Source organism: Drosophila sechellia, chromosome 3R, assembly GCF_004382195.2.
Source record: "Drosophila sechellia strain sech25 chromosome 3R, ASM438219v1, whole genome shotgun sequence".
In the NCBI taxonomy this organism is placed as follows: Eukaryota; Metazoa; Arthropoda; class Insecta; order Diptera; family Drosophilidae; genus Drosophila; species Drosophila sechellia.
In genome coordinates this window covers 1,312,098-1,373,045 of record NC_045952.1, presented here as the reverse complement: position 1 = coordinate 1,373,045, position 60,948 = coordinate 1,312,098, and the positions used below count along the sequence as shown (strand labels likewise).

At 39.9% G+C, this 60,948-nt stretch overlaps 1 protein-coding gene across 5 annotated transcripts; it reads right to left on the bottom strand.

Annotated features, from left to right (window-relative positions):
- Positions 1 to 3,218: 3,218 nt before the first annotated feature.
- On the bottom strand, positions 3,219 to 39,415 carry LOC116801412 (sialin-like). Of its 5 annotated transcripts, none has more exons than XM_032720690.1 (5): positions 39,150 to 39,415; positions 20,194 to 20,288; positions 13,231 to 13,388; positions 12,103 to 13,173; positions 3,270 to 3,510 (listed from the first exon to the last, which is right to left on the bottom strand). In XM_032720690.1, exons 2-5 carry the CDS (start codon positions 20,282 to 20,284, stop codon positions 3,313 to 3,315), a joined length of 1,518 nt encoding a protein of 505 aa, XP_032576581.1. In that variant the 5' UTR covers positions 20,285 to 20,288; positions 39,150 to 39,415; the 3' UTR covers positions 3,270 to 3,312. The 5 variants fall into 5 exon arrangements, with proteins under 5 accessions (XP_032576584.1, XP_032576580.1, XP_032576581.1 ...); XM_032720691.1 differs by having other exon boundaries at positions 20,194 to 20,270; positions 39,150 to 39,400; XM_032720693.1 differs by lacking the exons at positions 12,103 to 13,173; positions 13,231 to 13,388 and adding an exon at positions 39,019 to 39,090 and having other exon boundaries at positions 3,219 to 3,510; positions 20,194 to 20,270; positions 39,150 to 39,400.
- Between the last annotated feature and the right edge of the window lie 21,533 nt (positions 39,416 to 60,948).

Here is a 60,948-nt window from a genome sequence, read left to right as displayed (position 1 = left end):
TTTAACGCTAAAAAATGTGTTTATTGTCTACTAAGCCAGATGGGAAAAAAATATAAAATAAAATTCAAAAAAGTATACGTGTCCTAGTATACAGTCCTAGAAGATATTCTTTGTTTGTGTATTTAAAACATTATTTTTGTGTAGATAAAATTGCTTTCTATATTTCTCCATTATTGTCTTGGTAAGGGGTGAGAATGTGAGACATTAGAATATGTCGTTAGTAACGGTGATATACCAGCCTGTAGATTTTATGTTAGTCGTGTTAGTTGTTAACCCATTTCAATGTCTTCGATATATTCATTAATATGTTCAATATTAAATATTAAAAGGGAGATTTTTCGTTCTTTTCCTAAATATTTTGAGTGGGAATTTATCAATTTAATGCCGTTATTAAGGCTTTCAATAACGTTATATTGACTGCTCATTTGTACCGTGTGTTGTGATAGGGATGAAATCTGTTGTTTAATATTTTGTTTGCCGTCTTCATCTAGTGTTCCAAAAAGTTATTTGTAAGTGGAACGTAATTAACAGCATACGTTCCACTTACAAATACCTTTTTGGAACACTATTATTATTTAATTTTTTGTATGTAATTTGTAATTTATGGTTGATTATCTTGATTGTGAGACAGTGGTGCATAAAAGTAGTAGGAAGTTCTATTGTTCGTGATTCAAATAAAACGAATCCTTGATTGTTTTCGATAGGGTTTATTTCGATTTTTCTTGCTGTAGCTTGTGTCATCATTAAAGTCATTGTAAATATTATAAGTCCAATGATTGGGTTATGACGGTCGGCTGTAAATATTAGCTATTATTATTTTTTTTTTTTTTTTCGCACGGGTCCCACGGCCACACCTCCCGCCCAACCGACCGAGGGGTGCTGCCGTGTATCGTTCGGCCCGAATCGCGAGAAGATAGACGCGATATAGAAAAGAGAACAAAAACGAGGAAATGAACATAATGTTAAATAACTCTTATAAATATTAGTGTGAGTAGGATCTAATTAGGTACTAAAAAAGTAAAAATTGATTGCTTTAATAGCGGCAGAGAGTCAAGATTACAGATAATAGGATAAAGTCTATAATAGTCAGAACATAAAACTCTGTAAGGGTCATGCAACTCATAGTTAGATCTACAATGATTTAAGATAAGTTTCTAGTGAATCTACTTGGAACCGAGAAGTTAAGCGGACTAATCAAGTCGGGACTCTCAACATCCCCACGAATAAGCTTACAAATAAAGACTGTTCCAAGCATAGTTCTACGGTTAGCTAGGGACGGTAAGTTAATTAAAAGTAGTCTTCTGGAATAAGGAGGTAATATACGGTTTGCATCCCAATTTAGGCGCAGAAAGGCAAAAAGTAAGAAGTTTTTTTGGACCGATTCAATGCGGTCCGAGTGGACTGCGTATTGTGGACTCCAAACAGGTGATCCGTTTAAATCCATCCATCTGCAACTCTCTAAAGTTAAACTTCATATTTGTTCGCAATTGGTCTGACAAATGTTTACCTATGACCAGGATATCCAGCAAATAACTGCCAAAAATATGACGTTATTCCCAAAAATCGTTCAGACGGTACTGGAAATATTTCTACAGTTTGCGTTTTTTCATTGCTGCGCTGCTCTGTAAGATCTGACATTTGGTCCAGTTATTTTCAAACCCGTTCCGTTCAGAAGCCACTTACATACTAAATTTGTTATTTGGTAAACATGCCAACCTTGGAGACACAGTTCAACTGCTCGCTATGAGTTGCAGCGGCTAGCTCAAAGAGTTTGTGTGTTCGTTCCACCAAATTTATGATTTGTGTGATTGCCCGACCAAGGAGAAGACAGAGTTTCAGATTAAAGTAGTTTTATTGGAGTATTTGTGGCTTTCTCCGGTGATCGCCGTCTGCTGCGCGGTGTTGATTCTGCGACTTTTTGCTTTCTTTGTCTTGCGTGTCTCAACGAGCTTAGGATGTTATGGGGGGCAGGCTGAATCGTCCACGGGTTAAGGCTACGCTCGGCCTGGGACCGCCTTTTCCGACCACTGACTCCACTGACCTTCCAACCATGCCAGGTCCTTGTTTCTCCACCTTTACCATTACACCGTTACCGTTCGACCTCCAGCTCGAGTCCAAGGTCCAGCGCGGTACCGTTAGTTCACGGTCTCTCTGCATTGCCGTGGTCCAAGGTCTATTAATTACCGTTCGACCTGACCGCCTTTGACTCTTAACCTATGCCGTGGTACCACGATGGTCTGCCGCTAGAATAACCTCCTAAAGACGAGACGATATTCCTGTCCAGCTTGAATGGCACGCTTAAAGCCGGACTCAGGAGGCACCATCTGGCTGGGACTTACGTGGTTCAGTTAACATATGAAACAGTCAGCGTGGACAAAAAAAAAAACACGAGCTACTCGTTGTCTCACTCGGTGGTAATGCCGGCTCTACTAACAACGGTCACAGACATCGCTCCAATACGGGAACGACTGTAATCTGGAAAACCTGAGGAAGTTATCGGGAGAAGAATGGCGGAGCTTTTGACCGCAATGGCGATCGCACTGTTCCTTTAATTCTTGTGAAGGAAACTGATGTCGACAAAAGGTATCCCGATAGCACTCTGGTCCTAGAGGGCAGGGGACGAGCACGGCCCTCACCGCTTAATAATCTGCGGTCGGGAGGAGTTATAACCCTGCACTTGAGTTCTCTGGTGGACCCCTCCCCTCAACCATGACTCGTCCCCAAACACTGACACCAGACGCCCCACACCCCGCTTCCCGTAACGGTCGATCGCATTTTAAGTAATCTGCTGTGTCAAACATCCCGGAACTATGTTGCCAACGTCTGCAGAATCACCGGACGTTGCGCATGCGACGAATTGCTTATTCGGCGGTCACGCTCGGCACTAAGCGGCCGAAGACCCGGCTCTGGAGTTTACAACGCAATACTAGATCTTGAATTGCTAATTTCCCTGGAGAACCCAGTTATGAATCGATTAAGAACTCCGTTGGATCTCGGAAGGCAAATCTTGCTTATTGCCATTAAGTAATGTTTTGGCCGAAGGGCTTTGACGAAAAACAGATACTTCAATTGCATCTCCTCTTCAAGTGCAGTGCCAATTGGCAAGTCGGGATCGCCATCGCCATCTATACAATAATTACAAAAAGTAACCACTTTTATGTGGGCACTTTCTTTAACTTTCAATGCTGTCTATGTTAGATTATTAAGAAATAATAAAGTAAAATATGTGTGATATTTTATTATCATAACAGCGAACATATAACAGTATATAAAATTTGGTATTATCAGTTAATTATCTTAACTGCGATTTCTTTAAATTGGTCCAACAGTATTATCGAAATCATCCTTTGCTGTCGATAAAACCTTCCCTTCATCTGAATCATCATTAACTGGTAGTCCTTTATTCCATGTCTGTATTTCTGCGGTCCCGAAAAGTTGATAAATTAGATACGTCAGAATAGAAATAATTGCGGAGACTTCAAATACTCTTCGCCATTGATCAATGGAGTCCTAAAAATACATAATAAGAATTTTATAAATTAAAAATGAAATCTTTCCAATAAGTATCATTTTTATTATTTTCATATAAATTCCTTCATTCATGGTAATATTAACTGCATTTGTTATTTACCAAAGTTCCGACCATATAAAGTATATATATGTATTCTTGATCAAGATCAATAGCCGAGTCGATCTAGCCATGTCTGGGGCATAGATGGAGCGCAAGTTGACCCAATTTGCCATGCCCACCCTAACGCCCACAATCCGCCCAAAACTGCCATGCCCACACTTTTGAAAAATGTTTTGATAGTTTTTCATATTTTAATTAGTTTTGTAAATTTCTTTCGATTTGCCAACAAAATTTGTGCCACACCCATTCTAACGGCATAAAACTGCCACGCCCACGCTCTTAAAAATTTTTTTGGATATTTTTACATAATTTTATTACAACAGTAAATTTCTACCGATTTGCCAAAAAACTTATTGCCACGGCCAATCTAACGTCGTAAAACCGCACTAAATATGCCACGCCTAAGCATTTGAAAAATTGTTGGATATATTTACATATTTTTATTAGTCTTGTAAGTTTCTTTCGATTTGCCAAAAAACTGTTTTGCACGGATTGGGCGTGGACTAAAACCGACCAAAACAGCCACGCAGACACCTTTGATCAATTTTTAAATTTTGTTCTAAGTTTATTCACCAATATCTATCGATATCCCAGAACAATTATGTAATTTCGAGTTCGCATTTGCACTAGCTGAGGAACGGGTATCTGATAGTCGGACAATTGCATCAAATGCATCTTGAACAATTCGATTCACCAAGTCTGGTTATCCAATTTTCCTTATAAACTATATCGGTAATATTTAATTATTTAAATCCTTATGATAATGACTTTCTTCTTTATTTTCTTATTTCATTGACCAATCATTAGTCATTTGAAGAGTTTCTCCAGATACCAGCAACATTGACTTTGATTGTTTTTTTGAGGAGAACACCAAAATAAGTCTGGCAGATACTCATGCCAGAAGTGGTAGTGGATTCACAAGATCCTGCGACCTGAAGATGCCCGGCATTTAATAATAAGCTTACAAACAAAACCTTGGGAAACGTTATCAATTTAGTTTCTTGTCAATTTGATCTTAGAATAGCGGCGACAACAACAAAGGTATTTGGCTGCGAAGAAGCCAAGAAACGAAAAGTGAGTACGTGAAAACGACCGACGCTGCCGGTTGCGGCCTTATATTATAATGATATAGAAACAAAATTGTTAAGTATTAGTATCTAGGGAATTCGACTTTGCTGTTAAGAAATCATAAGGAGTTGGCTCCTGTCGACTCTGTCGAAAGACAGAAACAGATTCAACAGAATCATCTAACGGCAGCATACACAACTTCCTGACCGTTCTACAAATGATGCTGGATGCTGTCCTTAACTCAGACATTTGAGGTACGTCATCCTGGCCAACGCATTTGGGGGAGATTCTCGCCCTTGACCAGTATCAAATCATCAATGCGAAAGGTCGACTTGTTGATCGCCATTTTGAGCGCTGTTGAAGCAGGGTTACATATTCCTCACGCCAACGAGCCCAAAACATCTGCTGAAAGTGTGTTACTTTCCCCCATCCATCTAAAAGATTGTAGTTTAGTCAAGTCATGCGCTACACGCGCCTCAGCAGATCCGCAATGATGAAAGTGTGCGCGAGACAAAACATCAAGGTAACCTGAGTTTTCTGAAATCGAAACTAAAAGCCGAGAATTAACGATTGCAGAAATTTGATAGACGAGGGTACGCAACTCCTCAAAACTGAGATGTTCCAACGGAGCGAAACAGATGATGCTTGGCCGTCTTAACTGTTGCTTCCCACAATCCCCCAAAATGTGGTGGTCGGGAGGGAATGGAGCGCCATCGATATTGTCAGCCACACAAAATATTAATAACAGACAAATTTAAGTCGCTCAATGCTAATGGTGTTAATTTCTTCAATTCTTTTTTTGCGTCGACAAAGTTTGCCTCGAGTGGCAATAAAACGCTTAGGGGCTCCTAGAAATGAGTTCAATGTCAAGTCCTGAACAAGCTCCAGATGTAGAACTTTGTGGGCGGTATATTGCAATCCAACAACTTGGATTGGAGTCGACAATAGTCGACTCCAGCAACTGAAAATGTTCGAGATCCTGCCAGTTGTTGCTTGGGAAAGTTGCGCATGATATGCTCAATAAGCTGCGGCTCAGTCCTAAAACATTTAACGCATTTGCGAGCCACTCCTGAGACAATTATTAACCCGCCAACAGCCCAGAACTGCAAACGTACATTTGCCAGCAGTGCTCGTGGAACTGCGTGCAGCTGTAGGTTATAAAAGCTCCGAATAATAGGATGGTGTTTGGGCAAAATCATTGGGCTTCTTGCATAGTTTGAAAGTGCCGAATTTTCCAAACGGCTGCCAACGCGTTAAGTGTCATTCTCAACCAGAAAGGGTTGTAGCGACGCAATAGAGCTTAAGTTTTTGACAAATCCCTTAGACTGCAACTCCCTTAATTTCGTGCCACATATGCGTACGCTCGACGAGCCATATGAGACTTTTAGTTCCGTGCAAAGCCCATGATGGCAATTATGGTAAATAAATTTGGAGACTTATCCAAATATTCGTTGAATGGTATGGAATGAATTGCAATTGATATTAATATCCAGATATGGGCATTTACTTAATAGCAAGCTTGATTAATGGTCGTTTAATAACACAAGAGGCCGGCCAGTATTTTGAACTTTGTGTAAGAAAGAGCGAACCATACCATCCATATTTCACTATAATTTATGGATGCGTATTAACGATCGTACCACTTGCAAAAGTAAGCAAATAATTTGGCGGGAATTGCATTTTCTCAGTCAGCTGATTATCACTTCACCTTTAAAAGCTCATAAAACGACTTAGAAAGTTCATCCCTGATCCAAGACAAGGCCACTACCGAACCATTCATCATAAATATTTCCCATCGAATCTGCAATACGGAATTCATAAAGCCCCCGAAAACTCAGCTTTGGTACCATAAACGTTTTTAAGGGAGCTATTCTAGACTTGGAGCACAGGGGATGACTAGTTGCCTCCTCGGACATGGAAACGATGTACACGCAAGTTTCGTAGGCTTCAATGCTGGCATCACAGAATCCATGAACTTCTACGATACTCTTAGGGCCTAGTACTAAACGGCTTGCATTCAGAAAATTACTGCTGATATCCATCCCGGTCGTTTGCAACTCTAAATGAAGACTTTCGTCCCAGAGCAGTTTAGCCTTCCACAATAGCTGGAAGAAAATCTTGCATTTAGCAGCTGCAGGTCCGATGAGAACAAAAAGGATGTTAATATAAGCCAGAATAAGTAACTATAAGATAGAACGCTTATTAGGTATTTTAGTTTGAGACAGACACAAGAAGATAATAAATTATCCGTAAAAGTATCCCATCACGACCAAGGCTCTTGGTTATGTCACTCCCGTCATCAAAATGCAAAAACTGCTCCGCTAACAATCCCCTAAATATCCTCTAACAAAGCAGCCGATCCGATGGGATATGTAGAGCCCCTCATCTCGAGCGATTGCTGGCTTGGTTCCATAAGTGACTGTATCCAACTTGAACACACTTAACTCCTCCTTAGGAGAATCTCTCCACAAGATGTGGAGATGTGCTACTTGTTACCATCTAAGATCTTAAGGTATATCTACCCATGGCATGCTGAAGGCTCTATAGTTTCTGACAACGGTTTTCCAAAAAACATTAGAATTCCTTTGCAGAGGGTGTTTTATCCATTGACGTGGGTCCTCCCCATCAAGATTGTTTACCAACATCCAATCTTGGCAGCAGCATGGAGGCAATCTGCAAATTCCTGAGCCGTTGCTAAGGATTCCAAAGCGTGCATTTGTGAGTTGACCTTGACCGAAAACTGCCGAAGTTTATGCGCCTACTTTCTTGATGCTAAGTATTTTCTTGGTGTGAGAATGGAACACAAGACGTTAATTAGGATACCGTTTATTGAGTAGATCTATAGGCATTGGATAGTTGGTCGACTTAATGGCATCCATGGCTGGTCCTTAGGGACAAGTTTTCAAGTACTGCAGCTTTTCAATGTTGGAGAACTCGGGGTTACGGAATCTCCTGCTTAACAATTGTCTGCAAACCTTTATTCTGTAGGCGATAAGCACTAACTTGTTGCTTAATTTTCCCATTAAAACTCTAACTAGTTTGGGAATAAAATAGCGGCGACAACATCAAAGGTAATTGGATGCAAAAAAGTTTTCCGACAACTATGCTTCCGGCTGATATGCATTGTATAGCACAAACCGAGAGAGGGCTGTACGGGTTCCAAATCTGGGGCTTGTGGCTTGTGACAACCAAATCAATAGGATCCAGGCTACGCAGAATAGGGCTTCGAGATGGATATTCAAAAAGCCTACTGTACCATGCTGCAGTATAGTTTACGGTAGATATAAGAATTATATGGTCATCTCGGTCCTACTTATAAGCTGGCATTAATCATGTATATCTAGCTCAAAAATAAGCACGGAACATAAGAAAATGAGAACGCGCAAGTCACGGCATTCGGTGGCTAGCATTTCAACAGAAAGGTCGTAATAAATTTCATAACTGACTTTGTAGTTGATTAATTGTAATTAGAAAGTGAGTGAAATTGACTGAAAAAGTAGGTGCCTCAAGAAATCAATTTTGAAATAAACAAGTAGCATATTCTCATTTATTTTATAAATATTGATTTTTAAAAAATATTTTCTTTTATTGAAAAATTAATGTTATAAATTACAAAAGTTGCAGATTTAATTTATAAGTTGAAATAATAATTAACTTAATTTAAATGCTGTAAAAATACTGCTCAGTCTCCTGTTGAATTATGTCGAAAGTAACATAAATAACGGTAGTTAATTAATTAAAAACTGTGCGAATAGCTTTGGTTATCTAAGCTCCTCCTTCTCGTTTCATCTTTTGTTCACTCGCACCTACACCTTTGCCTTAGCATTCTGCTGTTCGCTCTGCAATTAAGTCGCTCATTATTCTTTCGCTTTCGTATCTTTTACATATCGCATGGATGCAAAATCTCGCTCGCTAAAACCCAATCTTATAACCCGACTTATAAATCTCGTCTTTTCATTGCTAATAAAAATGTAATGTATTATAGTCAAGGAATTAATTTTTATACCCGTTACTCGTAAAGTAAAAGGGTATACTAGATTCGTTGAAAAGTATGTAACAGGCAGAAGCAAGCGTTTCCGCCTATATAATGTATATATATATTCTTTATCAGGATCAGTCGATCTAGCCATGACCGTCTGCCCGTCTGTCCGTATGAACGTCGACATCTCATTAAAACTATAAAAGCTAGAAGGTTAAGATTCAGTGTACAGATTCTAGAGACAAAGACGCAGGACAAGCTTGTTGACCCACTCAAACGCCCACAAGCCGTACAAAGCTGCTACGCTCACACTTTGAAAAACGTGTTGATACTTTTTCAAATTTTTATTAGTCTTGTAAATTTGAATCGATTTGCAAAAAAACTTTTTGCCGCGCCCACCCTAACAGCCTAAAACCGGGCAAAACGGCCACAACCACATTTTGAACAATTTTTCAATTTTTTTTATTAGTCTTGTAGATTTCTATTGGTTCGCTAAAAAAATGTTGCCACGCCCACTCTAAAGCCCTAAAACCGCCACTACCACACAGCCACACAGAAACAGCCACTACCACACTTTTGAAAAATGTTTTGATATTTTTTCTTATTTTTATAAGTAAAATTTCTATAGATTTGTAGAAATAAAAATTTTGCCACGCCCACAAACTTGCCCGTCCACTCTAACTCCTTAAAATCGCCCAAATTTTTGAAAAATTGTTGGATATTTTGCCATGCCCACTTTACTCTTCTACTAGCTGAGTATCTGATAGTCGGGGAACTCGACTATAGCATTCTCCGTTGTTTATTTTTTTTTTCAATTTGGTATGGTAACGCCTCAAAACTGCCAAAACCTGCCCACACTTTTGAAAATTTATATTATTTATTTGTTTGTCTTGCCAATTGCTATCGGCACACCAAACACATTTTAGGACATGGTAGGAGATTCTTTAGAAGGAGAGTCTAAAAAAGGATCAGATAATTAAATTCCATGATGCTTTGAATATAGACAAAGCATTGCGGTTAGCCTGGGATCCGGCTTCAAATAAGCTTATATCTAATTTTTCTCAAATCCGTCCAATCATCGACCCACCAAGCGAATTGCAATCTCGACAATAGCCTAATTACATGATCCACTTGGTCTAATAACCCCAATTGTCACAAAACCTAAAATCTAAATCTTGCCAGAGCCAGTTCCTAGGCCATGAGGGGAGTGGACCTTACTGTTATCGGTCGTACAGAACATAAAATCTCCATCATTCCTAATGCAGCCTCGTGCTTCCGTCGAGATTCTGCGATGCTAGCATATAAGCTTATGGAGCGTGCTTAGACTTGCGATTGACTAATGGGTTGACTGTGCCAAGTCAAGAGTAGTCCAACTAAAGGCGTGCACAATTCCATGATAAGAACTTTCCGCAGCGCTTTTATTGGCTGAGCTAATCGTTAATGTCAAGGAATCCATCGATTTCGATTGCGCCTTTGTTGGTCAGACTCGTCTATTTTGTATTCGTGGATTTGGCAACCAATGAGGAAGTTCTAAGTATTCGTATCAAACAGAATCTATAAAATTCAGGAGATTACGAAGGTTATGACTTGGCATCATGTTCCGACGAACTTATACCCAGCAGACGTCGTGTCGGAAGGATATGCCATTCCATTGGCCATTTCTGTTGCATGCAGTAAAGGATTTGCCAGAACTTAAAATTCCTTAACTCTTTCGATAAATTTCAGCGCGTAAATGCATACACTCGTCCTTTTATTTAAAATTGCAGAGCCAATTCTATCCCATTTAAAGGCCGTCTTTCAATGGAGGAGATCAACTCGGGAACTGTACTTCTTCTGAGGAGCAATTAGCAAGTTCACTTGGAATAAGAGTGAATGGAATTTCTTAGCCAGGGCAAGCCGTTTCTATAGAAAAGAAGCTTAGGCCTATACTCGGTCCGATCGGTTACTTCGAGTCGGAGGAAAGCTTCAGAACGCAAGCTTGGACTACGATACTAGGCTTCCGATACATTTACTAAAGGATTGTTTATTATCATGAGAAAAATTTACATGCCGAACTGCAGGCGTTGCTTTCCAAATTATGGCAAAGGTTCTGGTGGACTGGAGGCCGTCATCAATAAATGCGTCCGATGTATTAAAATGGAGCCTGTGTCGAGTGCAGCCTAATCCAGCATTTCACTCTACAGGCTATATCGCCGTCTTCGTTTGGTTTTCCACAAAAGCAGCCCATTTGGAAGTTGGTCATGATCTTACAATTCTTCCTTCTTCGCAGCGCTGAGAAGATTCATCAGTCTTCGAGGCAGTCCGCGTACCATTAGGAGTGACTATGCTACACACTTTGTAGGTGCAAGGAGCGAGCTTGCCGAAGTACGACTGCTATTTTTGAGCGAACCGCACGCGGCATCGATAGCTTCCGCGTGCCCAGCACTTCGGTGGCAAAGAAGCGGAGAAAAATAAAAATATTTTTTTTAATGGTACAGTTTTGCCACGCCTACAGTTTTGAGCGGTTTGTTGGCGTTAGAGAGGGCGTGGCAAAAATTTTTTGGTGAGTCGATAGAAAACTAATAAATATATGAAAAACTATCAAAACATTTTACAAACGTGTGGGCGAAGCAGTTTTTGGCGGTTCGGTTGACACTTTACAATAATATGAAAATATAACAAAACATTTTGCAAGAGTGTGGGCGTGGAAATTTTGGTAGGATTGTGTACGTTAAAGAAGGCGTGGCAAAAATTTTTCTGGCAAGTCTATAGAAATTTACAAGACTAATAAAATTATGAAAAAATATCGATATTTGGGTGGTGGCAACAAACTTGCGCTGCGCCTATGTCTCTAGAACCTTCCAGCTTTTATAGTTCCTGAGATCTCGACGTTCATACGGATAGACGGACATGGCTAGACCGACTCGGCTATTGATTCTGATAAGAACATGTATACCTTATATAGTCGGAAACGACTGTTACATACTGTTCATCGAAACTATTATACCCTTTTACTCTACGAGTAACAAGTAAAATAAATTTGTTTTTGCATGTCATTTACCAAAATACTAAAAATACTAAGTAAACTTATAATTAATTAAAAGGTTATGGGATACTACCCATAAAGCAGATGGTTCTGGTTCGAAATAGAAGAAATCTTTAAAGTGTGGCCCGCTCAGTTTGTTACACGGTTTGTTGCTGTGTAAGAAAGTGGGCATGGTAATTTTTTAAAACAAGCTTGCGTTGCGTCGGTTTTGTGGTTGCCGAGAACTCGGTGCTTATACGGACAGGCGAACAGTGATTGTGATAACTTTATAAGGTCGCAAACCCTCCTCTTCAAGTATAAGGTATAATAAATAGTATTACCCGTTGACTGCGTATCTACATCTTTAGAATACTTATTGTGTTTTGTATCTACAATATTAAATTAAATTCTATACTTTACCTCTTGGGTGACGATAAATCCAGCCGTAAGCGGAGATATAAAGGACGCAGACATATGAATTGTTTGGCAAAATGCTAAAACAGCTGCGGAATGACCATAATTTGGCGCTAAGTCAATTATATTGGCCATAGCTCCAGCATAAGATGCAGTTATAAATATCACAGCTATAAACCACACCGTTAACAAAATGTACACATTGTCTATATAACCAATACAGTATATTAACACCCCAGGAATAATTTGTGATAGAGCAGTAAATAATTTTCTTACATTAGTAAGACTTAAAACCTTATACAATACAATTTTGTCGGCAATATAACAAAATAGTACTGATGATATATATGAACAAATAAATGGAACTCCAGATAGAAAACCATTTGTTTCAAAATTAAATTTTAAAACATTTCCCATAAATGTCGGACCATTAACAATAAAAATATAATGAACAAATATTCGTCCAAAAGTTGTTATAGCAATCGCCCAAGCAGGTATGGATTTAAATATTTGCAGCCAAGGCACTTTAACTTTAACACTACTGTTTACTTCTTTTCTGACGTTAAGTTCTATATAATTTAATTCATCTTTAGTAATACGAGGGTGCTCGCGTGGTGTATTAAAAGCAAGTAAATACCATAGTATACACCATCCAAGCCCTAAAGTACCAGTAGTATAAAATATATATGGCCAACCCCATTCTGATAAAATAAATCCACATAACGGATACGTTAAACCAATACCAATACTAAAACCCTGAAAGCTTGACATAAAACGTGAACGTTCCGTGAGAGGTATCCAATATCCAACTATTGCATACATGGCAGGCCACGTCAAACCAGAAGCAAATCCCTGAATAGACCGCAACACAATAACAGCTATGTAATGTAATTGCGCTGCAGATGGCATCATAAAACTACATAGAGCTGTTGCTAACTGTGACCATCCAAATACGCACTTGGTTCCAAACAATTCTGTGGCAACCCCTCCAACCACCTGCGACAACACGTAGCACCAATAGAATGAACTTATTACAACAGATTTTACTATTGTTTTTTGGTCATCCGTCCCAGTACCCTAAAAATTAAAATTATTATTATTGGTAAGTATGCAAATATTATAAGTTTGTATTACCAATATTTGCTGCGATTTGTTATGGGATTGGTTTTGTGTTGAATTATCGTTCGATATCATTGCCACCAATGCGAAATTCATATCATTGCGCATCATAAAAGAGACCAGAAAGCCAGACCACGAAAGGAAATAAAGCACCAAACGCGCTGGAATTTTGTCTGTAATTAAATGAATTAGGTATAAACAAAGTCTCATACATTTACTTCATAAATTATATACGTATTTACTTTATTTATCCGACCTACAGAAATACTTATATCCGTCTATATCATTGTAAAGTGGTGTAAAAACTGACGATGGAGCTATATGCTTTGATATTTTCTGTTGAATAAAGCTTATACAGGTGAAGGAAGAATGCTAAAGTTGGGTGCCGATACCTGTTAGTTAGTTAATGGAACTGCAAAAGACGAGTCTGCAGCAATCAGAAATTAAATGCTTTAGCATGCAATAAGAAGCCCGCTCAACGATTGTCTTGTCACGCTGCCGGCACCATTAAACAAGGCCAATTGTAATAATTAAAATTAAACAAATCATTCATTGTTTTCCTCTTGTTCATTTAGTTGTTCTTAGACCTAAGCAAACATTTGCATTCATTCTAATTTTCGCTCGCTCATCTTTGTACAGAGCGTTCGGAGGGACAGACTGTCTTAGTTTTGAGCTCAGTCTTCTCATATTTCCCCTGCATACAATCGTATTCTAAAGCTCATTTGCTAAACAACTATCTTAACGCTAACTTTGAATAATTTCCGATTTTTTTGAACGCAGATAAAAATTACAATTTCATCCTTCTTCTGGGATATCGATAGATATTGGGGAATAAAATATGAAAATTTAAAAATTGTTTAAAAGTGAGGACGTGACCGGATTGCGGCTTTAGGGCGTTAGAGTGAGCGTGGGAAACCGTTTTTTGCAAATCGATAGATATTTAAACGACTAATAATATTATGAAAAAATATTCAACAATTTTTCAAAAATATGGGGGTGTCAGTTTTGGGCAGTTTTAGGGCGTTAGAGTGGGCGTGGCAAAAAGTTTTTTTTTGCAAATCGATAGAAATTTACAAGACTAATACTGTGACTGTAATAATATAAAAGAATATATTTTAAGTGAACGTAGCAACTATTGCAATGCGTAAACGTCACTGAAATCTGCATGCTTAAATAGTTCCTTTAATCTATAGAGGTGACACTGGTTGTGTAAATATTTGAAAATAAAAATCTTCAAAATAACAGTTGTAAATTAAATTAAATAAATTAAACAGAAGTAGCGCATATGTTTTATAATCTATATTGCTTAGAACTTCGCACTGTTTGACTAGGGAGACGGCGATGCGCGTGGTTACATTGAGAACAAAAATGTGTCTAAATCGGTTAATGGTAAATGTATAATACGATGCCTAATATGTAAACAAGTTACCGTTCACTGGTAATGGACGGATATAATGCGATAAGAACTCATAGAAGGGGGTAAGTTAGGCTCTTTAAGCACTACTAACCAGTGTATCGACCTTTAAGTTGTCAGTTTCTAGATGCCATTTCAAGTAGCCAAGTACTCAGTATGCCTACTGTGGGAACCAGCACCATGATGCTGAGCGAAGATCGACCGCCAACACTCTCTCTCTCGCGCTCGCTCTTTCTTTCTATGACTGTACTCTGACTGCTATTTATAATTACTCTTTATTTTAGTTTTGACTCTGGCGAAGGAAACAAGCATACTGAAGTGAAAGGAAATAAATAAGTTGATAATCCGAATCGTGTGTTGTTTATTAAAATAACGTGTTGTTACATTGCACTGTGGTCTAAAGTCTAAAAATTGAGCTACAGACTTGAAACGTTGTACATTTTGTTGTTAAATCACAAATAGTTTGCACACAAAATTTGGTCCGTGCGACCACGCCCTCTCTTGCCTCCCATATTAACTACTGGTATGTCTCAGGAGTCATAGTTTTTTTTTTTTTTTTTAAATAAAAGTGGGTATATTGTTGTTTTAAAAATATTCGCCCTCTTCTTCTTCTAGTTCTACATTATAAATTTCCGAATATGAACTCTAATCAGAATCAGAATGTGAATCCAATATTTTGTCTGATGGATCAGGTTTAAAATTAGACTGTATTTCCAAAAGACTTATTACTGCCTTCGGAAGTGGTTTTTTCCTATTTTTTCTCTTTCTGTCTTTTAAACAAATTGTTGATAATAGTGGGTAATAATTTTTTGCAACATCGATTCGCTTGGAAATTCTGGAGAACAAAGGCTACGTCTCTCTTGCATTCTTTTCTAGCAGAAACAGTTGTTGCATGAATCAAAAGATTGAGTCGTGATCACTTTCACATGCCAGATTGGATGCCAGTTTCCTTCTTAATCTTGCAGTTGGTAAGATAAGTTTCGGCGTCCCAAAATCACTAACAAGAATTCTTATCTTAGACGCCATCCACTTGGTATGTTTGGAAATAAATCGGTCTAGTTGTCTGTTACACTCGGGCCGTTTTCTTTTAATAAATAATTCAAAATGTACTATTTTTTTTTCAACCTCTTCTGTCTGTTTCGATTCCAGATTATTGTTGTTGATTGCGGAATAAACGTAATCTGAAACATAACTTATTTGCCTATTGTTACGCCTCCAAATGTCCAGGAGGTCGCTATGTCTGAACTCGAACTTGCCTAAATAAAATCAAATTTTAAGAAAACGAGCATAAATGGCAAAAGATTTTACTTTACCGTCAAAGACAATAGTTATAGGTACAAACTGACGTTTTGAACTTTTGTCAAAAATTGTCAGCAAATTAGTTATACTCCACGAAACACAGGGGACACGTTAGAATTTTCTGTTAAAATACACATAAATTGGATGTCACACAACATAAAAACAGTACAACAACACATATATTACGTACATACGTTAAAAACATCATACCTTGGCATTTATTTTCCATATTTTACTATAATTTATGGATGCGTATTAACGATCGTACCACTTGCAAAAGTAAGCAAATAATTTGGCGGGAATTGCATTTTCTCAGTCAGCTGATTAACACTTCACCTTTAAAAGCTCATAAAACGACTTAGAAAGTTCATCCCTGATCCAAGACAAGGCCACTACCGAACCATTCATCATAAATATTTCCCATCGAATCTGCAATACGGAATTCAAAAAGCCCCCGAAAACTCAGCTTTGGTACCATAAACGTTTTTAAGGGAGCTATTCTAGACTTGGAGCACAGGGGATGACTAGTTGCCTCCTCGGACATGGAAACGATGTACACGCAAGTTTCGTACGCTTCAATGCTGGCATCACAGAATCCATGAACTTCTACGATACTCTTAGGGCCTAGTACTAAACGGCTTGCATTCAGAAAATTACTGCTGATATCCATCCCGGTCGTTTGCAACTCTAAATGAAGACTTTCGTCCCAGAGCAGTTTAGCCTTCCACAATAGCTGCAAGAAAATCTTGCATTTAGCAGCTGCAGGTCCGATGAGAACAAAAAGGATGTTAATATAAGCCAGAATAAGTAACTATAAGATAGAACGCTTATTAGGTATTTTAGTTTGAGACAGACACAAGAAGATAATAAATTATCCGTAAAAGTATCCCATCACGACCAAGGCTCTTGGTTATGTCACTCCCGTCATCAAAATGCAAAAACTGCTCCGCTAACAATCCCCTAAATATCCTCTAACAAAGCAGCCGATCCGATGGGATATGTAGAGCCCCTCATCTCGAGCGATTGCTGGCTTGGTTCCATAAGTGACTGTATCCAACTTGAACACACTTAACTCCTCCTTAGGAGAATCTCTCCACAAGATGTGGAGATGTGCTACTTGTTACCATCTAAGATCTTAAGGTATATCTACCCATGGCATGCTGAAGGCTCTATAGTTTCTGACAACGGTTTTCCAAAAAACATTAGAATTCCTTTGCAGAGGGTGTTTTATCCATTGACGTGGGTCCTCCCCATCAAGATTGTTTACCAACATCCAATCTTGGCAGCAGCATGGAGGCAATCTGCAAATTCCTGAGCCGTTGCTAAGGATTCCAAAGCGTGCATTTGTGAGTTGACCTTGACCGAAAACTGCCGAAGTTTATGCGCCGAAGACGCACCTACTTTCTTGATGCTTAGTATTTTCTTGGTGTGAGAATGGAACACAAGACGTTAATTAGGATACCGTTTATTGAGTAGATCTATAGGCATTGGATAGTTGGTCGACTTAATGGCATCCATGGCTGGTCCTTAGGGACAAGTTTTCAAGTACTGCAGCTTTTCAATGTTGGAGAACTCGGGGTTACGGAATCTCCTGCTTAACAATTGTCTGCAAACCTTTATTCTGTAGGCGATAAGCACTAACTTGTTGCTTAATTTTCCCATTAAAACTCTAACTAGTTTGGGAATAAAATAGCGGCGACAACATCAAAGGTAATTGGATGCAAAAAAGTTTTCCGACAACTATGCTTCCGGCTGATATGCATTGTATAGCACAAACCGAGAGAGGGCTGTACGGGTTCCAAATCTGGGGCTTGTGGCTTGTGACAACCAAATCAATAGGATCCAGGCTACGCAGAATAGGGCTTCGAGATGGATATTCAAAAAGCACACTGTACCATGCTGCAGTATAGTTTACGGTAGATATAAGAATTATATGGTCATCTCTGTCCTACTTATAAGCTGGCATTAATCATGTATATCTAGCTCAAAAATAAGCACGGAACATAAGAAAATGAGAACGCGCAAGTCACGGCATTCGGTGGCTAGCATTTCAACAGAAAGGTCGTAATAAATTTCATAACTGACTTTGTAGTTGATTAATTGTAATTAGAAAGTGAGTGAAATTGACTGAAAAAGTAGGTGCCTCAAGAAATCAATTTTGAAATAAACAAGTAGCATATTCTCATTTATTTTATAAATATTGATTTTTAAAAAATATTTTCTTTTATTGAAAAATTAATGTTATAAATTACAAAAGTTGCAGATTTAATTTATAAGTTGAAATAATAATTAACTTAATTTAAATGCTGTAAAAATACTGCTCAGTCTCCTGTTGAATTATGTCGAAAGTAACATAAATAACGGTAGTTAATTAATTAAAAATTTGGTTATCTAAGCTCCTCCTTCTCGTTTCATCTTTTGTTCACTCGCACCTACACCTTTGCCTTAGCATTCTGCTGTTCGCTCTGCAATTAAGTCGCTCATTATTCTTTCGCTTTCGTATCTTTTACATATCGCATGGATGCAAAATCTCGCTCGCTAAAACCCAATCTTATAACCCGACTTATAAATCTCGTCTTTTCATTGCTAATAAAAATGTAATGTATTATAGTCAAGGAATTAATTTTTATACCCGTTACTCGTAAAGTAAAAGGGTATACTAGATTCGTTGAAAAGTATGTAACAGGCAGAAGCAAGCGTTTCCGCCTATATAATGTATATATATATTCTTTATCAGGATCAGTCGATCTAGCCATGACCGTCTGCCCGTCTGTCCGTATGAACCTCGACATCTCATTAAAACTATAAAAGCTAGAAGGTTAAGATTCAGCGTACAGATTCTAGAGACAAAGACGCAGGACAAGCTTGTTGACCCATGTTGCCACGCCCACTCAAACGCCCACAAGCCGTACAAAGCTGCTACGCTCACACTTTGAAAAACGTGTTGATACTTTTTCAAATTTTTATAAGTCTTGTGAATTTCTATCAATTTGACAAAAAAATGTGTGCCACGCCCTCTCTTACGCCCTAAAACCGCTAATTTTATTAGTCTTGTAAATTTCTGTCGGTTTGTCAAAAAACTTTTTGCCTCGCTTACTCTAACGCCCTAAAGCCGCCGAACCGGTCACGCTCACACTTTGGAACAATTTTGAATTTTTTTCTCAATTTATTCCCCAATATCTATATCGATATCCCAGAAAAATGAAATTTCGCGTTCGCATTCACACTAGCTGAGTAAAGGATATCTGAATGATATCGTTTAACTCGACTATAGCATTCTCTCTTTTTATATGATAGGTCTGTTATTATTACGTACTCTCACATTCCGCCGTATTCTTATTACCCAAATATCGTAATCAAAATCCGTCCCAAATAGACTGTCTTATAGGGACCAATTGGAAGTTCTAGGTGATTTTAATATATCTTGCACTATGTGGTCCTCAGAATAAAAATCTCCCTCAGCAGAACACGTCGGAAGTTAATTATATTCGAAACTCTCTTGGTCGTTTTTTGTATCGATGTATTGTTCAAAGTCCTTTTACTCAACCTGAAGATCCATTTCATCTTCTTCTTAGGTGTCGATCGACATCGGGCGTAGCAGTTTTGGTCTGTTTTAAAGCGTTGCAAAAAGTTTGGCAAATCGATAGAAATTTACAAGACTAATAAAAATATGATAAAATATATCAATATGTGGGCGTGACACTTTTGAACGGTTTGCAGGCGTTAGAGGAGTGGCAACATGAATCAACAAACAAGCGCTGCGTCTGGAAAGTGTATGCTTAATCTCAACCATCCAGCTTTTATAGTTCCTGAGATCTCGGCGTTCATACGGTGGGACAGGGCTATATCGACTCGGCTATTGATCATGATATTAAGTTAGTAAACAAACTGTTTACTAACTGCCTTTGTTTATTTCGTTCATCTCTCGCTTTTCATGTGATCCGATTCTCAGGCCAACCAACGCAGCGTTTAGCAGCAATACCCATACATTAGAAATATGTTTTTTTTTCGTTTAAACTCTGTCAATTTGTACTTCTTCTAACGCCCAGAATTCTCCCAAAACTGTCACGCTCACACTTATAGATACTGTTTATTTATTTATTTCACAATTTTTTTTAGATACGATGTTAAAATTTCTCACTCGCACTCCCACTAGCTGAGTATCTGATAGGTATTCGGGTATCTGATAGTCGAGGAAGTTGACTATATCGGCCTATATACTTTTTTCTACAATAAATACATTTAATCTTTATTTAAGAGCTTACCACGAAGAACCGAGGATTGGGCTTCCCTTCCTTCCCTTCCAGTAGGAACATCATCTTGCGGTGAAGAATATGATACCCTTGAATTAAACATTTCACTTTTGAATAAAAAAAAAAATATTGTTATTGCATACATAATATAATTATATAATATATTTTTGAAGCGATTTTAATTGAACACAGGGTCAATATGTATTTGTGTGGGGTTATCAATGACCTTCCTGAGGGTATAGCACATCAGAGAAATGTTTTCAACGCAGACAATAAGAAATTTGCAGCCATATACTGAATATGTTTATGTAAGAGTCTATTGCAATCACGGTAAAAAACATGGTCCGAGCAAGAAAGAGAAACAGGAATATCGACAACAGAGCAGCAGGAGAAGCGACAGCAGAATAAAAGTAGAGCGACAAGACAGGACAGCATTCGGTGCCGCCAAGCTGGTCACGCCCACAGCGTGGCTGTTTTGGGCGGTTTTAGGGCAATGGAGTGGACGTGGCAAAAAGATTCGTTGAGAAGTATGTAACAGGTAGAAGGAAGCGTTTCCTACTATATAAGGTTTATATATTGTGAGGAGTCTTAAAACTTCCCACAAATCTGGGTGCAGGGGAGTGGCCTAGCAACATCAAAGAAGTCTGCGATGCAGAAAGAGTCAAGGGCCGTCAGGTCTAACGGTACCGCGCTGGACCTTGGACCCCGGCAAAGCGGAGAGACCGTGAACTAACGGTACCGCGTCGACCGGTAACGCGACATGAGTTGGATCTTGTACCCGAGCGGGCCGTGCGCAAAAGGAAAAATAACGGGATCCCTGCGGCCTATGAAGGGACGGCGCACGTGCAGCCCGCGGCAGTCAGTCACAACACGCGAGGAGCCGTACGTATGCGAGGATAGTCAAGTAGAGTACCGGCGCGAGTCGCGCAGTTGCGCAGTCGGATCGGAGTCTGAAGGCGGAGAAGTGGATTCAGTCAACCAGACCGCGCGTGAAAGGAAGTAGTGAGAAGCGTCGGGCAACAAGAGGCCCGCAGGAAGTAAAGGACGAGCACTGCAAGTAAAGAGAGATCCTGGGAGTGGAGAAGTTCCTGGCGTGTCTGAAAGGGTCAGCGGAGTCAGTGGTCAGTAAAGGTGGGACCAGGCCGAGCGTTGGCTCGCCCGTGGACGATACGCCCTGCCCCATAACATCCTAATCCTGGCCGGGCCGACACGTCGTCAGGAGCAGCGACATCACCGGAGGAGTCAGTCATAAAACAGTAGAATAAATCGATTATAATAAGAACCCTCCGGCTTGAACTGGCACCGGAAAAAACAAAGGCTGTCCTGATAAGGAAGGTGGAGATGGATACTGTCGAAGTTGGCAGTACCTTGGCCTCCTTTTGGGCAATTAAGTACCTACCCTCGAACATCTAGCGTATGCTAGCTCGAAAGCAGCAGGAGTAAATCGTTATCAACCTTAATGTTAAACACTTTAGGTCCAAAACAGGCGAGCAGACGACTGCTGACGAGCGTCACCCGGGCGACCATGCTATATGCCGTCCCGGTGTGGGCAAACGCGCTTGATAATTGCTACTCATAGACTGTCGGCACTATGTATCTGCTGCGCCTTCAGAACAGTGTCCTACGAGGCGGCATTATTAATCGTAGGAAAACCGTCTCTAGACCTAATAGCACAGGAAAACAAAGAGGTCTTTAACCGAGCCCACGGTAGAGGCCTCTTCTCCAGCGCCAAGAGGCCAATACGAGCAGAAGCAAGGCATCACCGAGCAAAGATCACCGAGGTCAAAACAAATACTAAAAGACAGTACTCCCCATCCATTTCCAAACAAACTGTGAAAGGCGCATCTACATCTCCAGACTTCAATTGATGCCGAAACATCTCCGCGGGGCGCTCCTGGCAAATGGATTAGAGCGATGAACTTAGAGCATGTACTTTTGCTTAACACCTCTAAAAAGTTTTTTTGCCAAAACGCTCATACGCTCATACCCTTGTAAACCGACATCCTGGAAAATAGCCTGGACACGACCATATCAATAATAAGATGATAAGTCAACTCCCTTAATGTCCGTTCGAATGTGTCAACTCTTTAACGTAATTGTAAAAATCAATAATAATGTAGGTGCTCAATCCAGGAAAGGATAAAACACTACCAGCATCCTGCAATAAATAAATAAACCTACCAACAAGTCTTTCGAAACAAAAAGCTAGGTCGACAGGACTGCCCCACTCTAGTACCACAACACACACCTATATCACAAGCTGCTGCGGTAACGAGCCTGGGCGTACACCTAGACAGGCGGCTCACGTGGCGTAGGCACATTGAAACTAAAACCACAAATATGAAGCTCAAAGCAGTTTGTCTCCTCTCATCAACTCTCTCTCTCCTCATCAACGCTCTTTTTCCCCTAAGTCTTGACTACATGGTTCTCATCTACATTACTGTGCTTAAGCCAATATGGACTTACGGCTTTGAATTATGGGACAACGCGTCTTAGGGCGAGCCAAATCAAAAATCCTGCGTACTATGACTGGAGCTGGTACCTAAGAAAGGAAAACATCCACAGAGACTTGCAAGTCAAGTGAAATATTCGGTATAAAAGTTAAATACTTAAGCAAGAAGATAAAATATTTTTTGATATTTTTTCATATTTATGGATTTGCCAAAAAATGTTTGCCATATGTCACAAGCCGGCCAGGACTGCCTCGCCCACACTTTTGAAAAATGTTTAGATTTTTCTTTGTTTTATTGTTTGTCTTGCCTATTTATATTCTATTCTACTCCTTTTCATTTTATTCCCCAATATCAATAATCCTTAAATAACCTAAAAAAGATACAATTTCGCGTTCGCATAGTCGGGGAACTCGACTATAGCATTCTCTCTTGTTTTGACATAAAAAAATGGTTTTATCAGCTGCCGATCTACTACTGCATATTTGCTGTACTTGATAAATCAGTTTGGGATGTATGCCTGAAATGTTGTTTTAACATAGGGGTCTGTCTTTGGCACATGACCACTTATTATATACCATATATTATTATTTTACTATTTTTTTTTAAGGATTTGGGAATAAAATTGTTCAAAAGTGTGGGTGTGACCGGTTTGGCTGCTTAAGAGCGGCGTTAGATTGGGCGTGCCAAAAAGATTTTTGGCAAATGGATAGAAATTTATAAGAAATCAAATCATGAAAAAATATTCAAAACTTGTTCAAATTCGCTGTAATAGTTCCTGAGATCTCGACGTTTATACGGACAGACGGACATGACCAGATCGACTCGGCTATTGATCCTTATATGAATAAATATTACATTATATAGTCGGAAACGCTTCCTTCTGCCTGTTACATACTTGTTAAGGAATCTAGTACACCTTTTTACTCTACGAGTAACGGGTATAATTATCAAAAGCCGCCAAACCGGTCACACACACACTTTTCAACAATTTTGAAATTTTCTCGTTATATTCCCCAATGTGTATCGATTTCCCTGAAAAATTATGAAATTGGGCATTCACACTTGCTGAGTATCGGGTAGCTAAGTATCTGATAGTCGGGGAACTCGCCTAAATATATATATGTTTTATCTAATTGGATGATTTCATGTCTAATTAATTCTCGGGATGATTTAAGATGCTATTATTAGCGCATATCCGTCCATCCGCTAAGAATTTCCTTTTCCTTTGATGAAAGCAATATCAAATTAAAATTCGTTTAGTAGTATAGTTGCTGGAAAGTGTAATAAGTGTAAATTGTTTTTGGAGGTTACGATAGACCACACTGCCTCGCTTTTAATTAGGGTTTTGAGCTTTTCAAACTATTCTATAAAATAAAAGACTTCTCCATTTATTTTGGAATTTTTTCCTGTATTTTATTAAATGTTTCGCGATTTTAGAGTAATCTTTTATGTATCGCCCTAAATAGCTAGTCATGCCCAGGAAACTTTTTATTTGTTTTTGCATTGTTGTCAATTTAATCCTATCGATTGCCTCAACTTTCTTTGGTTTCAGACCGCCTGCATTTAAAACGTTCCTTAAAATTATATTTTGCATTTGGCAAACTCACATTTGTCAATTTAAAGCTTTTAGTTAGCATCAGCCAGACAATTTAATACTTCAGATAGATGCTCAATAAAATAAGAATATCGTCAATGTATACAATAAAAAAGTGATTTGGTGCAGGAGCATTTTGAAGTCCAAATGGCATTCGCAAGAACTCGTAGTGCCCGTTGCCAGTTAAAAATCCTATCTTCTGGATATAGCACTCGCTCATTTGCGAAAATATAGATGAAAATATTAAACAGCCACCCAGCTTATGAAATATTTCGTTTATATTAGGCATAGGATATCGATCTTCGATTGCTTGCGATTTTAATTTTCTATCGTCGACAAATCGCCATTTCTGTTGGTTTCATACGTCCATTTTTTTTTTGGACAACCCATAATTTTTTTATTATTATTATTTTATTCGGGGTACCTATAATCTTTAAAATATATTGTTTTTGGCATGCATTTTGAATTTTACTGCGCTCGTGAATGTTAGTAGTTTCTGGGAAGTACGAATTATGGTAAGTACCGCTGGGTATGACTTGTGCTCGCTTCTTAACTTTACAACGTATGTTTTTGGGTGGGCAACTTCAATCTGACATTATTCAAAATAATTATCTGCTTCGAGTAATATATTATTGCTTTTAGATCATTTAGTATGTTTCCTCCTATTAGGCCATCAAAACTATCGTAAAAGTTGTATTCCAAGAACTCGCACCAATAATGATTTGTTTTAAATTTCTTGAATAAACGAAACTTGCACAATTTTTTTTTTATTTGGGTAATGTTTCCAATTGCCTTTACTTGGACGTCGATGTTTGATTTTCACTTTTAATACTAAAGTCTGCCCCAGTATCGATAATGAAAAGATGGTCTTTTGGGAAGATCTTAATATTATAATGGGGAGTCTTGTTGGTCCCCTTATTGAAAATTTCTATTTATGTGGTCCACGGTTTGGTTTCCGTATCCATTTGGAGTTCGTTCGTTACGATTGTTATTATCGTTATTGAAATATTTTTTAAAGGGAGGGTTGTAGTTAAATTGTTTTTGAATAGGTCCCTACAAAGTATAGCTCTGATGACGTGCTGCTTCAATAATTTTATATGACTGATGGTTTATGCGAAAATCATTGTTTTATTTCCTTCTGGAAGATTGCCCCTGAATACTTAAAGAGAAATTCTGTTTACTTCATAGGTAGTAGACGTTTCGTCAGAGTGTGTTAAGATCCGGTTGTGTAATCTATTGGCAATTTCGTTTATTTTATCATAATTTTACTCTATTGTGGATTCTACTCTACACAGTTTTAAAACGTCCATCAATTCGTCACCACTTTCTTTTTTCCTAATGTGTTGTGACGTAATATCATGTCCATTAATTTGCACGAGCTAATTTGGAAATATAAATTTCAAATATAAATATATTTTTTAAATCCTTGTCGCCAGTTAGATCGGTGCTTGGCTCTTTATAAGCGATACCTTTATTTATGAAATTTCGATTTGGGTCATAGACAGCCATTCTTAGCCAATTTGGTTTTAACCGATTTGCATTGAGTAAGATACAGGTCCCGATTACTAGGAGGGCTCCGCTTTGTAGGTCTCAAAAATTATTCAGAATTAAAGATATTAATTTGGAGTGCGCGTGTGGTCACTTATGCAGAATGTACTCAACTGCCAGATTACATGTTATATTGTACATGCAGGTTACAATTAAGGGTATACGAATAGGGATATTTCAATATATATACAGCTGTGTTCATTGAAATAGCTTTGCTCGGGACCTGCTAGTTTAAGATAAAAATCCTTGATTTACGGTTTTATAGGGCAAAATTTTTGTAAACCTACCTAAAAAAAATACCTAACCTTAGGTAGTTAATATCGTCTATTAGCTTTCAAAGCGAACGGTCGTGTTTTTTTTTGCTCCCCGGTTTTTATTTTGTGTTTGTCAAACCAGCCGTGGTTTTCAAATAATTTTCTTTAATAATTATATATCTAAACATAATTATTAAAGATCCGTTCGCTTCGCGAGTGATTCTTTTGTGATTTGAGCAGTAGTTTAAACAAATATACAAAGTAGGTTGCATTTTTCGTCTCTTTGTTTTGTTTACTCTCCCTTTTTGTGCGTTGTTCGCAGTGGTGTTTGGTGTTGTTTTTTTGCATGCACATAAACTGCACTTTTCGATCTCACTCTCTCTCTCTCTCTTTCGCTCTCCCACACAAAATCTAAATTTCTCAGCGTGCAGACTGCTCTCGTGCGGTTCTTTTAACAGCTCGCTTGAAAGTTTTGATTTTGTGTTTTCGTGCACGCACAGTGGTCTGATTTCAGTTAAACATGGAAACCGTAAATGTTGTCTGCTTTTATAAAAATTGTTGCCAGGTTATAAAACCTGAGCAGCCAAAAATGACTTGTTGGCTATGTGATAGAATGGTGCATACTAAGTGCGCTGGTTTTAATGGCCGTACAAGTGATGACCTAGCAAAGGGTAAAAATCTAAATTACTGTTGTGATGCTTGCCTTGTGGTTGCGAACGAGATGAAATCGTTTATGCGCCAAACTAAAAGTGACTTGAAAGAACTGATTAACAGTTTTGGCGTAGCTAGAGATAGTTTTCGTCGAGCCGATGATCTTCTTTCCGTGCTTAATTCACAGTTTAATGGCCTTAAGCTATTAGATGAATCTCCAAAGCGCAAAAAATCCGCTGGTGGTAGGCTGCCTAAGGCCCCGCAACCACGGGCAAATGATCAACAGGACTCCACAACTGATCAGCTGTCAATCGCAGCAAATCCACATATGCTGCTAAGATCGGCAGCTAAAAAAGATTCGGAGCAATCCGATCAATCAGCTGTGGATGGACCCCACCCTGTGATTGCTAAAAATTCCGAATTGTCTGCACTGGTTTCTCAACCAGTGATTCCACCTGTCTCGATTTTTTACCACCACAAGGGAACAATGAGTCCGGACTACCGGCACAAGTTGGCGCTTCAGAAATACAATCTGCAGCGCCAAAACCCCTCGCGGTGGTTCCACTAAAGAAATAAATTTTTGTTTCTCGGCTTTCCCCTGATCAAACATCGTCGGATGTATTGTCTTATATACAAGACAAAACAAAAGCCGATAATATAAAAGTGGAAAAATTTAACTTCTCTTACGCTAGGGACATATCATCTTTCAAGATAACTGTCCCAAACGAGCTCTTTTCGACCATATGTTCGGGTGATTTTTGGCCGGATAGTATGGTGGTAAAAGAATTTGAAGCTAAGATCAAAAATAAGAAAAAGGTGCCCGTGGGAACTAAACTTCCCTCACGTGGCCAGACCACTGCACCATCCGCCTCTTCATCTTCTTCCTCTTCAAAAAACTAACTACAAAACTTACTATCTCCTATCAAAATGTTAGAGGCTTGCGTAGCAAATTAATCAAATTGTATTGTGATAGTCTTTCATTTGCATCCCATATTATAGTGCTCACAGAGACTTGGTTAAAGCAGGAGATACTTAACTCCGAAGTCTTCCCAGGTATGTACACTATATATACGTTTGACCGTCCCTCCAGACGGGGAGGTGGAGTCTTAATTGCGGTTAGATCTACCCTCGCGTCGGAGGAGTTACTTTTGGACAATTCCCGTAACTCGGAATTCGTATGTGTAAAGCTGTCTTTTTCCGACAGATCAGTTTATATTACGTGCTCCTATATTCCGCCATCTTCTGAATTCCCAGAATATCAGAATCATCTGTCCGCTATCCAGTCCATCTTGCATAAACTTTCTGACAGGGACCAATTGGTAGTTCTAGGTGATTTTAATATACCTGGCACAATGTGGTCCGCAGAAAAACAATCGAATATCCTTCTCCCTTTAGCACAACATGACTTTATTGACGGCTTGCTCGACTTATCGCTGTCGCAAGTTAATTATATTCCAAATTCTCTTGGTCGACTTTTGGATCTATGTTTTCTAACAAGTCCTGAAAGTGTGTTTCTGTCCAGGGTAGTACCTCTTACTCAACCTGAAGGTCAATATCATCCTACTTTCGAGGTGGAAATCGACTTAGGTACGGTATTAAAAGTAAATTCAGAGAAGTCAACAAAACCAATTCCGTTTTCGCAAGACAAATTTTCGGAGGCTAAACAATTTTATAGCTGGCTTTAATTGGTCCGATCTTTACTCCTGCAACATAATGGCGGATGCGATTAATATGTTTTATACCGAAATTAAATCATTTTTTGACTCTTGTGTTCCGATGTACTATCCGTCAATCTCTAAACCTCCTTGGTTTAATAAAGAGTTGACACACCTAAGAAATGTAAAGTCCAGACTCTATATGAAATTTAAAAATACCGGTTCTCAGTCCATCCTTTGTAAATATTTAAGCGCTCGGTTAAACTTTACCGTGCTTAATGCTCAGTGCTACAAAAATTATTTAAACCGTTGTAAGTTCCAGTTTGCACAGGATCCGAAACAGTTTTATAATTTCGTTAGCACTAAGCGAAAAACAAGTTCTCACCCTTCCTCGCTATTTTTTGAAAACACTACGGTTACATCGGATCAGGCAATAGCCGATCTATTCACCGAGTTTTTTCAAACAACATATTCTACTTTACCTCATTCCGAACAGCCATACTCTTATGTGGTATCTAAGTCGAATCTAATATTTTGCCCCACTATAAACGAAAGCTCACTGCTTAACGATCTTCAGCGTGTTAAACCGGTCTATTCGCCAGGTCCCGATGGAATCCCTGGCTGTGTGCTCAGATTCTGTGCGGAAGCCTTGTGCAAGCCTCTACTGAAACTGTTTACCTTATCTTTGGAATCTTCACAATTCCCTCATATATGGAAGGAGTCCTTTGTGATTCCTCTTCACAAAAAAGGTAGCAAACTGGATGCAAGCAATTACAGAGGAATCTCTAAATTGTCGGCTATCCCAAAACTTTTCGAAAATGTTATCACTCCTCATTTGCAGCACCTTTGTAGGTCAATCATACACCGTGTCAACACGGTTTTATGAAACGCAGATCTACAGCCACTAACCTCTTGGAGCTAACTTCTTTCGTAATAGAGGGTTTCAAAAATAATCTTCAAACAGATGTCATCTACACTGATTTTAGTAAAGCATTTGACTCTGTTAATCATTACCTTCTAATAAAAAAACTTGATCTTATAGGTTTCCCTGTTGATCTTCTAAATTGGATTTCAAGCTATCTGAATGGCAGGACACAACAAGTTCTCTTTAAAAATTCGTTATCTTCTATTCTCCGAGGCACATCCGGTGTCCCACAAGGGAGCCATCTTGGTCCGCTTCTTTTTACCTTATTCATTAACGACCTCCCCTTAGTAATAAAACATTCGCGTGTACTTATGTACGCAGACGATGTTAAATTATACCTCCAGTACAAGGACACTCCTTGCCATTTGGACTTACAATCCGATCTAGACCGATTTCAAATATGGTGCCGTGATAACATATTAGACTTAAATGGCTCCAAGTGTAAAGTTATGACCTTTTGTCGTGCCAACCCAATACGCACGACTTACACTCTCAGTGCTCTCTGGACAGAATAACACGAGTTGATGATCTTGGTGTTCTTCTGGACCCAAAACTAAAATTTTCTGACCATATTTCGTCTATTGTCAATAAGGCCAGGGGTGTGCTTGGTTTTATAAAAAGGTGGTCTAAGGAATTTGAAGACCCTTACTTGACTAAAACCTTATTTATTTCGTTAGTCCGTCCGATTCTCGAGTACGGATCACCTGTTTGGAGTCCACAATACGCAGTCCACTCGGACCGCATTGAATCGGTCCAAAAAAAGTTCTTACTTTTTGCCTTGCGGCGCTTAAATTGGGATGCAAACCATATATTACCTCCTTATTCCAGTAGACTACTTTTAATTAATTTACCAATTTACTAGCTAACCGTAGAACTATGCTTGGAACAGTCTTTATTTGTAAGCTTATTCGTGGGGGTGTTGAGAGTCCCGACTTGATTAGTCGGCTTAACTTCTCGGTTCCAAGTAGATTAGAAACTATATACCTCTTATCTTAAATCATTGTAGATCTAATTATGAGTTGCATGACCCTTACAGAGTTTTATGTTCTGACTATAATAGACTTTATTCTATTATCTGTAATCTTGACTCTCTGCCGCTATTAAAGCAATCGATTTTATCTTTTCTATTACATAATTAGATCCTACTAACACTAATATTTAACATAGTTATTCCACATTATATTCATTTCCTCGTTCCTATTCTATTTTTTATATCGCGTCTATATCTTCTCGCGAATCGAGCCGTACGATACACGGCAGCGCCCCTCGGTCGATTGGGCGGGAGGTGTGGCCGTGGGACCCGTGCGAAAATAAAAATATATATTATAACAACATAATAGGCAGAAATTCTGATGTTCACTGAAATAACAGTGCTATGAAAAAATAGTAAGATAATTCAACTTCAACTTTAAACTTATTTATGATTTAATTAGGGTATAATATTTGGCATGGGGTCCACCAGGTCCTGGCAACGTTTGGGGGGAAGTTTTGCCCATATATCCTGCACAACTTGCCAAAGCTGAACCTTAGACGTCGGGGAGTTCTTCGACACATATTGTTTAATATCCCCCACTGGTTTTCAATCGGAAAATTGTGCTGGCCACAGAATTACCTCGATTGTATTTTGTGTGAGCCAATTCATAGTCGAATTGCTTGTGTGTTTCGGATCATTATCCTATTGGAATATCCATGTTAAGGGCACATTCCATTAAGCAACGGGGGTTGTGTCCTGAGCGGACAAAGTCTGGATTTGGCTGATGATGGCGCTGCTCAATGGTCGCAAGTACTGCTTGAAGTTGGCGAGAAGAGCGCTCCTGGCAACGGGGGCAATGCGAGTGACTGTCGACACGAACAATTTCGGTTAAATCTCCTTTTTGTTTTGCTTTCGACAAAATTGAAGCTAGCGCACGGCTTTCGAACAAACCCCTCACAACAGTGTTATGGACTCATACCATTGTAAAAAAACCAACCCCATACCAGGATTATAGGTCCATCCATCTTCAGTGGGTGTTTATGGTGTTTGGAGGTCGTCAGATATACTGTAGTGAACCAGTTTCACCAAATAGCACGAAGTTTAACCTTGCCGTAATATGCCGTTGGGTAAGTGCACTCGCACTTAAATTTTGATTCAGTAGTCGTCTCCGAATTGTAACGTTGCTGATTCCCACGTTCAGCTCAGACTTTAAGTCCCCAAAGGATGCAAAAGGATTGACTTTGCTGTAAGGAACTATGCGTCGATCCTTTATATCCTATTATATTCCTTCCATTCATATTTAATGGCATTGGATAGCATTTTGGCAAAACATTCAATAATTTTTTTGAATTTCTTTATATGTTTATCCTTCCTTTCTTAGCTTAAGAATTATTGTGTGCGTGGCAGTTTTGGGTGGTTTTGAGGCGTGGCAAAAAGTATTTTGACAAATCGATAAAGATTTACAAAACTAATAAAAATATGAAAAAATATGGGAGGTTTGTGGACGTTAGAGTGGGCGTGGAAAAATGCGTCAACTGCACTGCGTCTTTGTCACTAGAATCAAGATCATTCGGATACTTAGTTATTTTATAAAAAATTAATTTCTGACTTCACCTCAAATTTGACAAACAAAATTTCGCCGTCGGCAACAAAATGTTTCAATTTGGCAAGGGGTCATACGGACGTCGACAAAAGTTATCGGGAAGACTGCCCGTTGATACCGTTGGTGAAATTAAACATGCAGTTATAAATGCTTATAAAATTTAAAAGAATTCATTAATTAATTTAAAGGAGGGCCAAAAGTGTTGTTTGTAAATAATGATATTTAATTTAATTACCTAATTGGTCAAAGTGGTGTAAAAAAGTAATTGCTAACATCGGAATTAAAAAAAAAATTAATAGTTCGTCGCTCTATTGTCTGGAAAAAAGCTTAACCAGCTGTTTACTGTTTACAAAACATACTGATAGCAAAAATGTTGGGAAAACCAGAGCTACTAAAAACTAAATCGAAAGATTCTGACCAAATCGAAATCGAAAATAAATACGATTACCGGTTGAACCTGAAATATGAGAGTCGTCAACTGAATGGGCAATGGTTTGACGGAAAATAGGCCAAAGAGCACACGAGGATCAGATCAATGCATCGGGCAAGCCAAAGCTTCCTGGGCTAAAGAACGTGTATGGAGTGACCGACTTAAACCTTTCTATGTAGAGCTTGCGTCGGAACGATGTGAATGGAGTGAAGGCGACAGCCAAGGAAAGTCCGCCAATGGCAGCCGACTGTATTGGTTGTCTCCATACTTCGACGAGGACGAAGCAGCCAGAGATGGGTCCCTGCCAGAGCACCGGCTGGAGGCCAACGGATGGCCATTTAAGTATGGTATACTGTCCTGAATTATTTTTGACCGTTGGTGATTGTTGGGCGTCACACGGAAAAGAGTTGGGTGACATTGTTAAGATGTCTAACCACAAGGGCCATTCACTTGGAGATGGCCCTTGATTTCTCTACAGATTCCTGTATAATCTGCCGAGAAATTTTATGAGCCGTAGTGGACCGGTGGTCAGGATAAGGAGCGACAACGGGAAGAACTTCATTGGAGCCCATAGGACCCAGGAATTTGTGGCTGCGAAGATCCAGAGCGAGGGTGGAGCCTGGGATTCATTCCCAGGTGAAGAACACAATGAAGGAGATCGCGCCCAAGGAGCATGTAGTGGCGCATGCAGTGACGCATAGCGAGAATAATGCGGAATCGATTGCATGATTACCTGCCAACACTTGTGCGCAGGAAGAGATAGTACAAGCACGTCGGGCCCTTTCGTCGAGGACATCTGGTGAACATATGTGATCCGGCTATACCACGAATAGAGTGGAAACGAGGCGTCGTGGAAGAGGAGTTCACCGGAAAAATCGTCGAGCAGCGGTGCGGATCGAGCCAACACGACGAAGAGTCGCGCTTCGAAGCTAGCTGTCCTGCAGGTAGTAAATGCCGCGGAAATGTTTTATTTAGACCCGAAGTTATATATTTGTGTCAGAATTTTGATGTTTATGAAATTTTTGGCGGATCGAATAACTCCGTTTTGAGCTATCACATTTAGAGGGAAGAATCCTTATCCTTATCCTTTTTTTTTTTTGTGATATCGATAGATATTGGGGTATAAAATGGGAAAAAATTTGAGAATTGTTCCAAAGTGTGGCCGTGACCGGATCGGGGGCTTTATGGTGTTAGAGTAGGGGTGGCAAAAAGTTTTTTGGCAAATCGATAGAAATCGACTAATAAAATTATTTGTATGTGAAAGGATGTGCGTGGCCACAGTGTTTTTGGTAGACAGATAAAAATTTGCAAAAGAAACAATATAATCTGTGTGTCGCAGTTTTGGGCGGCTTTTAGAATATATATCTTTATATGGTCGGAAATGCTTCCTTCTGCCGGTTACATTCTTTTCAACGAATCTAGTATACCCAAAGAGGTAACAATTTATATAACTGTTTTCTTAATTATTCATAGCATTAGTGAAGTTTTATAGTATATATGTACATTGAGTAGTCGGAAATTAAATTAAAGTTATAAGCGTTACAGGTGTAGTAACACGATACACTAGATTCGTTGGAACAATAAGAGTATATATGCGGATAAGGATCACCAGCCTAGTCGATTTATTTCCTTGTCATGCCACCCCAACTCCTACGCCCACGCAAACCGCCCATAATAGCCATGCGCACACATTTAAAAAAAATTTTTTTATTTGTTTTTCAAATTTCTATCGATATGCCAATCGTTTTGACCATAAAAAAAGCTCATTCTTTTTGTATCTTAATAACTCGACTAACTCGTTCTCTCTATATTTTTTGTGGATATAAAAGCTGCAAGGACATATAATATTCATTTCTATTTATTCGATATTTTAATACACCGGCTTACGACGTTCCTATTTCATTTTGCTAGTTGTTTCTTATTACGACTAAAGTACGTTCTAGTTCAGCATCAACATTGACATTTAACCAGTCAATCCGACTTGTTTTTACTTTCACAAAAAAGTGACAAAAACTAATTTTGCATTTAACTTATAAATAGACTTTATTTATTTACTAATTCAGATACTTTTTTACTGCGTAAAGAGATTTTTGTTACTAATTCAGACACTTTTTTTTTTACTGCGTAAAGAGATTTTTGTTTGTAAAATATCAGCATTTTTTGGAGGGATTATTAATTTCACACAGATTTTTAAGTAAAGCATTGACAGCGTGTCAAAAAAAAAGGTTTTTGCAAAGCGGTAAAAGATTTTTTTAATTAAATGAAAAAATATCAAAATATTTCCCAAAAGTGTGGACGTAGCAGTTTTGGACGGTTTGTGGGCGTTAGAGTGCGCTGCGTCTATGTCTATGAAATCTGCTTGCATAATTTCTATCTTTTATAGTTCGACTCGTTCAAACGAACGGACATTGCCAGTTAGACTCCAATAGGGATCCTGATCAAGAATACATATACCACTTTATAAGGTCGGAAACGCTTCCTTCTTCGTGTTACACACTTTTCATCGAATCTTGTATTCCCTTTTACTCTACGAGTAACGGGTATAAAAAAAAGGAAGAATGCTATAGTCGAGTCTCCGACTATCAGATACCCGTTACTCAGCTAGTGTGAATGCGAACGCGAAATTTAATAATTTTTTTGGGTTATCGATAGTTATTGGGGAAAAAAATTAGAAAAAATTTAAAAATTGTTCCAAAGTGTAACCGTGACGGTTTGGGTGCCTTAGGGCGTTAGAGTGGGAGTGTCAAAAAGTTTTTTGGGAAATCAATAGAAATTTACAAGACTAATAATATTATGAAAAAATATGGAAAAAAAATTTCAAAAGCGTGGGCGTGACAGTTTTAGGCGGTTTTAGCGCGTTAGAGCGGGCGATGAATAAAGCTTTTTGGCAAATCGACAGAAATTTACAATTTACAATTTTACTTATAAATTTATGATAAAATATCAAACAATTTTCGGAAGTGTGAGCGTGGCAGTTTTGGGCGATTTGTGGACGTGGCAACACGCGTCCAAAAACTTGCGCTTCATCTGTCTTTAGAATCTGTTTGTTTAATCTCAACCTTCTATTTATTACAGTTTCTGAGATCGATAAGTTCATATTCTATATTGATTGAAATAATACAAACATACATAATTGTATATAAGTAATTAAAGAATAAATAAAGGTTGCGACCTTTTTATTGGCAAATTAATTTCTCGAGGCAAATCGTGCGAACGTTAACACCTAACAATCGTTGTCTTCTCTAATTTTTCACATGTCGCAAGCTGAATGCTCTGTTGAATATATATAAGGAACATTGATGTATGTAAGAATCACTCAATTACTTGTGTACTCAAACACTCAAGTTGCCTGCAAGCAACGGTTAATTCCTTTTTGAGTGTTTTCGCTACTGATCGGCAATCACTATTTGTTTGCATATTTTAACGCTGCCTGTGTGCCGCAAGCATACATAATTTGAGTTCAGATACCAATAAACGTCGGCGCTGTAAACACGCATAATAATTTTCATCTTCAAAATATGTTTGTTGATCTGAATAGGATAACTGATAACCATTATGGTCAGGATAGGGAATTATTGTGCAGAAACAACATCTTTCCCTGGTGTAACCCCTTTTGAGGTATGGACAAGAAGAAAGCCATACGTTGGGCACCTTCGTGTCTTTGGTGCCAAAGCCATTGTGTTGAACAAGAGCATATACTGGTTGGCTACTCCGAAACGGGAAAGGCGTATCGAGTGTATAGCCATGAGAAGAGGCAGATGATCGAAGCGCGTGACGTCATGGTTTTCAAAGATGACTTGGGCAGAAGTGGCTTGCCTGGTGAAACAGAGCTTAAATTGGTTGAACTCCGAGGCAAATCTACGCTTCTGGTTGGTGAGTTGTCTAATAATCCTCCTAGTGAGGAGTTTGAGGCAGGTGATGACGAACTTGCAAGTATTGAACAAAAGCCAGAAGACGTGGATCCTAAAAACGCGCATCTTGAAGAAAAAGGAGCACAAAGAGCTCCTGAAGTTAGTGTAACTGGTTTCCCAGGACGACCTCGCACAGATGCTGAATGTCCTGACGACTGATAACATTGTTGTTTCTGGAAGTTTTAAAGAAGCTATGAACGCTGATCACAGCGCCAAATGGAAAGCTTCTGTTCAGAAGAAGATGGATGGCCTACGAGCAATCAAAACTTGGTCACTGGTCGATCTACCGAAAGGCGAGAAGACTATTGGTTGCAGATGGGTCTTTGCGTTAAAACGAGACAAGAATGGCCACATTGAACGCTGCAAATCGCGACTGGTGGCCAAAGGGTGCGCACAGCGCCAGGGTATTAATTATCTCGAAACTTTTTCTCCCCTTATTGTGGAGTACCTGATAAGATTGGTTATCTCATCGGCAGTTAAACATGGCATGTTCATGCACCAGATGGACGTTTCTTCAGCCTACCTAAATAGCGAATTGCATGATGTGGTGTACATGAGGCAGCCTCAAGGTTTCATAGATGAGCAGTTTCCAAGACGCGTTCTGAGGCTCCACAAATCCGGCCTTACACAGAGTGGACGCGAATGTAACGAGACTGAGTGCCGTGCTATTGGAGATTGGTTTCACTCCTTTTCCTAGTGAACCTTGTTTGTACGTGCGCAAAGTTGATGGCAATCTGGGCCTAATTGTGGTGTACGCGAATGACTTGATCATAGCGAGCTCCAGCGAAGATAACCTAAACGAGATCAAGTTGCTTATATCCAAGAAGTTTGACGTGGTCGACGGCGGCGATCTTAGACATTTCCTTGGAATGGAAACTGAGAGAGGGGGAGAAACTGGAAGTATCAAAATTGGCCACAAGCAGTATGTGGAGGCACTCCTTAACGATTATGGAATGCAAAATTGTAAGCCAAGCAGTATTATATTGGAGGCTGGCCATCAGATAAAATGCGACGACGAGGGATGTGACCGTGTGAAAAATGTAATCCTATCAGTCATTGATTGGGTCCCTACTGTATCTGGCGATGATGACTCGACCAGACATATTGCATTTTACTGTGAAGCGGAATGCACATTCTCATAAGGAGCATGAGGCGGTTGCCAAGCGTATCTTACGCGACCTGAGGGGCACATCCGAGAAGAAACTACACTACAGAAGAATTGGCAGAGCATTCACTGCTACGTGGATGCAAACTGGGCTGGCGATTCTTCAGATCGCAAATCATATACTGGATGGGAGTTATTTGCTGTTGGTGCTGCCTTTAGTTGGGAATCCAAGAAGTAAATTATTGTAGCTCTGAGCAGCACCGAGGCCGAATATATAGCTCTCTCCACGGCTGCCATAGAGGCGGTCTATATTAGAAAGCTGGTTGCCGAAATAGGTTTCGGAGATGTCAAGACTGCGCAGATCTATAGCGACAACCAAAGTTCGAAATGCTTAGTTAGGAATCCTAGGTTCCATGCAAGAAGCAAACACATTGACATTAAATATCATTATGTCAGAGATATATATAAGGATAAAATTGTAAACATTAATTATGTTCCCACTGAAGACGTGTATGTGTTAACAAAGAATTTAAGTTGAATTAAGCATAATTAATGTATTAAGCTAATGGGACTGTTTTGAGTGAATATGTAAACATACAACGTTGAGAAGGAGTGTTGAACATAAACAACTATGTATGTAAGAATCACTCAATTACTTGTGTACTCAAACACTCAAGTTGCCTGGGAGCAACGGTTAATTCCTTTTTGAGTGTTTTCGCTACTGGTCGGCGATCACTATTGGTTCACATATATTAACGCTGCCTGTGTGCAGCAAGCATACATAATTTGAGTTCAGTTACCAATAAACTTCTGCGCTGTAAACACGCATAATATACTCTAATTACAATTAATCTTATACAAAGTCAGTTATGAAATTGGTTGAAAATGGTCCCAATTGATAATAAATAATATAGATTTAAAGGCTAAGAACATGTAAAGTGAAGGTCATATTCTGTCAAATTTACAATGCATTAGTATACGGGTGCACCGCTCTCCGGCTTTTAAATAAAAATTTGAGAGAGCCTGGAGCCAGCAACATTTGCAAATAATCGTGGCGTTACGCATCATGTTATTCTATTGTCTTTGGTTGAGCCTATATGGCATATGCTGGAACGCGCGTGAAAGTGGATGCCAAAATTTGTATTCAAATATAAAGGAAAAACACAACAGAAATTGTAGAAAAACTGGGCATACGCGGTCGTTTTGAATTTTGAATTTTATTGTCTGAATTGTCTCACGTAGTCATAGCGCCAGTACAGACCCCAGACTTAAGTGTAATCAAAAATTGATGAAAAAATTTGACATAGCCTTATGGAATATTTCCAAAAACAAACGACTTAAACAAGGTTATCTTGGAAATCGGGAAATCGCCTCAAATGTGTGCTGAACTAGAAAATATGACCAACAACATATTAGCTTTAACGTTAGTAATTTAACGTTAGTAAAGTAGAATAAACTGCACGAAACAAGCCTGCACATTTGTTTTTTACGAAATATCTTTTTCGTCTCTATAATTATGGAAATGGTTTTAATTTGAAGAATACGTCAATATCTCTAGTTAAAATGCTCGTTTAATTTTTCATGTTTTTTTTAATAGTTTAGCAGCAAAAACAACAAGTATATTTTGTCAACTGCAATAAGCTGATAGACACTGTAAATACGAGTGTTGCATTGCTAAGAATTGCACACAACGTGTAGGGCAAAGTAATTTTTTCGGATTTCTGTACGTATGTACCTTGCTGCATTATTTCCATTGCAGAGCTTTTAAACATTTAAGGTTGTTCAAGAAGGTAATTTCTGTTGGGCACTACAAATTTTCACAGCTCATATTAACTGATTTAATATTCGTATATATTGAAATATTACCTTTTTCGTCTTTTTCTTCTAAATTCTTTACATTTATAAATGCAAATATTTATTTACATGGATTTGGGGTATGTTATTTTATAATGTTCTCAGATGTATGCATAAAACTAATTCTGAAAATAATACTTCTAAAACTGGTATGTTTTTCAAACGTAGGCTTAAAACTCTGTCCCAAATAATGGAACATTAAAACGAACTTCTACTGCACATTCATTGGTTTTTGTAGGATACACCAAGTGCACCTTCGTGGAAGTTTTCCAAAACATGCGTTCAAATAGCGGCAATAACCTGGTCGAAATGAAAATTAAAAGTGTTGAATTGGAAAAATCGTCGAATATGGAACAACGAAAAAGAATCGAACCAATTCTGCTGATGCTTCGCTTCTCCACCGGACCAAACACATAAGTTTCATTCCATTTTATTCCATTAAATGTGTCAAATTTGTTTTGCGACTATAGAATTAAGTTTACCAATACTATGAAACACGCACATTCACTTACGTAATTTACATAGGATTCCAGCCTTAATATGTTCGGAATCAAACATATCTATATACAGCTGCCGTTAAAGCCTGCAGCGCAGCGGCGCTCGGTGCTGGAGTGGCGTGAGTGCTATAGGCACACATGAAGTGCTTTAGGCACACATGGAATGCTATAGGCACACACGCTTTGGGCTAGCGTGAGATCGCTGACTATGCAAGTTGCCCTTCATGTGGATGCTCGCATTATGATTGCACTTGGGCCGGACTGTTTATGCGCAAGTTACCGCCTCAGCATTCACCCTCGGCGGTCCCTCGCCAAAGACGCCTTGACAACCAGAGCTATAGAGGGCACCAAGAAGTACTTTGTTGCGGCCCACTTAAACGCTGAGACATAGTATTAACTAACATCCGAAATGCTGGATCGGCGACCACTTGAACGCTGAGTCTTTGTATCGATTAGCACTGGAGATCCAAACAACGGGGCCACTTCACTTCTACTTTTCGGTCGATCAGCATATTAGAATAAGCAAAACCAAATCGTAAAACCGAATACCAAACCAAACTGTAAAGTAGGAGAAAGAAATAAAAGAATTCATTCAGATTTTCAACATCAACGGACGTTTCTCTGGGAATCAACAGCAATTTAAAGTCTCACTTCTAGCTCCCGAACTACTACTACCCTATCAAATGCTTATCCTGGTGTTTCTGTTATTGTCATTGGTGTTTTGGTTTAATTATTTTTGATTTTTGGCATGATTGACATTTTTTTATGTACTCTTTTATGTACTTACGCAAGGAGTTAACTGGCGCAGTCGGTAGTTCCAGGCCTAAGGACGAGTCAACAGGATTTGTTACGACCAGGACAGTGAGTAGAGTGTGTAAAATGGAGGTGGAAGTAATAGGAACCGTGAAGTTACCAATTAAAAATGGTTAAATCAGTGGGAATAGGAAACGCAAGTGCAAACAAATACAACAAAACAATAATAATAAAAAGAGAAGCGGAACTAAACCAAACTATATAATGTGGTAAAGAAAAAAAATATTAAATTAATTCAAGTTGTGTAAAAAAGAAAAGCGAGAAAATGGGCTCGAGCAAGCGAACTATCGGAGGAAGATGTAGTGGCTCTAAGTTGCAAAGAACGGCTCGATCAAACGAACGACCGTTAGAGAACGATGGCGGTTGTTGGAAGTTCGACGTGACTAAGAGGCTCGCCGGTCGAACGATCGTCGAACGATGTCATGGCAGTAGTTTGGTGTGCAGTGGGAGGTGCCACAAGTTCGAGTGGATTATAAAAGGGGGAAAGGGTCGAGCCGAACGGCTCGATTGCTGAGTAAGTACAACAATTCGATTCGTTCGCATGTATTAGGCAGGGCACTGTAACGCACAGGGCGGCTGCCTAGCATGATGATGGGATCGGTCGATTAAAGGGGTAACAATTCGGTTTGTTCGCATATATTAGGCAGGCCACTGTAACGCACAGAGCGGCCGCCTAGCACGAAGACGAGTTCGGTTGATTAGAAGGGAATCTTGCGATCCAACCATTCACATGTATTGGGCGGCGCACTGTACGTTCAGGGCGGATGCTTAGCGTAGGAATGGTATGGAGTAAGCTATGCTCAAGCAATGCAAGTTAAGGGAGAACACTGGGGGCAGGATTGTCCGCAATTGATTCCGAGGTTGTATCGCACAGCCAAGGAGCTAGCTTAAGCCTGCAGGATGTTAAGGGAAAGAAGACGATACCATAGCACTGACTATCCGCAATTGGTTGTGAGGCTGAATCGCACAGCTAAACAACTAGCTTCTGCATGCAGGGTATTATAAATGAAATAAATGTAACGATAGTTATCGATATGCGATGATCGATAATCATCGCAAAGGGTAGCGTCGTGAGCGCAAGTAGATATAAGAAAATAGAACAAGCATAGAGAGAGTGGAAGTAGAACAAAGCGGGTTGAAAGTTGTGTAGTTAAAAGATCTTAAAGCCGAAAGTTGTCGTGTCCTGAGTAAGGTAAAGTCGTCGTATGTCCGGAGATCAAGAACTGTTGGCACGAGTCACTTTTTATTAAATACCTAATATAATAAGCAAACTATCATAATATCAAAATATTACTAAGATAAAAAATTGTGCTAAACAATAAATATCCTACATAAATAAAAAATAAGTAAATGAATAAAAAAAATAAAAGCAAGCGACAATTGTTACTGAACCCCATTTTGCTAAATTAATCTTGTACGTTAAAAGGAAGGAATTGACCCATATCAAAGAGAAGAAACTTTAAGAAGACGGTTTCTACCCTTTACCATAGGGTCATTACTCTAAAGAAGGCCTTGTTGGGCGAGAACAGCATACTGCTGAGGGGCGAAATATTTAAATGGTATGAAGAGATGGTGCTGAACGCCATTATTTCGGCCTTAAAGAGACCGATAGGAGTAACCATAAGGAACATGGGTGTCCTGAATATAGCCAGGGCTTATGAGATAGCTTGTAGGGAGAAAAAATTAGTTGCCATAGAAGGCGTCGACCCAGAACCGAAAACGCAGGGGTCGGTAGAGTCGCAACGCAGGATCGTTAAGGAAGCTCAGAAGCAGGAGCAGAAGAAGGAGGAGCCCCACGGGTTGGTGGCTCACAGGGAGACGGGCATTTGGTCGCAGTGCCAGTGGAGAGGAAACAATCCTTCTCCGTTTGCTATGCTGAGTATGAATGGATGGCAAGGTTTCGGAGTTCCATACCCGATGATGGGTAACTCATTCAGGGCAGGTAATTTCAATCAAGGGGACTCTGCAGGTTATCAAAGACCATATCGCAATTACCAAAACAGGAACTCCGAATGATCCAAGATAGACAGTGGAATGGTTATAATAGTAACAGGTTTAACAACAGCAATTATAATAACGGGTATAACAGCAACGGTTATGGCATCAATAGCAATCAAACACTGAAGGCAATGGCCGGTCCAGTCCGGACAGTCGTATAATTCTAACAATTCTAAGAGGTCGTTTAATTCAAACGGAACTGCAGATAAGCACAGCAGAAGAGCCTCGGCCAGTGGCCAGCTGCATAACATTCAAGAAGATGACGCAAATTTTCCACAGTTAGCCTCGAACAATCCACAGGGTAATTAGGAACGAGGAAAAGTCATTCGACGTTGCCCTATTTGTTGATAAAGATTATGCCGGGAAGATTAAGATTATTAATTCGCAGAGTTAGGAGATAAGAATTCTTTCTCTTTAAAATTCATCAGTTCGAGGGGTTGATCGGAATGGATATGCTGCAGCAGTTGAAGGATGGTTTGAGGTAGCAAATATGAAACAGAAGATTCAGTTTGAGGTCTACAGACCATCAGAATTGTATACAGTAGCAGCCGAATCGAAACGAGTTATATCAGTTTCGGGGCGACTAAAGGATGGATTTCCTAATAAACAGAACCATAGCTTCAAAGCGAACGGTCGTTTTTTTTGCGCTCCGATTTTTATTTTGTGTTTGTCTAATCAGCCGAGGTTTTTAATAATTTTCTTTTATTATCATATATTGAAAACATTATTATTAAAGATCCGTTCGCTTCGCGGGTGATTCTTGTGCTTTGTGCAGTAGTTTAAACAAATAAACTAACTCTTTTGCATTTTATGTGTTTGTGTTTTGTTTGGTGTTCTTTTTTGCATGCACATAAACTGCACTGTGCACTTATTCTCCCCCTCTCACTATCTCTCTCTTTCGCTACCCCACACAAAATACAGGTCGCTTAAAAGTTTTTGATCTTTTGTATTCATGCAATTTTAGACAAATAACAGTAAATGTTATATGCTTTTATAGAAATGGCTGCCAGGTTATAAAACCTGAGCAGCCAAAAATGATTTGTTGGGTATGTGATAGAATGGTGCATACTAAGTGCGCTGGTTTTAATGGCCGAACAAGTGATTACCTAGCAAAGGGTAAAAATCTAAATTACTAATGTGATGCTTGCCTTGTGGTTGCGAACGAGATGAAATCGTTTATGCGCCAAACTAAAGGTGGCTTGAAAGAACTGATCAACAGTTTTGGCGTAGCTAGAGATAGTTTTCGTCGAGCCGATGATATTCCTTCTGCGCTAAATTCACAGTTTAATGGCCTTAAGCCATTAAATGAATCTTCAAAGCGCAAAAATGCCGCTGGTGGTAGGCACCCTAAGGCGAACGCCCCGCAACCACGGGCAAATGATCAACAGGACTCTGCAACTGATCAGAGGTCAATCGCAACAAATCTGCAAATGTTGCTAAGATCGGCAGCTAGAAAAGAATCGGAGCAATCCGATCAATTAGCTGTGGAGGGACCCCACCCTGTGATTGCTAAAAATTCCGAATTGTCTGCACTGGTTTCCCAACCAGTGATTCCACCTGTCTCGATTAGTTTACCACCACAAGGGAACATTGAGTTCGGACTACCGGCACAAGTTGGCACTTCAGAAATACAATCTGCAGGGCCAAAATCCCTCGTGGTGGTTCCACTAAAGACACAAATTTTGCGTCTCGGCTTTTTCCTGATCAAACATCATCTGACGTGATGTCTTATATACAAGACAAAACAAAAGCCGATAATTTTGATTTTTTGCCGGATAGTATGGTGGTAAAGAGTTCGAAGCTAAGATCAAAAATAGGAAAAAGGGGCCCGTGGGAATTAAACTTCCCTCACGTGGCCAGACCACTGCACCATCCGCCTCTTCATCTTCTTCCTCTTCAAAAAACTAACAACGAATCTTACTATCTTACTATCCAGTCCATCTTGAATAAACTGTCTGACAGGGACCAATTGGTAGTTCTAGGTGATTTTAACATACCTGGCACAACGTGGTCCCCAGAAGAAAATTCGAATATCCTTCTCCCTTTGGCACAACATGACTTTATTGACGGCTTGCTCGACTTATCGCTGTCGCAAGTTAATTATATTCCAAACTCTCTTGGTCGACTATTGGATTTATGTTTTGTAACAAGTCCTGAAAGTGTGTTTCTGCCCAGGCTAGTACCTCTTACTCAACCGGAAGATGCATATCATCCTACTTTCGAGGTGGCGATCGACATAGGTACGGTATTAAAAGCAAATTCAGAGAAGTCAACCAAGCGAATTCCCTGTTTTCGAAAGGCAAATTTTCGGAGGCAAAACAATTTTATAGCTGGCTTTAATTGGTCCGATCTTGACTCCTGCTACATAATGATGGATGCCATTAATATGTTAAAAATCCGAAAAGGTTCGTGTCTAACAATACGCACCTTACAAAGTGGATAAAGTGAAATTAGTTTTCGCGGTAATAAACTTATGGACAAGTCCAGAATACTGTCACATAAAGCAAATAGTGAACCCCAAGTCACTAACAGTGAAATAATAGTGAAGCGAAAACATTTTCATTCAAAAATACAAAGTTAAGTTACTCGAACTGGGCTCCGCTGCCCAGCTGCCACGCGATCGCACAAACAGCTGTTTGCGAGCTTAAAGCTTTTCTATCCCAGGGTTCAAGTTTTGGCTAGAACCCTGGTGATTTGGTGCACACTTCAATATGAACTCATTGAATGAAACCGCTGCGGCGGATGAATCGTTGGATACTGCGTTTCTCTCGAGCCCCCAATGTGCTGCCCCGCAGCGCTTTCAAAAAATAAAGCGAAAGTCTTGTGCTTCTCCGGAGACTGAAAGCAAGAAATCAAAATCAAGCATAGGCAAACATGGGGAAAACCCTTCGACTACAGAACCTAGATATGGCGGCAATTCAAACCGATTTGGTTTACTTGCGCATCTCACAGTCGACAAACAAATAGGCAATGAAATTGGCGATCTGTATGACCAGCCCAGTACCAGTCATCAAGCTGCTATTGCTGCCGCTTACGCGGCTGACGCTAATACATTTCGCACCATAGTGAACTGGCTCGAGATCGAAGAGTATGAGTTTCACTGCTACCAGCTTAAAGAGGACAGGCCTTACAGGGTATGCGTGAAAGGCCTGCACCACAGTACGCTACATCACCAAATCAAGGATGAGCTGGAAAAGATCGGGCACAAGGTTCTCGATTCATACACCGCTTAGGCGAAACGAGCCGGGTACCTCAAAAGCGTCGCCAGTCAACATGTTCTTCCTAAATATTGCTGCTGCGGCAAACAATAAGGAGATCCTGGCGGTAAAGGCACTATGTCATATGAGAGTAGTTATTGAGCCTCTGTCCAGTGCCATCGTTGTCAGCAGTTTGGCCACACAGCCAAATACTGCCGTAAGGCCCACATTTGTGTGAAATGTGCCGGCGAACACCCAGCCAAGGACTGTACCAGGCCACGCATCGATCTGTGCACTTGCTACAACTGTGGCGGTCAGCATCCTGCAAACTATAAAGGTTGCAGCAAGCTACAAGCGTTCCTGCAGCGATCCAGACCCAGAAGTGGAGTGGCCGGAAGAACAGAAGTAAGCGAGCGACTAACTTCACGGGGCTTAGCTGGAGGTAAGGAGATCCCCTCTTCTCGAGGCGGAATATCTTATGCAGATGTGGCTAGAGGGTCCATTCACCACAAGCAACCACTGAGCCTGACGCACCAACAACAGAAGCAACAGCAACAGCCCAATGATGGAAGTCCCAGTCGTTAAAGGAGCCGCAGCCGGACAAGGACGTCTAGGGGTACACTTCAGCGCTCGACGGATGCTAGCAGCAGCATTGAAGCCATCCTGCAGACGCTTAATGAAAACATTAATTCTTTGCGCTCGATTCAAGAGAAGCAAATGGAATTAATGATGATGATGATGAAGCAACAGCAACAACAGTCACAGCAACAGGGGCAGATTATCAATCTGCTCACTGCTCTCCAAGCGCGTCAAGCGCCATAATGATGACGCTGCGCATCCTAGTGTGGAACGCCGACGGCGTATCCACGAAGTTGCCTGAAGTAGAGTGCTTCGTGCGACGTCACGATATCGATGTATTACTGCTCAGCGAGACACACTGCAAGGGGGCAGAGACGCCTAAGCTATTCGGATTTGTAGACTACACTGCCAATGATCCGAGTAGTGGCAACGCCAAAGGCGGAGCAGCTATCTTAATCAAATCTAGCCTTGCCCACTTTCCGCTAACACCAATAGCCACTGCCAAGGTGCAACTTGCGCCGGCGGTTATTGAAACGGAACTTGGTCCTATAAGCTTTGGAGCGGAGGTATTCGCTGCGCACCTCGCCGAGGGATTTCAACCATTCAAGCTTGCCAGCCTGCAACAGGTTGAAGAAACTCAGGACCAGCTGAACCAAGCGCTTCAAATGGATATGCCAATCACGCCGTTTGAACCCTGCGAGGTAGCCGAAGTCATTGTGCGCCAGAGTAACAACAAAGCACCTGGACATGACGTCATCTGCAACGCCACATTGAAGGCCATGCCAGACAAGCGATCCTCTACATATCGTTGGTTTTCAACGCTATTGTGAGGTTGCAATAATTCCCTTGTCAGTGGCAGCTCGGAATAATCTCGATGATCCACAAACCTGGCAAGCCGGAAAGGGAGCCCGCCTCCTACCGGCCGATCAATCTCCTCCCTTTAATTTCGAAGGTGTTTGAGAGACTGATTGCTGTCCGGTTTGTAACGATTATGGAAGCCCAGGGGATTACCCCTGAGCACCAGTTCGGTTTCCGTTCTGGCCACTGTACTGTCGAGAAGCTCCATCGAGTCGTAGAACAAATTCTGACTGCCTACGACAGTAAGGAATATTGTAACAGCCTCTTCTTGGACATTCGAGAAGCGTTTGATCGAGTGTGGCACATTGGACTCCAACTGAAAATCAAGCAGACGCAGCCTGCTCCATATTTTGGGTTGCTAACATCGTACCTGGAAGGAAGGAGGTTCGCTGTGCGCTTTCATTCAGCAATTTCCACCGAGCACAACGTGGCAGCTGGTGTTCCACAAGGTAGTGTCCTCGGCCTCCTGCTCTACTGCCTGTATAGCCACGACATGCCGCAGCCGGATGTAAGCCTTTACGGGAAATCTATGTTGGCCACATTTGCCGATGACGTGTGCGTCACCTACAGGTCCCGATGCGAGCACGACGCAGCCGATGGTATCCAGGACTTTGCATACCGCTTCTCGGAATGGGCAAGACGTTGGAACATTGGCATCAATAGCAGTAAATCCAACCACGTCTGCTTTACTTTAAAGCGGAGAACGCCAGCGCCCGTCTACATCGAAGAAGCCCCCGTACCACAGCCGAACGCAGCAAAGTACCTTGGAGTGCTTCTGCATCGCAGACACACATTTGCCAAGCATGTGACCGACATCAGAACGCGCCTACGTGCTAAGGTGGCGAAGCACTACTGGCTACTTTGTTCGCGCAGTATATTGTCGCTATCCAACAAGCTGACAATTTACAAACAGATCTTAGCACCAAACTGGAAGTATGGGTGCCAAATCTGGGGCTTGGCATGCGACAGCCAAATCAAAAGAATCCAGGCTATTCAAAATAAGGTAGCAAGACTTATCACCGGCTGCGAGTGGTTTGTTCGAAACACCACTCTGCACAGAGACCTGAAACTAGCAACGGTATTTGACGAAATAAACCAGCACTCGAGCAGATACCATGACAGGCTGGAGCGCCACAGAAATCGGCTGGCCAGCGCTCTAAACAGATCTCGCCCACCAAGGAGGCTCAATAGAAGGCAACCGAGGGATCTCATTACCCGATCTCCTTTGACAAGGGTCCGCAGAAGCTGACGCTTATCTTAAATCCTATTTGTTATATGTGATTGTTATGTAATTGTAGTAAAATTACTGTAAATTTGAAAAAGCTAACTATAGTTAGCCGGCGAGCCCAAATGGGCTGAATTAATAGATAAGAAGGACACAAAGGGGCTTCAAGACTTCCCCGTATGCCTTAATAAGTAAATTAATAAAAAAAATTAATATGTTTTATACCACAATTAAATTATTTTTTGACTCTTGTGTTCTGATGTACTATCCGTCAATCTCTAAACCTCCTTGGTTTAATAAAGAGTTGACACACCTAAGAAATGTCAAGTCCAGACTTTATACACAATTTATTGATTATTTAAACCGTTGTAAACCGTTGTATTCCAGTTCGCACAGGATCCGAAACAGTTTTATAATTTCGTTAACACTAAGCGAAAAACAAGTTCTTACCCTTCTTCGCTATTTTTTGAAAATACTACGGTTACATCGGATCAGGCAATAGCCGATCTATTCACCGAGTTTTTTCAAACAACATATTCAACTTTACCTCATTCCGAACAGCCATACTCTTATGCGGTATCTAAGTCGAATCAAATATTCTGCCCCACTATAAACGAAAGCTCACTGCTAAACGATCTTCAGCGTGTTAAACCGGTCTATTCGCCAGGGTAGCAAACTGGATGCAAGCAATTACAGAGGAATCTCTAAATTGTCGGCTATCCCAAAACTTTTTGAAAATGTTATCACTCCCCATTTGCAGCACCTTTGTAGGTCAATCATATCACCGTGTCAGCACGGTTTCATTAAACGCAGATCACCAACCACTGACCTCTTGGAGCTAACTTCTTTCCTAATACAGGGCTTTAAAAATAATCTTCAAACAGATGTCATCTACACTGACTTTAGTAAAGCATTTGACTCTGTTAATCATTACTTTCTAGTACGGAAACTTGATCTATTAGGTTTCCCTGTTGATCTTCTAAATTGGATTTCAAGCTATCTGAATGGCAGGACGCAAAAAGTCCTCTTTAAAAATTCTCTGTCTTGTATTCTATTCTAGAATCCTATTATCTGTAATCTTGACTCTCTGCCGCTCTTAAAGCAATCAATTTTAACTTTTTTAGTACATAATTAGATCCTACACTAATATTTATTAGAGTTTTGTTATTATTTAGTTACATTATTTATTTTTATTTATTACTTTATGTTCATTTCTTCGTCTCTGTTCTCTTTCCTATAACGCGTCTATCTTCTCGCGAATCGAGGCGAACGATACACGGCAGCACCCCTCGGTCGGTTGGGCGGGAGGTGTGGCCGTGGTCCGTCTACTGTAGCGGGTGGACGATTTTTAGCTTTGCTAAGAGTTTTTCGTTCTACTCTTTCGGTTGGTTCGGCTGGAGGCCTACAGGCTAGTTTGCACCTCGGACAGATCTCACTTTTTTTAAAATGGTTCCCAATGCATTCCCTGTTAAATTCATGCTGGCATGTTATTAAGTACACGTCTGGTGTGCTGATCTCGGCAGTACATAATGCACAAGGAGAGTTTGAGGAGATTTCCTAGTTGGTGATCTGTCTAACCCCATCATACTTCAGAAAAATCTCACGTTCCAAAATAGAGAGAAAAATAAAATAAAATTATATATACAAAATATCAATAATAAGGTGCGAGAAAAGACATTAAAAATGAATTCTTGGCTTCATGTTCTCCTTTCATAGGGGAGAACACGTCAAGAAGACGTAGAAGGTGTTTTCTTAAAAGAAGATATTCCTTTTGTTAGACTAAATTTTAAAACAAAGCCAATAGGTATTTTAATGAAGTCTTGGACCGTGCACTCTTCCTCTGCACGAATATTCCAACCTAGAGGGTAATCTATCTTATTTTAGAAGAATAGTGAAGAAGAAGAAAATCGTCAACTATATGAGAATATGGCATTTCTCTCGAGTGATACCAAGATTTTCCGTCATGTTAATTAATGATCCTTTTTTTCAGAATAGCCTTTAGTTAGCTCAAGGAAGTAGATTAAACCGGGACAGAAGCCAAACAGGAATTACTTGTTACTCTGTTTTTCTCAACAAAATCCACCTTCCCGTTTGCTACGCTTAGGTAAATTTGTGGGATAACTCTTAGTTATGGCCAGTCAGCAATACTAGTATTAACTTGACGTGGACTCCACAACTAATTCTGAACATAAAAATTTTGAAAGTATGAAACTGAAACGAAAAATTTTAAAGAAAGGATTGAAGATATTAAGTCTTAATGAATTGAAAAACTCACAAAGGCCCATCACGTTGGGAGCCTCTTTAGCTTATTTATTATTATGTTTAACTAAACTGTAACGTGTAATGAAATAAAGGGATAGAAGACGAGAGTACCTGTACTTGCTGGGGCACGCTTTAGAGGCCGGTTATAGCTCATGGCGTTGGATGTGGTGGTCTTGCTTGTACAGATACCTTTTTGCTACATACATTAATGAATAAGATCAAGAATTGAGCGTGCTTACAACAACACAATAGAGGAGGTAGTATACAAAATCAGAGGAAGCAAATTAATATATTTGGAAAGGGACATTTCTCTCTCTCTATATTCTTGTTCTATGAATTTTTATTATTATTATATTATAATGAAGCATTAAACGAAAAAAAACTGTGATATTGCGTTGCGAGTAAATTCGGTTAGATTTTCTTTTTTTTATATTAATCGGCTATTTCCGCCACTCTATTAGTAACAAATAATTTCTTCGTGGTGTATTCATTCGAATTCTTCCTTTTCTTTTAAAACATCTGGAAAGCAAAGTTCAAAAATAATTTTAATAATATTCCCAAATTGATTTACTTTTGCTATTTAGCTTCCATGATATTTTTTTCGCTGTGTAATTAAAAATATGAAATTTTGTTCGCTATTAAATTGAAACCTTAATAAATAGAATTAGCATAAAAAAAAAAATAAAAAAATATTAAATTGATAACCTTTCGTAAAAAATTTTTTCAATAAAAATTTTTGTAAATAAAACTCACTCAAATTTTCACTCCTTGGCGAGAAAGATCGATTTTCCGGCGCAGATGAGCTTAAATGAAAGAGTGGCATTTTTCACGAATATTTTGAGAATGTACGAACACACGGAAACTCTCACTCGAATTTCGAATCAAACGATTTTGAACAAACTTTTCCAAATTTTTCCCGAAAATTTAAACGCACACTCTCTGAAAATGAACTCAACTTAGAAATATAATAAGATTAGGTTAGCTTATATAAAAATATTAAATACTAAAAGGAATTCAATTTAAATACAATTAAAAATACAAAAGTAATATAATGCGGTCCCGCTTCTGCTTATTCTCTTTCTCTGCCCCCTTCTCTCTTTCTGCCTGCCTAAAAAGTTAGAGCCTTCGCGTCAACCAATAGTTCACTTTTCCTCCGATATTCACTAACCTGTGGCTGCGCCAGTCGAACCTTGGGGTCTGGGCGGTGTGCTGCTGCGCGATCACTACGCGAAGCGAAGATTTTTTCCAGCTTAAATTTCTGCCTGGAAAACACACGCGAAACTTAACCCGCGCACCGTTATGTGTCGAGGAAAACTAACTCTAAAAACACTTTCAGTGAAGAGAAAAAAAAATCTGACGCCCGCAGGTTATAATTTTTCGATGACACGAATATTTCCCGACTTGACTCATCGACTATTTCATTAGAAAAGAAATAAAACGGAAACTCAAGCCTACACCTCCATCGGCGGAAATCACGATCAGCTGAAACTCACTCTATTTGCGATAACCAAATAACACCAAAACTTTCCGGGTGCAGCTAATAAGGGTTGCATCCCGTCAAGTATATTTCCGCTGCATAATACTGCATCTAGTATGACCCTAAATTTGTGTGTCACAGCTGAGCGGAAGCTCCCTAAAGTTTGTTCATCGGGAACTATATAATTTTACCGCTTCAGTCGCCTCTACAAGGAAATAAGGAAGATGAGAAAGATGAGAAAGAGGAAAGGCAGATCATAAACTCACAAGATGAAGCAAGCAGCAAGGTCCATTTCCTGTTTAAGAATGTAACAAAGTACATAAACGAAGAGCAGAGTAGGGTGAATACATTTATTAACAACTATAATAATGGCACGAGAAAATTATTTGTAGAAGAAGACAGGAGGATTTATAGGTTAGAATATATTGATAGAATTTTTCCGCTTACTATAGATATGTTGGGCTTGAACTTAAACGACGTTGCCGAGAACTTGTTGTTGGCTAAGTTAGGAGGGATTTCAGATTACTATTCGACAACAATGAAACGAACAGGTGGGTCCACTCATTAGAAAGTCAAAGGATACAATTATTATCTGACGAGCATATGTATGAAGTTTTAGAATTAGGCGCTATCAATAGTAATACGGACATACTATTTTCAATTAAATTACCTTTATTTAAGAAAGAAGTATTTTCATTCCGAAGATTAATACCACTTCCCATGAAAAACACAGAATTTGTGACTACTCCAAATAATGTGGTGATTCTTGGGAATGAAATACATTACTATAAGGAAAAATGTCAGTTAATAAGTAACATTTATATATGTAAGAACGACAGAAGTAGAAGTCAAATTAATTTGATATGCATTACAAGACTGTTTAGTGGAAAGAAAGCGGAATGCGAGACGAATGATGTTGGATTGGTCGCAACGATCTTCGAACCGGAGCCCGGCTACATCACAATTTTCAATGGAAGAAACGTCAAACTGCAGACGGATTGCGGAGTCGACCGGCTACATCACAATTTTCAATGGAAAAAACGTCAAACTGCAGACGGATTGCGGAGTCGACCAAACATTGAATGGATCAGTCCTTATAAAATTCACCCATTGCAAGGCGATGGTGAGCAACGTACAATACGAAGCGGTGGAGAGGCTTGGCATAGCAGAATTGAAGTTGGACATACCTCGGGTGTAGACGATTAGGAGAAACAGGACAGTCCAGGAGTTCGGAATACACGAACTGAGGATGGAGGATATGGAAACAAAAATACAGAATACAAATACAAAAATACAGTGGAGAACCACGATCTTTGAGGTATTCTACCGTAAATTCATATTCTTCCAAGTCCAATCGCATTCGCGTGAGTTTGGAACTTGTATTTCTCATTGAAAATAGGTATCTTATCATATATATATCATTTCATATCATATATATAATGTCTAAAATGATTTATTGCCCAATGAATTGCTGCTAGTTCTTACTCTGTAGTGTACTTATTACTTTCACGCTTTGTAAAGGTTCTTGAAGCGTATGCCACAGGTAGCTGTTGACCGTTATATTCATGCGATAATACCGCTCCACATGTAAATTAAAATGGTTACTATTTAATTATTTATAAAATATAGTTTTTATTTTTTATTATTTAACATTTATTCGGTAATAGACTTTTTCACTTATACTATTACAAGACACCTTATTACTAGCTTATCTTTGTTCTCGATATCGTGCCGATTCAGACTGATCTTCTAATTCTTAATCCTGATCCAATCAACCTCGGCTAGAAGCTTTTGATTCGAGCTTTTTGAACTTTCAGTTATGTAAAGACCCGTTTAATCACAGTAATACACGTTAGGATTTATAGCTTGTATTGAGTTCGTTTATTTGGATAAATGATATACGCACACCCACGCCGCTTCGCAGTTCGCACCAGAATAATCCCTTCTCTCACTCCGACGCTGGGCGATCGTTAGCGCCTGTCCCGTCGCTGCTCTCTCGATGCTTGGTTGTTGGCAATGCCGGTCGCCACATCCCTCCTTTATTGACGAGTTTTAGCTTTAATGGCGGCAGGGGTGGCTGGATCCCGAGGCCTCCTTCTGTGGGCTGAAGTACTGCGACCTCCGAAGTTGGTGTTGATTCCGGTAGGCATATGATTGCGGCGTTGGGCAGGAGGCTGGATACGTCTGGCTAGCCGGGACTTTCTTAAGATGTGAGGCATTTCTTGTTAGTTTTCTACCACCCCCTTCGATCACCACAATGTTATTGTGTCGTTCTAACACCGTAAATTCCGTCTTATCGAAGTTTGATGTAAGTTTGTTTGGGAACACTACGTTTTTCAAAAGTACCTTGTCGCCCACTTCTATATTGACTTCCTTTGCCCCTCTTCTTTTGTCGGCTGCCTGCTTTCCCTTATATTTTTCAATAATGTCTTTATCTCCTTCCCCAGAGTCTAAGGTTTTCTCGTAGGTATCCCCAATGCCTGGTATTTTGTCACGGATGACTCTGCTGAACATTAGCTTTGTGGGCGCTGACCCTGTTGTTCCATGTGGGGTTACATTGTACATCAAAATAAACTTTTGGATTTCCTCTTTGTAGTTTTTCCCATTTGCGTATGCTATTTTTAGACGTTTCACAAGGGCTCTGTTCATGTTCTCAACTTCCCCGTTTGCTTGCGGTCAATACGGTGGGGTCGTAACCTGTTCAATGCCGCACGCTTTGCAGTAGTTAGAAAACTCCTCGCTAACATACTGGCGTCCATTATCAGTTCGTAGGTACTCAGGATATCCCAGTCTACAAAAGATTTCTTTCATTGCCTCTATCATGGTCGTTGAAGATATGGTTTTAAGAAACTTATGCTACATATATCGTGAGAAATAGTCAATAAAGACTAGAACATATTCATTGTTAGGTAACGGACCTAGCAAATCCGACGCTACCCAAATCCACGGGCCAGTGGGAAAAGGATTTCTATCCATAGGGGGTGGCCGGATGTCTTGAGATACCAGGCAACAATCTCTGCAAGCTTTGACAAACTTTTCTGCCTCTCGGTCTATTTGTGGCCACCATACTTTGGACCGCAGGCGGCGTTTCATTGCTGTCTCGCCGGGATGACCTTAGTGGGCTAACTCCAGTATTTTCATTCTTAGAGATCTTGGCACGACTACGCGGTTTCCCCTCAAAAGGATCGAGCCAACCGCTGACAGCTCGTTACGAAATGGATAGAAGCTCACTGAACTATCAGGCTTCCAGGAGTCGTTCTACAGGCAACTGATTGCGTCCATAATCTCTTCATACCTCTTGGAAGATTCTGCTATTTCCGAGATTGTCATAGATTTTGGGATGGAGCTCTGTACGACGCGTAGGATGCTGTATTCCGTCCTGAGATCGATTGGTTCTACCGTAGGTAGTTGGCAGAGACGAGACAACGCATCTGATATGTTGTCTCTTCCGGATTTATAGATAACGGTGAACGTATATGCCTGGAGTCGCAGCAGCCACCTTTCAATGCGGGCCGGGGGCTTGGATGTTGGTTTGAAAATGGCTTCCAAGGGTTTGTGATCGGTTACGAGTTCGAAGTGCAGGCCTGCCAGAAAGTAATAAAATTTCTCCACTGCCCAAACCAGTGCTAGGCTCTCCTTTTCCGTTTGGGAGTAGCGTTTCTCCACCTCCGACAGGGCTTTGCTAGCAAAAGTAATTATTAATGGTTCGTTGACGACTTTGAATTGGAATAACACAGCCCCAAGGGCAACCGGGCTAGCGTCCGCAATCACCCGAGTTCGATGCCTTGGATCGAAATATGATAGTTTGGGTACCTTGGATAGGAGATTCTTAAGGTTGTTGAAAGCATTTTTCTCGGCTTCGCCCCAGGTGAATTTGTTTTCAGTTTCAGCAGTTTTCTTAGAGGATCTGTGTGACTTGCAAGGTCCGGAATGAACTTCCCGACGTAGGTTACCAAACCGAGGAAGCTCCGTGTTTACTCTTTGTTCTTCGGGTCTCTGAAAGATCGGATGACGTCAATTTTCTCTGGGTCGACTTCTATTCCCTTGTCGGAAAAAATATGTCCGAGGAATTTTAGTTTCCTTGTCTTCCAGATGCATTTCTCTTTATTCAGTAGGACATTATTTTTTTTTGGAATATCTCGCATACTTCTTTTACGGCGCTGTCGATTTCGAGGTCAGTTGCGCCAAAAATGATTACGTCATCTATGAAGTTCATGGCGTTAGGTACCGCAGATAACATCTGCTCCAGAAGGCGTTGAAAAATTTCGGGAGCAGAATTAACTCCAAACATCAAACGCTTATAGCGGAAAAGTCCCCTTGGGGTTATGAACGTTGTTATCTCCCAGCTCGATTCATCAAGGGCCACTTGGTGATAGGCGTCCTTGAGGTCTAGGCGTGCGAAGAATTTCGCCTCTTTGAGTCTGGTCATAAAGCAATCGAAAGTTGGTAATGGATAGTTTTTCCGTAGGATAGCTTTGTTTGCCAGTCGCATGTCGACACATAAGCGGATGTTCCCGTTGAAGCAATCCCTTCGGCACCCGGCTCGACGGAAATTGGGGCCTCGAAAATACACATTACTCGAAGTAATTTATTAGAGGCATAGGCTCGGAATTGCTTTTCTGTATGGGTTCTTACGTTAAAGACTGTGGCTTTTCTCTTCACTAGCAGAGACCAGTCCGCGTGGCTGATAAGGTTAAACTTGCACCCCGAGTCAATGATTAAAGGAATTTCACGGCCTCCCACTCGGCATCGTATGAACTCCTCTTCATCCTCGCTTGACACTCGAAAGCAATGTGCCTCGCCCTTTTTCAGTTTGGAGCTGGTGGCCTCCTCTTCGACAGATCGTATATACGTGCGAGGCCTTTTCAGGTTATTCCTTTGGGACTTAGGGAATCGGCTGTTCAAGTTAGTTCGGCACTTCCTGGCATAGTGTCCAGGCTTCGAGCATTTATTGCAAGTCACATTTCCTGCCGGACATGATGGGTCATTGTGTGTGTGTCCGAATTTTCCACATCTGGGGCATTCCCCACTCTGCTTGAAACCACGATGTGCAATTTTACAGATGGGTTCCGCAATTGGTCTTGATGTCATTTCTTTTGATTCCTTGTTGATCTGCTCCTCAACCTGACATACTTCGATCACTTCCTCTAGTGAATTTTCCTTCCCCAAGAATCTTTTCTTGAGGTCTAGAGGTGCCCACACATCTATAATTTTATCCTTAAGACATATATCCTCAATCTCCGCTTTTGAGGATCCGAATGCACATCGTTGCATTTGTTGACGGAGTCGCAGCAAGAAATCCCCAAAGCTTTCTGTGTCCAACGGTGTCAGGCCTCTGAATAGATGTCTCTCAAACGTTGAGTTCTGCTTCGGTGAGAAGTGTTTATTTAGATGGTCGATGAGGATTTTGTAAATGCCTTCTTTATTTGCGTCGCTGGGCTCAACCAGCGCACCAGGTAGGGAGTATACTACTGACTGTAGCTGGACTCCTCCCAAAAGCAGTAGCTTACTCCTCTTCTGCTTCTCGGTAACAATGCCCTCGGCCTCGAGGTATATTGTAAACGCCCTCAACCACTTCTCCCATTCATTTCGGAGGATTGCCTTGTCGATCACCTCGCACAGAAACGGTTTAATGACACTGTCGGTCATTTTAAATACGGGACCTAGACTTGGGGTTTACAACAAAATACATTATTAGGTTTATGACTTGACTTGTAATTAATACCCGGCCCTCTTAGGAGCTTGTAATTATTACCCAGTCTCAGTTCAATAATACCTCCAATTTACATTTGGGGTTTAGTTGTTTACGTTTTTCCTTTTTAATTTTATTAATTCTTTTGGCTTGTGGAGAGAATACTGCTACACCCGACCTTTAACCTTCTGTTTACAACTCAAACCGATTACCCAGCTCTTTTCTTAAAAGCTTGTAATATTTTCTTTTTTTTCTCTTTTTTTTTAATTAAATTCTTTTATACAAATTTTTTTTTTATTTATATATTTTCGTGTTCTGTTTTTTTATTTTTTTTTCTAAATATGCTTTGGCTTGTACCACTACTCAGCTCCTCTATTTAGAGCTTATAATGCGTACTCGGCCCTTGCAACTCTTTTGTTGCTAGAGAAATTTCTCTCTCTCTCACCTTTCAAGCTTGTAAAGAGTATTACTCTTTACTCGGCCTTATTAGCTATTTTTCTTAATCTCCTGGTTGCTAGAGGGTGTCTCTCTAACTCACCTTCTCCTAAGCTTGCGAAGAGTAATCTCTTCATTCAGCCTATCTGTCGGAGTGCATGTGTGTTGGATGAGAGTGGGCGAAAAATGGTGCATACAGAATCACTGATTCTGCTTTGTGCTTAAAGTCAGTTTATGTTGGCAACGTGCAATCTGCACTCACGCAGCTTATTCCTTCTCTCCTCTTTCTTAACATTTTCATGTATGTATATGCCGGTAGGCCCATTCAATCACACACACACTCACGCTCAGTCTATATCAAGCCCTAATCCCTAATCCATCAAATTTACCAAGGTTTTAGTTATTATTATTATAATTTACCGATTTTTCCACTCGTCGCCAATGTAATGACCCGCTTAATCACAGTAATACACGTTAGGATTTATAGCTTGTATTGAGTTCGTTTATTTGGATAAATGATATACGCACACCCACGCCGCTTCGCAGTTCGCACCAGAATAATCCCTTCTCTCACTCCGACGCTGGGCGATCGTTAGCGCCTGTCCCGTCGCTGCTCACTCGATGCTTGGTTGTTGGCAATGCCGGTCGCCACAAGTTATATTTACGATAAAATCTTTATGCTGAAGTTATTTCACCGAATTGTAAAATAAAATAGTTTTAAAGTGGTCGGAAAGCGATTTTAACTCATTAAACAATTTGGAATTGATAAAAAATTGTTGGTTATTGCTTTCAATTAAGTCGTTAATTTTATTCTGTATTGTCAGGCATCGACTATCTCTCTTCGAGTGTGGACGTTTGTGTCTTTCCAATTGTGTGCGCTTTGCTTATCGCGTAATTACTATCTCTTCGCTTATCGCCGTTACATTGATCTTCTTCATCTTATTCATCTTATCTTCTTGATCTTCTTTTCAACGCGCACGTGCAAATTCAAACACACATTTTCAATATCAATAAATTTGTTAACCATGGCCCGGGCCACTCAATTTGGGGGATAATCGCTTTGTCAGTCTCAGCGTTAGCCAAAAGCTAAGAAAAAGATACCCTTTCAGAAATTCCCAGCTGATTTCCCAGACCCTGAAACACAGTCCAAGAATCCGACATATTTAGTTGTCTCATCGAAAAATTCTCCGAAAACCATATCCGACTATAACTGCTTTGCCGTCCATAGAGCCGATAAGTATATCAGCAAAGACATCATATCCATCTCCAGCGATGGTAACCTTCTCCTGCTGGTCAACTCCAGGGAAGTACGTGACAAATTTATCAAAGTGACCTCTTTACCCGGATTATGCGATATCGAGTGCAAGGTCCACAACACTCTTAAATTTGTTAAAGGCACCATTTACGCACCCAATCTTATTAACATTCCAGAAAACGAAATTGTTGAGGAACTAAAATCTCAAAATGTACACAGCGTATTCAAGTTCACCAAAATGATCGACGGCACCCCCAAACCATTTGGAAAATTTCTCGTAACGTTTGACCGTTTCACTCTTCTCAGTAAACTAACGGTTTCCTGGCATACATTTCAGGTTTCAGAATATATACCCAACCCGATGAGATGTAAGACTTGTCAATTATTGGACCACACATCATAGCACTGCAAGAACCCACCCGCCTGTGTATCATGCAATCTCAACCCCACCTTCCCGTGCCATTTACTCGCATTTTCTGTGCAAACTGCACCGGCGAACATCCAGCTTCCATACCCGAATGCCCACAATATCAAACACAAAAACAACTTCTTCACATCAAAACAAGCAAAAAATGCAGATTCTGTGAAGCTGGCACGATCCTAAAACAACAACCAACACAACAACTAACTCCACGCTTACCTACTCGACCGTCGCAAACCAAAGCCCAGCATCCGATATTCTTGTCAAAAAATCCCGAAACCCAGACACGATTACAAACACCGACTTGCCCACCAGCTCGACAAAAGTACCATCTCCGCTCTCACCAACGTATCCCACTTTTCGGACCAACTCTTTGAGTCTCGAAGAGAATCTTACTTCCTCCCCAAGCACCTCTGCCAAAACTGATTTCTCTTACTTAAGCCCAACAAGTAAACTGAAAACATGTATGGAACGATCTCGCTCCCTTAGGTCAGAAGCAAATGCTCTAATAGGACAAACCAACAACGACGACAACAATACATTAATGACCTCAAGATCCAACTCAAACGAATCAATTGCTTCACACACCTCAAACCCACAAACAAAAATCAACACAACAGACTCAGATGACACTATGGATGATCCCGACTCCTAGTCCTGATCCTCTCAACCTTACTTTCATATGCACAAGCCCATACACACACACCACAAATTAATATTAGTCAAATAAAACTTAATCATGACCATTACTATTACAATTGAACATCCCCGGTTTATTAAATAATTACAGCGAACTGACACTACTTATAAAAGACCACACACCCGATATTGTATTTTTTCAGGAAACCAACCTTCCATGTAATTTTATTTTATTTGCCCCAAAGAATATAGTGGTTATTTCCACAATATGCCAAACAAGGCATTGGTGTTCTTTTTAAAAGGAATGTCCCACATACATACCGTAACATTAACTCCAGCATACTCTGCTCCGCAATTCAGCTTAAATTTGAACAAGTTATTAATATTGTTAATGCGTACATCCCACCAAGTTAAATCTTTTCATCCTCTGACATATCAGAAATTCTACAAAATCTTAATGGAT

What these genes read in the sequence shown, in the direction of transcription:
- LOC116801412 (XM_032720690.1), bottom strand. Translation starts at nt 20,284, where the DNA reads ATGTTTAATTCAAGGGTATCATATTCTTCACCGCAAGATGATGTTCCT. An exon ending in CCAATCCTCGGTTCTTCGTG is followed by an intron (nt 13,389 to 20,193) that starts GTAAGCTCTTAA and finishes ATTTAATTACAG; the next exon opens with ACAAAATTCCAGCGCGTTTG. An exon ending in ACAAATCGCAGCAAATATTG is followed by an intron (nt 13,174 to 13,230) that starts GTAATACAAACT and finishes TTTAATTTTTAG; the next exon opens with GGTACTGGGACGGATGACCA.